The following is a 72089-nucleotide window of genomic DNA, read 5'->3' as shown; positions in this document are numbered from 1 at the left end:
AGCTATAGGGTACCCGACACTTTTGATAAATTTGCACAATAAATAGATTTCTACCATTTCAAAATGACAGATCCTATTGTTTTCTTTGAAATTGTCATTATTGTTTTGTCCATTCCCCAAGTTTTGGTAATTTGAGAAAATAGAGGGTCATGTCCAAGGTGGCCTTGAACAATAGAGAGTCATGTCCAAGGTGGCCCTGAAAAATAGAGGGTCATGTCCAAGGTGGCCCTGAAAAATAGAGGGTCATGTCCAAGGTGGCCTTGAAAAATAGAGGGTCATGTCCAAGGTGGCCCTGAAAAATAGAGGGTCATGTCCAAGGTGGCCTTGAAAAATAGAGGGTCATGTCCAAGGTGGCCTTGAAAAATAGAGGGTCATGTCCAAGGTGGCCTTGAAAATATAAGGTAGTATTGTCATGAACAATTTTTAGACATTTTCAACTTTTCAATTTCAAAATATCTTTTTAATACAAATATTTACCAGCTACTTGAATTCCTTGTATTTTTAAGTAGATAGAATAAAAAAATACAATTTTAACTATTTTACTTTGCCTTATTGAGGTACTAACTTCAAAAGTATGAAATACCTTAGTTTCCTGAACATCTACCACGCAATGAAAATGACAGTTTAGCAAAATAGGAGAGTTTAAAATGTACTATCAGCAGTCAAACAAAGTAGTGGTTAAAACTGTTCGAAAAATCGCAATTTGACAACCGTGATATATCAAAAACAGGTAAAGGATCAAAATTTGTAAGATTCAAAACATTCTGCAGAACTATATGATAAGTACAGTTTGCAAAATTTTTGTTTATTTCACTGTATTTACATTTGCAAAAAAAGCAAATTTGACTAGATTTAGTAAAAAGCAGTTAATTTAACTTTGTTGCCAAGTAGATTGAACAAAATTAAGAAATTTACCTTAGTCTGTAGCAACAAATTATGGTCGTGCCTTATTTTTCAATAATTTTTGACAAACTTTTCAAAATCCTATAAACCCAAAATATTTCCAATCGTGTTATATATATATATATATATATAACCGTACTCTCTGTGCCCAAGTTCAGAGGTTGCCATAAAGCCATTATGGTGATAACCGGGAGGGCACATTGTATACATTTTGTGGTGTATATATATATATATATATATATATATATATATATATATATATATATATATATATATATATATATATATATAATGTGTCTAATCCTCTACAAGAATGATTTCAACAACGTATTACTTTGCATTCCTCTACTCCAAGAATATGAAGAGATTGAAATACCTTCCCCACTCCCTTCAGTGTGATCGGTTGCTGGTCTGTGTTCGGATGGCAGTTTGGTCTTTCCCTGTTTCCTTTCCCATACAAACTGTGGAGCTGGTTCGGCACGTCGTTTCCTAGATTCGTCTGACACACCTAGCCAACCACACATGCCGCCTTCGAAGTCACAACTCTTGGCTGTTGGAACGAACGAGTGAAGGAATGAGATGATTTTGTTGAGAATGAAACCCATTAATGGAATCCTGAATCCGAACAGCGAAACGGCATGTCTGAAGCATAGACACTTGAAATAGTGTACTTGAACTCATAAGAACGACCCACAGTCAGACTGAAGTTTTTTCCTGGGCAATCTTTTCACAGAATCTTTTCACTTACCCTGCAGTAAGATATTACTAGCCTCAAAACTGCAAGGGTCACCGAACTAAGATTTTGATCAGAGCCAACACTCACCTCAAATATACTGACAGTTGAAATTCAAAATGGTCCCTAACTTAATACTAAAAAACTAAATAAACGTTTTATTTCCAAAAAAAAAACCATGACGGCTTGAACCGTTTTAGTCCACAAGCTCAAATGAGTCGACACAAGCAGCAGATCATGAAAAGTATAGTAACAATTTGAGTAATCGAAAGATTTTCTCAAAGACATGAACAAAATACTCAGCAATTCTTTCCAAAATCGACGTAAAAAATAGGCTTCCATTCACCTGTCTTTCATTCCATTATAAAAAAAATGATGGCCTCTTCAAATAGCCGATCAAACGCATCGCTTTATGGCATGTGACATCGTGTTGGGGTCAAAGGTAAAAAAATAATAAATATCGACATTTGACATTGTGTATGCTGGTATCATGTACTCTGTATGGCAAGCAAACACCGCGAGAAAAGGCAGAGTAGTTTAACGTTTTGCGAATTTTGATGCATTTTGTGTCAATAATTCGAAGAAAGTAAGTGTCGATTGTGCGTCTACAATGTTTTGAAATGAAAAAGAATGCTGTTAATAGTCACAGCTTGTCCCGGGAGATAACCCTTCTCTGGTGATGGATTGTAGTATTTGCACACGTCAGACTAGATCTTGCACATACTACGCATACTCAATGAAGTAATGGAAAAAATAAAGTGCCATTGTTTTGCCAGTTTTGGCGATTTCAGTCGTTTATTATGCATCTGAAATAGCTTGTATAGATTGAATAATGTTGCAAGTTCACTATCAACATAAGTTATGGAGTATGAAAAAGAGGATTTCTTTTTCAAAAATTTAAACAATAGGACAATAGATAGCATTATTGGTGAATTTAGTGGTTGCACATTTTCCATTAATTTTTGCTGTAATCCTATTTTTATCAGTTACCGCTGTCATTTGATGATGGATTAGTAAAGAATACTTTGGTGCTGAAATGACACAGGTATTAACTGACATTTATTATTATCATTATCATTATTATTATTATTATTATTATTATTATTATTATTACAAGTTTAGGGGCTATAAGTATTATATAGAAATCTAATAACAGTTCATTGAAGCTGTGGAAATTCTGAAAAAGAGGTGTTCGAATGCAGGCCCATCGTGGCAGTCGTGGGCGTGCACAAAATAAGGCACAGCAACTGTGGAGAGTCTATGCGTATGCCAGTGTATTTGCTGCAAATATACCTTTACGCATGCGCACTCGTTTGCCAGTGTAGTCTGCCAATATGAGCATGCGCAATTGAATTTACTGCGCGTGAATGTGTAGTCTGTACACTACGTCTCGTGCTATATTCTTGTCGTTGAGCTTTGCATGTTGACAGAAACTGGAATTACTGCAGAGAATACTTTTCAGTACACCACAAGTGAGTCCCTAAGGTAACAAGTGGGACGTTTAGGAAATCCTTTCAGAAAGTTCACGCCGCCTGTGGCCATTTTGTGGAGTATAAGCTTATACGTACCTGGAGCGACGGTATACAGTATTTCTACTGTACATATTGCCAGGTAATATGCGATGGAATTTTGCGTTTCACGTCGTTCAATCATTCAGATGGAAATGCCAGCCTTCTCAGACTTTGAAATGCTAACTCTTGTATAACAATGACGTAATTTAATGAGAAGACCTTTGTATTCGAGTTAGGCAACAGTTTTTGATTTGAGAACTCTCATCATGGCGGATTCAGTGAGTATTCAACAACTTTTTCATATGTCCATGTAGCACATTTGTGCAAAAATAAGCAGGTCCACAGGCCTTTGGCGAATCAATAAATGCGTTTTTCACCAAGCTGAAAGGTTGAAAGATGCGTCCGTCACTTTGGGACGAGCTAGATAAATGCAGTCAAACCCAGCTGGGCATAGAAATTTGCCATAGTAGAGACGATATAGTACGATCGGCCGTACCCGTGCGGTGGAACTTTGCAACAAAGTTTCCATATCTGAACTGACGTACTTGAATGACAGGCACAGGGTATGATGGCCAATAAAAATGCATTCTCGTTGCATTTTGATAATAATGTATCAATCACAATGACACGGAAATTATGCCTCCTCCCAACAGAAGGGCATGGTCTATTTTTAGCCCTGCTACAGTATATCTCAGTGCTGAAAAGGCCATATTGTTGTCATGTTGTCATGACGACTTTTAAAACTTGCATACAACTGTGAGAGTGAAACGGGTTGTTTATAGGTCACAAAACCCTTTTGAATCCCACTGTCGTCCATTACACCTGTTTCCTTGGGCATTAAAGGTGTGCAAGTATACACATCAAAAGACTAGAAAATTCACTTCATGGGCAGAACCTTGTAAAATATGCCTTTCTTGTCTGGTTAACGAAAAAAGATACCCCTGATCTAAAATATGCATGGGCTACCAGCCAGTGTCACCGGGCTACAAACTTCAGAATATGGTTGCTCAAGTGGACTACCAGGGAAAAAAAGTTAATTTCCAGCCCTGGGCAATATTAAACATGAAACATTTAACTTGTAATATTTCCCCTTGTCTTGGCCTGCTGGGTTTAAAAAAAATGTTTCAAGGTATACAGGGACCATGTTCAAATTTAGCCATTGCTACCATGGAAAGGGGAGATCTAGCTAATCATCAGAATCATAGAGTTTATGGGGTCACGCCAGGTCACACAAAAAATAATGCACCAATACATGGCCATAATTTTACTTTAGTTAAACAATCAGAAATAATTTGTCTTCATTATTCTTCCTGGAATGAGGCAAAAAAATCAAAATAAATTATTATAAAATGAACATTATTATACGTCGTTAATTATAAATCCATAAAATAAATAAGTACCAGTGAATTATGTTTTAAATAAAACAAAAAAACTGTGCGCTACTGTTACTGTTTCTGATAAATAATGGTACATTGGGTGATAAGGGGAATTGGGTTCATAAAATTAATTTGAGATTCAAGTAGAATTAATTTTAGCACATAAAATTAATTTGAAGGCATAAAATTAATTCGATGAATGCATAATAAGTTGGTACTATACTCTATAACACTTATTTGGGATGACTGCATGAAACAAAATTAAAAATGTTTGAAAAATTATTTCTGGCCTATATGAAATTAATTCAAACACACTAAAATAAACGGAAAACAAATTTTGATAACAATGGCCCCAATGTACATTATCTTAATTATTCTTCCTAGAATGAAGGCAAAGAAGTTACAATTATTATTATTATAGAACAAACGTTAAAATTTGTTACTTAGAAATCCATAAAATAAATAAAAAACAGTGAATTATGTTTTAACATAGACCCTTTCAAGGGTCTATTGTTTTAAATAAAAAAGCTGTGGTTCCCAAATAGGTTACCATGGCAACATAAAACAAAAATGAACATTGAGTTCATGCTGTGATAAATACACTTAGGAGGAGCATTTGCATAGTTACTGGGATTACTTTTAATGGAATTTTGAAAACAAAATTGAAATTTTAACACGCTATGGAAACACAGGGCAGTAAAAATGGATATCATATTTTGTCTTTCTAATCTAAAATAACCCTTTGGTATAATATTTCTGTTGATTAATGGATTTTTACACTGGATATTTGGTCTTTCTAACCCAAAATATCCCTTTGATATAACACATTCTGTTGATTACTGGATTTTAGGTGGAATCTTTGAAAAACTGGTAATTTTTACTCCTGAATGGTTGCCATGGAAACATCTCACATTAAAATGAGTGTGATTTTTTTGGTGTGCTAACCAGAAAAACCCCTATTATCAATTTTTACATCAATCAATAGTTCTTTAATATGAATTAGGGAAAAAGTAACATTTTAAATCCCAAACTGGTTACCATGGCAACTCTTAACATTAAAATAAGTCTCGTGTTTTGTATTGTCTGACCCAAACTCCCCAACTAGATAATTTTCATAACAATCAAAGTAACTTTTCATGGGATATTAGAAAAACTGAAATTTTCAACCCCTAAAATGGTTACCATGGAAACATGGGGCAGTGAAATCGATATCATATTTTGTCTTTTCGACCCAAAATACCCTTGGGGTGAAATTTTCATGGAAATTGAACCTATTATTATTCGCGTTATTATTTCTATATAATACTTATATTAATTATTATTATTATTATTTAGCAAAAGCAGGGAGTTTAGAGATTTTGTAGCTGAGTTTATTGATTGGATTTTCTTTTTACCCATGCCCTGAAATGTACTTGATTTTAAAATTGCAAAATCCTTTCTATCACAAGACCTATTATTTTGTTGAAAATATAAAGTCTATGACTCTACATGGCACATGATAATCATTTGTTTTTTGTATTTGCCATAGGAACACAAGAAATGAAACTTGATGAATAGGAAACTTTTACAATAAGATAAGACTCTGAAAATTAAATCTAAGTCAAGTTTTGACGTTTTTGTGGTGTGTCAACTAGTTCAGGAATGTTTGGAGTCTATTATGATGGTGAAAATCAGACGTGAAAATTTTCAAAGGATACCTCTGTTCGTAGGTGAGCTTTGGGACTTTCTGAACAAGAAAGTTTAGACAAAACACTCACCACATCTTAATTCATCATCGCCATCGGTACAATCGCTACGGAAGTTACAAACCCTGTCAGCAGATATACATCTACTATCAGCATTGCAGTAGAATTCATTTGGACTGCACAATGGTTCGGGTGACGGAGAGGGTGAAGATGGTGGTGGTGTCGTCGGTGGTGCGGTCGACGGCATACCTGTTTAAATAGGTTATAACAAAGATCATTAGGTTTCGCTGCCGACGACAAGTAACTTTTCCCAAACACTTATATAAAGACTTACGACAAAATCACATTTCTGACTCTCATCAATGCGGCGTCCGTCTGTCCAGGTGTCTTTGCCAGAACCACACAGATTGTCAGATTGGGGAAAACTAAAATGGTGAGATTCTAAATCAGAGGTCACACGGTGACATATAAATGCCATGTACGTCTCGAAAAATTAACGATTGTAGGAAAGGACGCACAGAAAAATGCTGATGGATTTGATGTTGATTTTCAGGGTGTAACTTAGGATGTCGAGCGTCCAGGCACGACTCAAAATGCGTTGTTTTGATTCTTGAAGATGATCCCTAATCTGGTCTTGTCTCTACCAGGATCCGAGTCAGATTGCACAAAAGAATAAGACGATCACTGCGAGTTTGATAACCTTATATATTCTCACATTTATTTTTATGCGATAATCTTTCGCCATCCGTTCACTTGCCGACTAAGGCAGTAACCGTATATCGATGTTCGCGAATACAAATATCTTGTAAGGTATGAAAGTGCGACTTACCAACGGTTGGAGGATCTACTGTGGTAGTCCCTGGAACTCCTAAATGGAAGAATGGAAAAATGATACACTTACTCTTACAGACAGCAGATTCTATCTCTCTACCTGCCTGTCTCTCTGTCTTGTCTGCCATCCAAATCTGTCTGGCTGTCTCAGTGTCTGTTTGTCCCTGTCAATTGTTCTGTCTCCAGTTGTCTCTCCCTGCCTCTGCCTCTCGCATTGTTGTCAATTCCCTATCTTCCATGTTATTTCACAAGTCTGAGACCATCTACTTTGGACGGATATTTCTTTCTGTCTTTCGAATTAAAGTGAATAGAATTCAGCCTACCTGTGCAGTATCCATCACTGATGACCACGTCATCGATGGCTATGTCACTGGCTGGCCCGTTTCCTCTGATGGCAACGAATATCAGCTAATTGTAGAGAAATAAACCAATATTTATTGCTACCAGAAAATTAAGATTAGGCTTGAGACACTTTCTTGAGGCATAATCTCAGCGAAAAAGACAGTTTCGATAAGACTTCACATAAACATGGGAAAACATAGATGGTAACCAATGTTATCCTGAGGTAAGCTTAATGTTGGCCACGCAGGACAAATTAATTGGGTTTTTTTTGAATAGCCGCTTTTATTTTGGCCAATTTTGAAATTCCCAGGTACTTTTTTTGAAATATGAATAATACTTCCGCATCATTATTGCTATGGGTAACAGTACCCTTAAATCTCTCTCTACTTTTCGCCTCCGGCGGACATCAAATAAAACTTTTGTTAGGAGTCCGGTCGACTACCAAAATGTAGTCTACTGTCAGTTTTTTTGGTTTTCTTCTCAGAGCAAGTGTGAATGCCATGAAATTGTTCTTTCAACACTGACAGTATATGTTACAGCATCCACAATGGTGCCGAACCGGGAAAAGTTTGCAAAGTCTACACTCCAAGCCATCATTAACAATGTAACAAGCAGGAGATTTTGCAGGTTTGTGAAAATATGTGAATAAAAAGAAAGCTTGATTTGCACTTTGATTTCGTAATGTTAAAAGTTTAAACACTTATGGTGTTTACGCATTCAGCGACAGGAACCGACGAAATTACAGTTGTGTGTAAAAGAAGTTACACTGTAAGGAATTTTATCTATGCAAATGTTACCCTACAACGCCATCTGTGGCAGAGGTCACAGTTCTCCCAGTTCTGTCCTCTTTTGCACGAGGACGCCCGCCAGACAACATCGCCATTTTTCGGCTCTACCCTTGGTCACATGTGTCAGGCATGGGGTTTTTATCTTGTGCTGCGTATTATGGATCAACAATTTGATGAATAACTTGGTAGTTACGGTTTATAATTAAAAGGTCACCCATTGGGCGGCCCGTTTTTCTTCCAAAAGACATGAGTAGAGAGTGTTATTTGATAGATAGCATTTTGCCCAGGCGGCTCATCACCTGCAAGGAGGAGCTGCCGGGACAAAATTCAGGACATTTGCAAGGGATAAATATCCATAACCATATACGTTAGAAAAAAAGTCTATACCAAAACCAATTACGTTTTAGGTATCTGGTGCCGACTCGGAGAATCTCACGATAGTGCAGTGTCTCACCTGGTATTCCGTGGTTTGCAAGAACGAAACTCTCCCGTATTCCCACTCACTGCCCTGGTCCCCGCTAAGGGTCCATATTGTGTCCGGGGTTGTCGGGTCATCACCCGTGACAATGTCCACTCTAAGGGTCCCGATTCCTCCTCCATTCATGTTGTACCAGAACTCAAGGCATCCGGTAGTGGAATTGGCCGGGAAAGGTTGACTGTACAGCTTCGCTGTAGCGTTGGTATAGGCATTAGAGCCCTCAAAGTATAAATAAACTCCTATGTCGAAAGCATAGAAGCAATAAGTGTTTAAAATTTTGCACAAACGATTATATATATATATATATATATATATATATATATATATATAATATATATATATATATATATATATATATATATATATATATATATATATATATATATATAGATTGTCATATTATTCAAGCAAAGTCTTGTGTCAAGGAGCATTCAAAACGTGCACGGATAAAACAGTCAAAATTTATTTATCTATTGTAAACGATTGGAATGCCTCTACAAGAAACTAAGTAAACTAAGTAAATATTGCCTCATAATTGAACTTTCATCCCTATTAGAAACTTTAACTCTTTTCGCTCAAAGCTCATATGACATTTCTTTGTTTCCATACCTTTAAGAAGATAGAATCATTGTGAAAACTTCATAGGTACAGCGTTTGTACGTGTGATATGCATTCAATTTTTATCAACATTAATCGAATTTTCGACTTGCATTTATTGTTTTCCGAAGAATTTGGAAAATTGTAAATTGCTTAAGCTGTTTCTTGACTCTCTAAAAGTTTGCCCGAAATTAACGCAAGCAGACAATCAATCAAGAATACAAATCAGGGGTCACCTTGCAAAATCTGTTACTGAAGATAAAATTATCCTTAGTCTTCAGAAACTGGCAATTTAAATGGTCACCATCCCCATCTTAACTCTATAGTAAATGGTAATGTTTTATTCTCACAAAAATTACTAGCTTCGAAATGAGACCCCGCAAGTGGTAGAATAGTAAGATATTGTACTTTGAGAATTGGATCAATCGAACGTCTGTCCTCGAAGCGCATTATACATTAAATTATATAATCCTACCGTCATCATTTCCAGTGGTGTGGTCATTTGTCGGTCCTGTGTCATCAGTCCACGTTGATCCACTTAGGAGCACCCAATCGAGATCGTCGCCGCTTACAATGTTACTCCAAGAACACTTGCCATCCTCAAAATCACAGTGACCTGAAAAGAAACAGAGGTCACACCACCTTAAATGACCATTTTCTTTGAACTTGTGTAGTCGATTAGAAATACTAACTAATATTCGTGACTGAAGCGATGCTCCCGCGTGTATATTCCCTAAGAATCTGGTCCGACAACTTCACCAAAGATTGTGATGGACTTAATTCGAAATGTAACTTGATAAAATTTTGAAGATCATTCTAACATTATCCATCACACCTCATGATCACTCATTTTATCAGTTAAGCGTATCCGGCATATTCGATTGATTGCCTGTCGCAACTTGAATTATACTTTCTAGTTATATACTCCAAACTTTTGCACGACTCGCACAAAAGTGAGTGTTTTTCTATTCCTTAGAAACCAAGGCTGAAATAATGAAATCCTTTTAAGAGCAATACAACCACCCACTATCGGAAGAACAATGAGCACGAACATTTATTTAACATTGACTCATTAGAATTATCATTGAGCGAGGGTCTGCTTGAAAGTATAATGTTGTCCATTTCGTTAGTGTTTTTGTAAGCCACAAACAAAATTCATGTCAGCGGGTTGTATAGCTGGCGTTCAGTACTACACACTGTTGCTAAGATTCACAATGCATGTGTTGTCTCATTAGCATATTGCTAACGGATGCCTAAAATTATGTCCCTCCTTCTCTTTCTCTAGTTCAGCTAAAGGGTATTTTGTGTATCAAAACTACCACACACAGTTGACAGATCAAAAATTCAAAATTTATACAAAAACTATTCAAAGAGGAGACTTTGTTACCTTGCTATTCATATATATAACTTACTCGGGTTTGGACAGTCGACGTCCATCACTTGTACGTCGTCAATAACCACGTAGCCAGTCTCATTAGTACCACGGACAAACTCAAACACGACTTGGAAATTCGCCTGTTGTGTCAAGGAGGCTCTACCGATATTCCAACCGTCTCCAATTTGCAAATGTCGTTCCCAGATCGGCTGTCCCAAGCTATTATCGATTTTAATTCTGACACTGAGGACTCCGACGTCTAACCCTTGCCAAGCGTAGAAGAACTGCAAGCATCTGTTTGAATCGATGTTTAGAAAGTCCGTGAGAAACCGAGCTGTTTGAGATCCGTTTGTTGATGTGCCTTCCGCCAATAGGTAGTGACCTGGAAAAGAGGAATTACAGTTGCTTGGTAAGGGTAAATTTAAATACACAGTATAGTGGAGGAAGTGTTTATATATTTGCATAGATCCGTATTTTATCCTTACAAGGCTGAAGAGGCGAGTCGGCATAATTAACGTCTGGAATGTCATTTGCACTACACAACTTTTACAGTGTACTAACATTTTACCTAGCCCTAAGTGAACAAATAAATCATAATATACATAAAGGTGTATAATTCCTTCAACAAGACGCCGATTGATATGTATCAACACACAATACAGGAAAAAAGAATGTCAGCATTCATATGTTATCTTCTATCTGTGCATCATGAAAGGATAATGTAAAGCGAAAACAAACCAAGGAATGATCATTTATTTTCTAACTGAAGTTAAATACAAACACACTGGGATTGTCTTCAATAAAGCCCATTTTTGCACGATTGCTAACTCATCACACCGTCTTGCAAGAGTGGGGATTATGTCGAGCTGTTTTTACTGTGGCGTCTTTGCTATGTAACTCAGTGCCAGGCGTTGTGAGTTCGAACCCGATCGAAAATTTACTGCCTTGTATCGGATCGAATGCTCATTTCATAAGAATATGGCAGCGTTGAGGTCTAAGGCTAACGTAAGATTTGAGATTTGACAATTCCAAAGCTTTGGTACGGAAAGGGTGAAGTTGAAACTTATCTGACGAATACGAAGACACCTCACCCGTTCCACTTTCAAGGGTATGATCCAAGGACGGTCCAATGCCATCATCACCAGTGCTGATCGACCAATCAAAATCGTTGGTTCCATCATTCGTACCATTGCACAGGGTTTCACGCTCGAAATCGCAACCAGTATAAGCTGAAATGTCGTTCAGAAAAATCGTTTTGTCAACAAGTGTCCTTGGGGATGTCGTGGGTTCTTAAAGTATTATGCGATTCAAAAGTGAAAGATTAGGATTTTGTTTAATTTTTCCTTATGGAATCTTTCAACCATTCTCGTTCAAAATCGAGAATGAAAATTAGGGGTCAAAGTGCAAATTTAGTACTAGAAAAACAAATAACTCAAGATTTACCGATATTTGAAATTCAAAAATGGCCGCCATCCCTAATGTTAACTCTGTGGAGTGAAAATAAAATTTTCAACTTTATAACAAATAAGCCTTTAAAATTTTTTTTTTCTCCTAGAGCTTTAAAATGAACCCCTACAAGTGGTAGATCAGAAATGAATTGTATAAGTTTGAGAATCCGAATATCTCTCCCTCCCTGCGGCGCTATCTACCTTAACGGAAACAGAAGCCTATAGTCTCTTCGCAGTTACGCCGCCATGATAAAAACTACACCTGCGAAAAGAGTCTGGATTGTGCCAACAGAGAGCTGCAACCATCAATCTCAGACAAATGATATATCAGAATGATCAGCCAAATCTACCACCACCTCCGCACACCCTCTTAGCTCCAGACATTTATAACCCATGCGAGAGATCGCAGGATCATAATGGATTTCATGTTAGAGAAATGCATATTCTCTTACGTGTCCCTTTGCAGAATTGTTTCAATTCATCATAGTATATTCCACTAGATAAATAACAATCAGCTTATTACTATAATTTAATGTAATAACAATTGGTTAGCCAATCAAAAACAACATTTATGAATGTAATGATTACCTAATGTGCAATACCCATCGGCAAGTGTTATATCATCCACAGCTATATCGCCATGGATTCTGTAACCTTGCTGTGCTTCCAGTACAATTTTCGTGGTTGAAGATGAAGATGACTGGAGAGAGACCCTCGCCTCGTTCCACTGGTCACCATAAGTAGTCTTTCTGCTCCATATAACATCGCCAAGTGTGGTGTTTGACTTCAGGTAGACATTGAGTGACCCAATATGTGCCCCATACATGTGATACCTAAGGAATGTATAAATATTTGCTTGAAAAGTTTTGTTTCTTCAGCTATCTAAATTAGAATAGGTGAGTATTTGTCACTTTATGCATGCATTGCACACACTGCTTTTTGAACAAAAAATATGGACATCATGGTACATTCCTATTTCAATCTGATAAGTGAATCAAAGGGCGAGATTGGTCAAACCTTCACGAGCAGCTATTGCTTCATAATCGTATCTTAAATATAATAAGACAGAAAATGAAAGTTTAGCTTACCAGAAGGTCAAGCATTTCGACTGATTTGTTGCGAAGCTGACATCAGGGCTTACAATTCTTGCAGGGTCACCCTCCGTACGATCCTTATCATTGTCGATGTAAATATAATACCCGCTGTTATCTGGGGAGCAAAATCGTCAAGTGGGTTTTCATAGTTGTACATATAACACAATACGTCATCACAAAGTGAGACTATTTGTAAGAAATACTGATGATTACAGTTGCTTGGTGGCTGGTGTAGTTTGAATGCATACAAACAAAGGCATGTGACTAACATATTACTTTACGTCATTTTTGGGGGGTTTGAACAAATAACATAAAATACAACTTTAGGCAATGTGTTGTATCAGTAAAACGAGAGAATCTTAATTATTGCATTGAGTCAACCACATCTACATCTCTGGAAAGTGTGCAACGAAAACATCTGTAGCTGTGTGGTTATTAGTTTCCATTTGTAGCCATGAAATAAAGTCACTCACTTCCGTAGGTGTGGTCAACTAATGGTCCAGTATGGGGAGAGCTAGTGCTGCCCTGTGTTAATTCCCAATCAAAGGTATCATTTTGGTCATTGGTCCAGCTACACCAACTGTTTCCTTCAAAGTCACAGTCTTGAGAACCTAGAAAAATATAGATTTTCTTAAGCTCCATCGTTCTCTAATCTGAACTTGTCAAGGAATTTTCATAAATTATGATGTACTACTACTACTACTACTACTACTACTACTACTACTACTACTACTACTACTACTACTACTACTACTACTACTACTACTACTAATACTAATACTAATACTACTAATACTACTAATACTACTACTACTCCGTGCGGACGTGTGGTAGATGGGCTCCTGAATTTTGTGTTGCATTCTCATCATTCAGCGTTATTGATCAACTCTACTGGTATATTTACTTCGTGAGTAATTGATACTTTCAGTTTTGCGTTGTTTTTGAGGTTTTTAAAGCTGGATTGGCTGGATGGGGTGGATTTTATCTTTCCCCTTCCCGGCCACTGTGGGTACGCAATATGGCTACCCAGGTCGACAATCCATTCAGGCACCTCACCCGTAAACATGCTGTGAGGTGCAACAATGTCGAAGGTGTGCCAGTGGAAAACTATGTGTCTGAAATTCAAAGATTGTTTGGGCTGAAAATATTATTGCAGCTTCACAAATGAATCGTTCAGTGGTTGTGTATCTTGCTAAATTAGGACACGTAGAGTCTGTCGTTGAACGCCAACTAGTGCTTGACAATGAATTCGTCCAGGTTGAACACATGCTTAAACTGCTTCCAAAGTTATTTTATCTAATGTGCCCCCATTTATCCCTGATGAAAAAACTAGAGGAAGAATTGTGGAAACTAGGAAGAGTAGTTGGACATATGCGAGTCATTCCCCTGGTTGTAAAGATCCTGCCTTGAAACATGTCAAGTCATTCAGACGGCAAATTCACATTTTATTACATAATGACAACATCAACGGGCTAATACAGGTCAAATATCAAGATCATTTGTATCCAATTTACATTTCTGTTGATGAAATGAGATGCTTCGCTTGTGGTATGAAAGGCCACATTCGTAGAAATTGTCCAGGTCAGCCCGGTGTTTTGCACGTTGTTGAAAATCAATCAGGAAATGTTTCTACAAATTCAGCTCATGAAACTCAGGCTCATCAAAGAAACGAAAATAGCAACAGTCAGAACAAAGAGTCGCATAACAATGTTGATAATGCAGAAATTTCTTCAGCTGCTACTGATAATATCATCGATGAGGTAATTGTTGAGGAGCAAGGTGTTGATGAGCAGGTTAAAGTTCAAAATACTAATGATATGGAAATAGGCGATGCAAATGATGTAATCAATGAGGAGATAATCAATACTAATGACAATAGCAATGAAGGTGTTAACGATGAAACAAGTGAAGGAAGGGCCAATAGTAAGAACACAAATGTTGATGACACAGAGTCCGCAGATGTTGGTGTTGCTGTTGAAGACAGGGTACGAACCCCTGCTTCTCCTTCCCCTTCCACTTTCCCTTCCTCTCCCTCTCTTCCTTTTGCTCCTTCCCCTTCTTCTTCTTCCTCAGTTGGTTTTTCTCAATCCCTTGATTTTCCAGAGACGCCTTTCTCTGGTGTTAATACTGGAGGGATGCATACAGACTCTGATTTTCCATTATCCCAGACAACTCCGGTCAAAACTGGTAATAGATTCGATGTTCTCAGCCAAGATTCTGATATTGACGGAGACGAAGAGGTTGATGACGCCGATAGTATTTCTATGACATCTGAAGTTTCTGATACTTCTGAACTGACAGATCGCAATGATCTAAGCTTTAGCAGCCTTTTAGAGTTTTTAGCGCAGATTAAAGGTTCAAAAAAGCCAGTCCAGAGATGTTATGAATATTGTCCAGATTTAAGACTTCTAATTAAAGCATTGCATAAGTTGCGCAAATTGATCATGTTACAGCCAGCCAAAATGTAAGAATATATAGGCTGACAGGTTAACTGTATGCATATACCAAGACTAAACATTATTCTCTAAAATAATGGTCACTAATGCTTTAATCCTTTTGTCTTGTCTTTTAATGGCAAGTATTTCAACTTTAACGTGGAATATTAATGGAGGTCACGATTCTCTCAGGCGTTATCAAATTTTATCTTACTTGAATGTAGATCACCATAACGATTTTTGTTTCCTCCAGGAAACTCACTCAACAATTGATAGTCAAGCCCAATGGCAAATTATTTGGCGTTCACCAATAATTTTTCTCACGGAACTAGTAACTCGGCAGGTGTCGCTATTCTCTTTCCCAAGAGAAAACAAGTGAATGTTATTTCTCAAAGTAGTGTTGTTAGAGGTCGCTTATTACATCTCCACGTGACTGTAGATGAACAGCCATTTCACTTAGTGAATGTTTATGCCCCGTATTCTGGAGAGGAACGTTTACGTTTCTTCGCTCAGCTTAAAAGTTTTTAAACAGTATTAATGATGATCCAGTTATTATGGGGGGAGATTTTAATTGTACGCTCATTCCTAACTTAGACAGGGGTTCCGAGACTGAGCCACACATGAATTCTTCTAAGTTTCTTTCTGATATTGTTCATCGCACAAAACTTGCAGATGCGTGGCGTCATGTTCACACCTCCTCACGTAATTATACTTGGCAAAGGAATAATAATAAATCACGGATTGACACCTTCTTCATTACAAAAGCCCTCACTTCAAAAATCAAATATGTCTCGATTGATTCATGTCACAATTTATCTGATCACAGTCCAGTTTCCCTTCATATTTGTGCCAATTTCACTAAAAATAAAAATCAAGTTTGGTGTCTCAACTTTAGTTCCTTAGGTAATGAAGACTACTGTAATTTGATCAAGACTTTTTGGCAGAAATGGCGCAATGAAAAACAGAGATTCACTTCACTTCAATCTTGGTGGGACATTGGCAAACAAAAAATTAAAGATATTAGCAAACAATACAGCTATCAATACATCTACCGTTATAAGCATATGAAAAAAGAATTAAACGATCACGTCCAAAATCTGCAATGCCTGCTTGCTGAACGCCCTTCACTTCATAAAACATATCAGCAACAGAAAGATATCTTGGATAACTTAAATAAGATTGAAACTCAAGGCGCAGCTGTTCGAGCACGTTATCAACAATTTAATGATTCCGATGCCAGTACAAACTTTTTCTATTCCCTTGAGAAACATAAAGGTCAGCACAAATCTCTTAATCAGCTGCGTCGTCACGATCAGACCATCACTGAAAATCAACATGAAATCCGTTCACTTACTCGTACCTTTTATCAAAATTTGTACCACCCGGAACCCATTTCAACTGCAGCCCAAGATTCTCTTCTCGATAATTTACAAAAATTAAACCCGGATAAAGCTGAACAGTGCGACGAACCGATCACTTTTGAAGAAATGTCCTCAGCCTTAAAGCAGGTTACCACTGGTAAAACACCTGGAATTGACGGTATACCAGTGGAATTTTTTAAAACGTTTTGGTCCACTATTGGTCATGATTTGCATGATGTTTTCCAAGCCTCTCTCACAGATGGTATTTTACCCACTTCTTGTCGTCGTGCTGTTCTGACTTTACTTCCCAAGTCAGGTGACAATACTTTGCTACGTAACTGGAGGCCGGTTAGTTGCTTTGTGCAGACTATAAAATCTTTGCTAAAGCTTTATCTATTCGTTTGAAAGGCGTGTTACCTGACATCAACACATCGATCAAAGTTATACAGTTCGGGTCGTCAAATTTTCGATAATATCAACTTAATCAGAGACTGCATAAGTTACCATAACGAATTCACTCTTCCACTTGGTATTGTGTCACTGGATCAAGAAAAAGCCTTTGATCGGGTCCATCATGATTCCCTCTTCAGAACTTTGCATTCATTTGGCTTTGGTGATAATTTCATAAAACACATTAAATTGCTTTACACTCAAACAGAAAGTCTTGTTCGGATCAACAGCTCTCTTACTGCTCCAATCCACTTTGAACGTGGAATTAGACAAGGGTGTTTTCAATCTGGTCAACTTTACGCCATTGTTATTGAGCCATTGCTTCACAAAATTCGTGAAGATCGAAATATTCAAGGAATCATGATTCCAAAATCTAATGGGCGCAAATGTAAGCTATCTGCCTATGCTGACGATGTCAGTCTTTTTATCACACATAATTCAGAATTCAGTATTCTCGAAAAATGGTTGCGTACTTATGAAGATGCTAGTAATGCTCGGGTTAATTATAGAAAATCCAAAGGGCTGTGGGTGGGTGCTTGGCGTAACAGAAGAGACACCCCCTTACAAATTCAATGGAATAGTGACGGTTTAAAGATCCTTGGTACTTTCATAGGCAATATTGCTGACTATTTCATTCAGAATTGGGATGACTGCATATCAAAAGTCAACAACAAACTTAGTTGGTGGTCAAGATATGCCCCTGCAATGTCATACCGTGGTCGAATAATTGTTATTAACCAGCTCGTGGCCAGCAAAATCTTACATCGCATTTTTTCTCTAATTCCGCCACCTGATGTACTCAATGAAATTCAACGTGTGCTTCTTGATTTCTTCTGGCAAGGTCGTCACTGGGTGCCTGCTACTGGGTTATACACTCCTCTCGAAAAGGGAGGCATGGTCTTATTAATCTCCCTGCACGTGCAAAGGCATTCCGCTTACAATATATACAAAGATATTTGTATTCAGGTTTAGATCACCCTTCATTCTCATTCACTGATTATTACTTTAGGCGTGTCCACAAACTTGATTATAGTAGACAACTTCTTGCTATTAAAATTCCCAGTATTCCTGTTACCATGCCTCCATTTTATCTTGACCTGTTACAAACTTGGCAGTCTTCCAAGGCTGTTCGTAAGGGTGATCCCACCTCAACGGATAATATTCTCCAAGAACCTCTCTTTTTTAATGATCAAATCAAGCATTCAGTATTTGATGATCAGCCAACCCTTTCGAATCATCTCATTGATGCTGGGATAACAAAAATAAGTGACCTTGTCGATCCTTTTTCGAGAAACTGGTTATCTCATGATAATATAGCAAACATAATGCCCATTTACTCGCGTAGGATTTTGAGCAATGTCGTGACGTCATTACGTAATTCCATTCCTGAACAATGGAGAGATAAATTACAACATTCGTTCTCCGAAGATGTCAATCTTAACGTTCCAACCTCCCCCATCAATACCCGTTTTCACTTTGACATCATTCATACCGATGAAACAAATAACATTGTCCTTAACTGCCCCCTCTATAAAATTGAAAAGGGCGCAATTTATAAATTTCTCATCATGTCTGACTTCCACAAGAAGCATAGTGATCGTCCTGACACTATTTGGAGGGAATTACTTGGTCTGTCAAAAGACACGAAGGTAAATTTAGTTTCTGTTATACTAGTCCTATACCTAAAACTGAAGGTGATCTTCAATGGCGCATTTTGCACGGTGCCTATGCAACTGGTAACTACCTGTTTCAATGTCATTTCAGTCAGACCCCAAATTGTGTTTTCTGTGGTAACAGAGATGACCTTGTTCACATTTTTCTGGAATGTCATCGACTAACCTCTTTGTTCAAATTACTGCGTAAATTATCTCGTCAACTACTTGGACCCAACTGTAGGATTTTGTACTGGTGGTTTGTAATGGGCCCACCTTTTATTAAAACTGTTAAAAATATTCATGCCCTTTTAAACTATATTTTCAACACTGCAAAACTTGTTATTCACATGACTCGTCGTAAAGCCATCACTGAAAATGATCCGCACCTGTCTGGTGACCTTATTACCGCCTTTAAATCTCGTCTACGTTCGCGTATACTAAATGAATACGCTTACCATGGTTTCTCCCGCGAGAACACGAATTTTGATTGATTTTAGTGTGTGAACAATGTTTTAGCTTCTGTTAGTGAAGGAAAACTGAAAATTGCTGATATTCTCTCGTGAGGTAAGCTTGTTAGGTATGTGTATTAACACACTGCATACACTCTACAGCATTAGGCTACACTTCTGATAACTGAGGCTCGAGTAGCTTCGAGTCTATGCCCTGGGCACCGTACTCCTCACGGGAATCATTTTCATGGTTCGGACAGTTGTCGGAGGGACAGACACTTTGCTTTGTTTCAGGCTAATCACTGTGCTTGTGTTAGCGTTATTGCTGCCTATTATCTTGACGTCCAGCTGTCAACATTGGTCCGACCAATCTCACGTGATGCTACTTTTTAACACCTGTCACCTGATGTCATCTATATACTGGTTTTCACCTTAGGCTGGATGCACGTACGCTTTGGTAGTCATCTCATCGCCTGATGTCAATTTTATACTACCAGTTATCTAGTGATGTCATCGACGTTTTGGTCTCCACGTCAAGACCCAATGGAGTATCAACCTCAGTGCTTCTGTGTGTTTTTCTGTGAACACTGCTTGTGATTCTCAGTTTGAACCTTTTTTGTTTTCTTTTGATTTTATTGATTGAACCAGATTGACGTGTACAGCTGAGTGCAATTTTGTATTTTTGTACACAACTTTTATTATTGGAATAAAAGTTCCATTGAAAACTAAAAACTACTACTACTACTAATTATTATTATTATTATTATTATTATTATTATTATTATTATTATTATTATTATTATTATTATTATTACAAGTTTAGGGGCTATAAGTATTATATAGAAATCAAATAACAGTTCATTGAAGCTGTGTTGGAATTCTGAAAAAGAGGTGTTGTTTATTTTAATTTTGTCAATGGGGTGACTCCAAATTGTCGTACGTGCAGCGCAGAATTATGCATCATAGTGTTCGGAGAGAGGGGGATATCATTAACCCAAGGGGTAATGCTTGTCGGAAAAGTGACATTAAGCAGTTTAAGCGATACCAGCAGGCCTAGACTTTTTTACTTTTGTGAGACCTTCATGGATACACGTTCAATCAGTTCAATTTAATTTTGTTTTTAGTTTTCTTCCATCAAAACTCACGACTATGAAAAAGATTTCCAACATAAATTAACAATCTCTCTCTCTCTCTCTCTCTCTCTCTCTCTGTGCAGTGAAATTTCTTCTTTTCTGCGACCACCGAACCTCGTAAGCGTTATATTGGCATTGCAGAATAAACATTTTTTTGCATCTCGCATGTTTCGCCCTGCCAGAGTAGTCTGGCAGAGCATGCGATTTGCGTTCTTCACTGTTGGAACACGCGCAATTCACGGGCATGCCCTTCAGAGAGCATGCGCAATTGAGTCTATGTGCGCGTGTCAGTAATGCTCTCGCTACGCGTATCAGTAATGCTCGTGCTATCGTGTCGTTTAACAGTTGAATGTTGACAGAAACTGGAATTACTGCAGAGAATACTTTTCAGGATATCACATGTGAGTGTTAAGGTACCAAGTAGGACGTTTAGGAAATTCTTTCAGAAAGTTCAAGCTGCCTGTGGCCATTTTGTGGAGTATAATATAAGCTTGTAAGCTTACGTAACTGCAGCGTAACTATACTGTATGTAGGCCCTACATATTGCCGGAACATAAGCTTATGCGATGGAAGTTTGTGTTTCACGTCGTTCAATCATTCAGATGGAAATGCCGCCCTTCTCCAAACTTCGCAAAAAACAGGGTGACAGACTTTGGAATGCTAACTCTTGTATAAAATGACGTAATTTAATGAGAAGACATTTGTATTCGAGCACGGCTACAGTTTTGGATTCGAGAACTCTCATCATGGCGGATTCACTGAAACAGTCAGTTATATTCTCAACAATCCAGAGGGTGAGTCGAACTTTTTCCTATGTCCATGTAGCACTTGTGCAAAATTAAGCGAATCCACAGGCCTTTGGCGAATCAATAAATGCGTTTTTCACCAAGCTGAAAGGTGGAAAGATTAATTATTTTTGTCGCATGTCAATAGTTTGATATGACTATCGCCTTTTACAATAATACTGGCTATTCCATTGAGCATTGTGCTACAGGTCAAAATCTTATTTCTTTATCACTTTTTGCGGTTTTGCGGTTTCCTGGTTTTTGTTAGCCGATTAGCCGGCACACGCCAAAATGACTAATCTTTGCGGTTTTCTATAATTGTGAGTTGGCACACGCCAAAACGATTAGTCTATTACGTTCGTATTTCTGAGCACGTTTAGTCTCACTGTTTACCTCCGGTTGGTTAGCAACCGCAGTTTAATTGACAGCCGATTCTTTATATTTAGGGTAAATTGTTGCAATAAGTGTTTCCTACGACGTTCGCACAAGTGAGGGCCATAAAAAATTAATTCTAACACACTAAAATCAACGGAAAACATAATTTTGACCATAATGGCCCCAATATACATTATCTTTATTATTATACACCTGCGTCTGCAATCTATTGAGTTTTCTTCGTACAGTAAATTTCGGTATCAGAGGACGCAGAGTCCAATAACTTTGACGCGGAGTACAATAAATTATGGTGTTATTGGACGGTATTTGACCTTTGACCTCAAAACACCATTACGTCAATGCGGGGAAATACTTCTAAACATTCGGTACTCACAAAGTTAGTAGTGGTGAATCAAAAGCCTGTGAATTCGGGTGAAATTATGCTGCCGACCTACAATTTCAAACACGTAAGCTTACACTGCGCTGCGCGGGTTTGAAATTTCGTTTTGTGCGCTTAGCGGACACGCTTAACGCGTTCTCAGTTTGCTCGCGATCGCTCAGTGCAGTGCGGGACGGGCATCCCCCAAAAAGCTTTAATTTTGATTTTTTCGAGGTAAAATTGAATTAAAAAAGGTGTATAATAATGAGGTTATTCCCAAAATACCGGGATTTATGTCCGAGTACATATTTAATAGGAATTAGAGAAAAAGTAACATTTTCGATGACAAAATAGTTTCCATGGCAACTTGAATCATTAAAATAAGTCTGGTTTTTGTGTTCTCTGACCCAAACTACCCCACTAGATAATTTTCATATCAATCAAGTAACTTTTCATGGGATATTAGAAAAATTGAAATTTTCAACCCCTAAAATGGTTACCATGGAAACATGGGGCAGTGAAATCGATATCATATTTGGTCTTTTCGACCAAAAATACCCTAATGGTGAAATTTTCACGGAAATTGAACCTATTATTATTCGCGTTATTATTTCTATATAATACTTATATTAATTATAATAATAATAATTAATAATGGATGCTTATATAGGCACATATCCACAAGTACTTGTGATCAAGGCGCTTTACAATAACTATTACCCGTAGTCACTGCACCTCATTTCATACCACTCGACTCCCTGGGGAGCAAACAACAGCTCACATGTGCAGCCAATAAGCGCAGCAAAGCTAAATGCACACATTTCAACCACTGTCCTACCAGGGTGGAGAGAAGCAATGAGGAAAAAAGTGCATTGCTCAAGGACACCACAACATTGCCATGCCGGGGCTCGAACTCACCATCCTGTGATCGTGCGTCCACTGCTCTAGCCACTGGCCCATGATATCATCACCAAAAATTTTCAAGAATTTTCTTAATAGTACATCATGACCGATAGCCAGAGAGCTCTTAAGATATTTTCCAAGTCATGGGGACGCCCTTTTTAGATGTGATTAATGTATATGAAACTGATGATACAAAGGATAAATTTTACACAAATTGTCCGACATTGATTAGTGTTTGGTGACACAGACTGTGTTCTGTATCTCCCGTCACGCTGACGATACGATTATGATATTCACTTTTATGAAATATGTATGTCTCCGGGGTGCGCTTCCTTAAATATAAGTATTCATATATTTAATTAAATCTTTACAGTATGTCCACTTAAAACTGCCAATTGTTGCACTCTATGAGGTAAACTTATGCTATTAACTAGCCTTTCAAATCTCGAGACACTGAAATGATATTGTCCGGCGGCAAAGGTCTAGAACAACACTTACCGACCAAGCCGCAACACAAAACCAGAAAGACGCTTATTTTTTCCGTCATCGTCGACCAGCTTTCCAGGACTGACGGCGGAAAAAGGATAGGTCCAATTTCTTCAGATATAAAAAAGCCAATCTAGGCCGCAACGTCGAACTATCAATCTGAAAGCCAGAGGCAGAAAGCGACGCGTGCTGATGACGATACGATCACTTCGTTCTGGGGTTGGAAACTGGTAGGCGTGGCACTCGACTTTTCCCCTTGCACAAGGTGTCTCCGCTTGGGTGGGGGCGACGACATGAGGCGCAAGTATAGACTCGTAAGTGATATGGATAGTTGTAACCGCTACAGATGTCAAGACTGTCATTTTGGAATTCAGAAGGGTCATGGGGGGTATGTTTGCCAAGGCTCACACTCGTTCCTACGTCTATAAGCCCCTTAGCGTAACAAATATTTCTAACTCAATTAAATATTACCTCGAACAAATTACGACAAACTCTTACCTTACAGAATATTATTTCAAAAGTGCGAGTATCTTCTGTGCTTTCAGAAGCATTTTCATCCCTCTTTCAATGGATTCATGCTTTCGTGAAATTTAATGGTTAGAGGAGCTCTGGTATATTGTCACGCCCAACGATTTCATAGAATTTTAATTGTGAGAATTATCTCCCCGTCTTTTTTTTCCGACCTAAGAAGTCAACGTTCATCCTCATTTAGTGAATGTATTGTGTTAACAACTGCATAAGGTAGCCACTAGCAATGGCGGCAGATCGCTTCATCCTGTTTGACAGTGTACTTAGATGAGAGCGACTTTCCTTCCCTTCCCTTTGATTTTGCTAATTACAGATGTGTACCAAAGTCATGACAGTATGTATATTTGGACACTATTAAGTTGTACACTTTCCAGAGAGAGATATTCCGTCTTTTCTCTCCTTCCTCGACTGGACACTGAGATGTGGACCTTCTGTGACTTGGTCGTATTGACTTAAGTGAGCAGCCAAGTCTGTATGATAATTATGTGGTAGACTACGTCTTTGTAGACAGCCGACAATTCTAGATATCGTAACCCAGTATCTGATAATGGTGTACCACTCGCCTCTTGTGTGTTTGTGTGTGTGTGTGTGTTATTGCCAGATTTTATACAAGCAGCCGGGATATCAACGACAACCACGAACAAAATACGTAGCGAACAATCACGACAAAATTATCACTCAACCACGCTACATGACATTAGTAAAAATACGGGCATAGCAACTAATTGAATTACTTTTTACTTGAATTCTTTTTATCTTAAAATCAAAGTTTAGACATTTCATATGTTTTATTGCCTAAGAGATGTTAAAACCTTGCTGCAAAAAAACGTTTCCGAGTCTGTGCATTTGTGTGTCTTTGAAAACTTACGTGAATGTTCTTCACTAGACTGTGACTAAGCACACGGCCATTGTGTACAGGCAATTCGATTTCGAGTTTGAATTTCTCCTTTTCACACTTTGACCGTACCAGCATTGCAGTGATCACAAGCACAAACTGTAAATGGTCACCATTCATTGAAACACAGCTATTTCATTGCATACCACCACGTTTATTAAAATTCATGAGTTTATACGCATACACTTATATTGATCGGAAATTTGGGGAATGGCCAGTACATCAAGTACATCGGGTTCGCAAACCTGTAACACGTGGGCAGTGAATTAAAATTACTCTTTCTAAGATAGTAACGATATAAAGCAATAAAGCAAGACAATATTCGTAATTTTCACAAATTTCCTTACAAATACAACACTAACATTCATCAAACAGGGAAAACTATACAGACCTAGCAAAGCGTTTGCTAAGACCTTCGAAACACAGTGAGTGTGTAACGACCAAGATATTCCACAATTCTTGCCGAACATGGCGGTACCAACTCCGCTCCTGGGTTCATGGTCGTAGTGACCAACTAACCATGAAGTTAGAATCTTTGACTGACGTACGCATGGCCGAAAAATAAGACCACGGTTACTACTCATATTTACTTAAAATAATTTTCTGCCACGGTATCAACATATGCTTGATGGTCAGCTATTAGCCCTACGGCCGGTATGAGTCAAGAGAGCTCGGCTATGACTACGCCGTAGCCGTAGTGTAGACATGCTTTGCAGAGCGGACTGACGCTCGTGTAGACGCCAGAGGAGTAGCTGAAGCCGTTCTTTTATTGCACATGTAGTCTTTGGTCCTGGCCAAAAAAAAATTGAACCTAAGTCTGTGTACGGTGATTTGTGTTCATCCACTATGTTTCCCTCCATTTTGGTAAAGATTAACGTAGTGAACGGGACATTTACACAGAGATCAACACAGCATCGTACCTATGGTGCATCAGCTATTTTGACAGTGGCTCATGGTTACTAGACGTACACGTCTTTCTTTTTCTGAATGTTGCTTAAAAGTCCCCCACTCAACAATTTTAAAAGGGTGATCAAGATGGCCAGGACGGTCAATTTCGACCAACCTAGTTCATAAACCTAAAGAAAAAAGTGCTAAAAGCGTATAATAGATATATTGATGAGATAAACATCGAGAAGAGTAGGATTCAGAGAGGTTTAACGGATTCAACCTAATCAGTTTCTGTGTGGGTAAAAGTTGGAATGTCCTTGGTTTTTTATAATTATAGACATTGCACAGTAAATATTCTACATCATACTTTGCATTCGAGGTCTTGTAATTATTTATTGAGCATAAACAAGCATTTATGTTTGACTGCTGTTGATCAAAGAGAATTTAAATAATCGGTCAACCTGTTACTTTCCCATGGACGGTGTCAGACTAAAATTATATCGCCTGAGTTGGAAAGCAAAATTTAATTAAAACTTGGAAAATACTGCCAACAATGAGAGGATCTTCATCAAAAGTACACATAATTCCAGCTAGCGTTGCAGTGTTGCTACCTCAGTTCGATGGACCAGTGTCAGAGGGCGTAACTCATGTTTTTGTCAAATTGAATTTTTAATAGATATATTTGCTATCTAATGTCAAATGCATCTTTTGTGAAACCTGTGAGTAAAAAAGTCAATCTCATGTTACCCTAGGGACGTAACTTGAGTTACGCCCCCTTTGCACGAGAAAGCCGGTGCACTAATGGCGTGACTCCGCACTTAGGCCTGTTTTGCATGGGAAAAATGTAAAACATCAATTTTTATGAAGAAGTCATCAAAAAAGGAAAAAATCGACCTGTGCATAAAGGACGTAATATATGATGAGTTACGCACTATAAACGTAAGGGAACAACTTATGATGAGGTATTTCCTTTTTGTTCAATGTGCTAGTACAAGATGGGCGTAACTCCACTTTTTCAATTTACGTAAAAAGGATTTCATAATTATAACATTCATTTGTGACATAAACAATATGTATAATAATAATAATAATAATAATAATAATAATAATAATAAAAGTACATTTGTAATGCGCCTAATCGCTGAGGACAGAGCTCGAGGCGCAATAATGACAAAACAGACTGTATCAGAGGAAATGTTGAATCACCGGACTGGAGACTGGGCGAACGGAAAAGGTTAAACTACTGTTTGAAGAGAAAGGTCTTGAGGGAAAGGCGGAAAGAAAAGGTAGAGCTGGAGTGATGAAGGTCAAAAGGAAGTTTTTTTTCCATAATGCAGGGACAATGTAAGAGAAATGCCTCTCGCCAAAAGACTTTGTGAAAACTCTTGGAATACTGAGAAGTCGAGAATCTGAGGAAGAGCGGAGTTGTCTTTTTGTAGTGTATTGATGTAAAAGCTCAGAGAGATATTGCGGTCCTGTACCCCTAACTAAATTGAAGCAAGTAGATGCAACTTTGTAGTGGATACGAGAACTAATAGGCAGCCAGTGTTATTTTTGCAACAGGGCTCGGACATGATCGTACTTGTTAGCATTACAGACGAGACGAGCAGCAGCATTTTGCACTCTTTGCAACTTGTCTATAAGCTTTTTAGGGCAACCAGAAAGGAGACAATTACAATAATCGAAGCGGGGAAGAACAAGTGCGGACACCAACGTTTGAATAGCCTGTAAAGAGAGGAAGTGATGGATAGAGCTAATTTGTCTAATTTGAATGTATGCTGCTTTGCAAATATTCTGCATTCATGTTAGAGTCGAGTGTGACTCCTAAGTTTTTGACACTGGGGCTAAAATTATATATGACGTTCCCTTAACCATTAAAACCATTAACAACAAACAAATCGAATTTTAGAGTTAAAGGCTTTCAAAACCTTTATTCCCCTCTAACTCAGTTTGTTGGAAAAGTATATAACGTCCCTCTCGCACTGGGCCATCAAGCTACCCTTTCTACTTACGCCCCTCAAAGTAAATAACAGGCCTCAGGCTGTAGAAATCACATTTTGCACATACCCACCTCCGATTTTTCGTGTTTGCATAAGTTGAAACGAAAGCAAACCCTATAGCGTGGGTGTAATATGTCGATACCGGACAGACAGATAAGTTAAAACGCAAGTAAACCCTACGCGTGGGTGTTAGATGTCGACACCGGACACATAGACAATAAGCTCGTACCAATCAAGTGTGTGACATGAGATAAAGCACTCACTGTAAACTTTAAAACAAACAAAGTTTTGCATCATGTTTAAACTTAGGAGATTAAATCTAAGCTGATAGAGACGACGATTAGGTTCACCAGTAACACGATTTGAAGTAACTTGGGATAATTGGATGGTGAAGTAATGTCAATTTAATCTACAAGTTTTATCTCATTTGCTTTTCTTTTTATATTACACACTTGTTTTTATGGGTAATTTGCGATATTGCAACATTCAGCTTTATGGCAGCTAACACTTTTGAAAAATTTGCAAAATATAAAAATCCAATCGTCCCAAATTAGTTACAATCGTGTTCAGTCTGTTAGACTGTTACTGTTTACTGTTTACTGCTAAGTCCAAGAGACCCATTTCACTTCTCTTCAGAGTATTATTTATTTGACTATCGATTAGACAGCCGGATTTCTTTTGTGTTTTTTTTTAATTATAAAGGTAAACTTCTTTAATCTTGCTAGCACAGAACGCACATGGGTGAGCAAATAACTTTTCACATTTTTATTGCTATGCCGCTTTGCTGGTATCCTCTTCATTCGCGCATTCTCTGACAGCACTGAGTTAGAACAGACCATGCCCTGTGCAGGATTGATTGAGTAAAAAAAGTCAGCTTCGCTTTTGAAATGTGGTGACGTGACGAAGCTCAGCAATAGGTTGTCATAATTCCAGGTCATTTATCAGTGTCACAAAAGTCAAGATACGCACATTAACTCATTAATTTCACCTGAGCGGCTGGGCGTAATCATACATCTTATATTTGCTTCACTTGCATGTGAAGTAGTGAAACAGGCATTCCATAAAACAGAAAAGCATAAATACTGTGAAAAATGCACTAGTAAGTTGAAATGACATAGCATGCTTATTGAAATGATATATTTTGCTTTGGTGCAGAAACCAATACATGAAATGTAATTTTAATGAAAAATGCAATACAACTCCAGTACAAATATCCTAAACCAAGGGTTTGATTATGCAATGAGATTAAAATAATCCCACACCCCAATGGGTTTGGATGGAATGTCTCACAGGAGTTGGGGAATTTTTACCCCAACGAGTGTTAGGCCGTGGGCTAGAGGGGGTCTACGTGGACCCCCCCCCCCCAGGATAACAAACCTGTATTTTTCAAAAGCCTTGGGATCCCTATAATACAAAATGGAATTTAACAGAAAAAATGTAGGGATGCAATAGCTGTTATGGTCATGTTTTGAAGGGTACCGCAAATATCACGATTTTGTAACCCACATGAATTTTTCGACAAAACTGTCTTCTTGTAATTTATATGCAGAGCTTATTTTTTACATAATCTCACTTGTTTGGTATCATTAGAAAGGCAATTAATTTTTCTTTAAGATGACATATTGTATTATGCAATATCTTCTACACTTTTTGTGAAATATGACAAAAACTTACCCCGTACCCCAAAGTTTAACTTTGCAAATTACAGTAAATCTCAAATTCTCCCATTTTTTTAGCTAGGCACAATAAAAAAATGCAATGCATTGTATGAAATCTGTTTTATTTGGTACAGGGACATGTCAGAAATATGAAATAGACTTTTAACAGAAAAAATATTGGGACTCTACAGCTGTAACAGTCATATTTTGAAGGGTACCGCAATATCACAGTGTTGTAGATTTGCATGCATTTTTGTTGAATCTGTCTTTATATAAGTCATCTGCTGAGCTCGTTTTTGAATATAACCTCATTTGTTAGGTACCATTGGAAAGGTAATTTACTAGTTTTAAAAATGACATATTGTAACATGCAATATCTTGTATAGTATTCACGAAATATGACGAAAATTTACCCATTACCCCAAACTTTACTTTGAAAATTACAGTCATAGCTAAAATCAAACTCTACCAATTTTTTAGCTAGACACAAAAAATCTGGCCATTTTTGCTATTAAATCTGTTTTATTTGTCACATGGGCATGTCAGAAATATTAAATAGACTTTTAACAGAAAAAATATTTGGATTCTACAGCTTTAACAGGCATATTCTGATGGGTACCACAAAATCACAGCAATGCAGAATCATATGCGTTTTTGTTAGTTTTATCCCATTGTAGGTCATCTGCTGAGCTTATTTCATTAAATAACCATGTTTATTTGATACCATTGGAAAGGTAATTTATTAGTTTTTAAAATGACATATTTGTATATGCCATATCTTATATAATTTTCATGGAATATGACGAAAACTTACCCCGTACCACAAAGTTTATATCGAAAATTACAGTCCTAGCTACCGTCAAATTCTACCAAATTTTAGCTAGACATAACAAATAAGGCAATGCTTTATATAAAATCTGTTTATTTTGTACTGGAAAATGTCAGAAATATGAAATAGACTTTTAGCAGAAAATATATTTTGACTATACAGCTGTAACAGTCATATTTTGAAGGGTCCCGCAAATTCACAGTATTGCCAACTCGCATGCTTTTTTGTTAAATCTGTCCTCTTATAATTCATCTGAGCTTGATTTTTGACATAACCTGGTTTATTAGGTATCAACAGAAAGGTAATTTACAAGTCTTTAGAATGACATATTGTAATGTGGAATATCTAGTTTAGGTTTCATGAAACAGGACCAAAGCTTACCCCATACCCCAAGGTTTGCACAGCAAATTACAGCAAATCTAAACTCTACCATTTTTTACAATTTATTAACTTTGTATAAAAAAGGCAATACTTGTATGCAACCTATGAAATCTGTGTCTTTGTTAAAAACGTATGTCACAAATATAAAATTAATTTTTAAAAGGAATATAATATGATTTTGTAGCATTTTGGTTCATATTTGGAAGGGTACCAAGGTATAATGGCAAATTATGTACAGGGAAGTGTCAAGAGATTAAATAGCAAAAGTTGCCAGATTTTTGTGTCTAGCTAAAAAATTGGTAGAATTTGATTTTAGCTATGACTGCAATTTTCAATGTAAAGTTTGGGGGTATGGGGTAAGTTTTGGTCATATTTCATGACAACTATACAAGATATTGCATGTTACAATATGTCATTTTAAAGAATAGTTAATTATCTTGCAAATGATACCTAACAAGTTAGGTTATATTCAAAACCAAGCTCAGCAGATGACTTGTAGGAAGAAAGGTTTAACAAAAATGTATGCAAATCTGCAACACTATGATTTTTGGGTACCCTTCAAAATATGACTGTTACAGCTGTAGGGTCCCAACATTTTTTCTGTTAAAAATCTATTTCATATTTTTGACATGTCCCTGTACCAAATAAAACAGATTTCATACAATGCATTGCATTTTGTTATTATGCCTAGCTAAAAAATTGGGAGAATTTGAGATTTACTGTAATTTACAAAAGTTAAACTTTGGGGTATTGGGTAAGTTTTTGTCATATTTCACAAAAAGTGTAGAAGATATTGCATAATACAATATTTCATCTTAAAGAAAAATTAATTGCCTTTCTAATGATACCAAACAAGTGAGATTATGTTAAAAATAAGCTCTGCATATGACTTACAAGAAGACAGTTTTGACGAAAATGCATGTGGGTTACAAAATCGTGATTTTTGCGGTACCCTTCAAAACATGACCATAACAGCAATTGCATCCCTACATTTTTTCTGTTAAATTCCATTTTGTATTCTAGGGATCCCAAGGCTTCTGAAAAATACAGGGTTGTTATCCTGGGGGTGCACGTAGACCCCCTCTAGCCCATGGACTATGTGAGACATTCCATTCCAACCCGTAGCGGGTGTGGGGTTCTATTTCTCACGTCACCATAAATTCAACCGGATAAAAGGGGAACAAAACATAAAATTTATGTTCCAAATAAATGTTTGACAAGGCCTGAGTCCAATTAGTATTATTCAACATGAAAAATTTATTCATCTTACGAGTAATTAAAATCGAACACACCGTGATATTTAATTATAAATTACTTGTTTTATTCCATTTTATATTATTGATACTCGTACAATAAGCATGCACATTAACATGTTTAACCTTTGTAACTTTTTTAAAGTAATTTCTTTTTTTTGTTTTAGTTGAAATACTTGAAAATTTAACGCTGATTATATGGAAAAACTTGTGTATATAAATATTGATAAAAACATTATATAATCATGAATACTTCATTTCAAATAACGGATACTTATATGTATTGCTTATATGCTTACAATAAATGCGTTAAAACGTTGAATTGTTTTGGTAATGTTATTTCTGTACAGTTTAGATAAAATGGTCAAATTCAAGTTTCTGAATAAATACATCAAATTTTTAAAACGTCTGCCAAAACTTAAAAATGTCCTAGTTTTTTTCAACATTTATGGCGTATATACATATACATAATATCTGAACAAGTAATTTCAGAACACATGCAAAAAACACTCAGTTTTCTTGGCTACTCTGGCTGTCTGAATCTGAATACATTACTCGCCGTCGTTTCCTCTCTCGGCTTCCTTCACTTTACACGTTCAGCGAAACATGAAATGTTTCTCCTGTAATATCGCAATCGCTTAAAATCGCAGTCGAACCTAGAATTCGGGACATTTCTACTTTTCCGTGTGCTTATGTTCCTGCATTTGTAGTTTGATGTAATTTGATGACGTGGCAACAGCATTACTACTGCTAGAAAAACTCGAATTCGTTTTGGACGACATTACCTTCATTTCGGTTCCCCTTGGTATCGCATAGAATGTGTGACACAGCGAACTGTTGTTGGTCTGATAATTTTCAGTAGTTGTTGACGGACTTCACATTCTTGCGTGCACGTTTTTGCATCGTGTGTGTCGGCGGCACCATTTCATTATTTAACTTTTGAAGCATATATTTTCTAGCGCTGGTGTTGGTCAGTTTCTTATTGAGGTCAGACAACTTCCAGTTGACATATTCTTCATAATGTTACCGATAGTATTGGGTCCCATAGCTTGACGTTTAAACCAAGTCTTCTCTGTCGGTGATTTCGGGTTATTGTCCTTTATAGCCAGATAGAATGGTGTTTCTGGACTGTTAAAATCTCCTGGTCTCAGTGCTCTGTAATGGTTGTACAACGCTACGGGACAGCGCCCAATATCTGTAGGGTATTCGTACATTTGAGGTCTCACTGCGCGGACATCGTTTACATTTTAACCGGTTCGCGTCTTCGTTTGATGTTCTGTGATCATTTCAAGAAACTCTCTGCCCTCCCGATCGCGTTTGAGCTGAACATCACCCCAACACAGCCAACGATGTTCCGTAAACAGCTCCCATACCGAAATGTAGCATGTTGTGCAGCGAAAGGGTGTGAAACTGACTATGGTGTGCACGGTCCGAGTTGGTGTGCTTCGTATAGGTGATTTATGTCATAATCGGTTTATGCGTCCGCTTTGTTCGGGAGGTTGCCTTTGCCTTGTTTTTTCAGTTCCTTCTTTTTCGCCTTCAGTTTCTCGCGGGCCATGAAGAATTCGGCGCCCAGTGTTAATGACGACTCGTACTTCTCCCAGCGGAGATGTCTTTCGAGGCTATCAAGCATGCAACGTAAATATGAGGGTTCATATTCGGAGCCATCTTCCTTGCGGACAACGCAGAGAAACCTACCAACAAGCGGATCGAGTTCGGCGGGAGGAATGTCTTTGATTTGTCTATCATCATTATTTTTGATCAGAAATTGCTTAAATAGTGAGATTTGATCAGAAACAAACCTGTCTAGCTCGCTCGGCAGGGGACAACTCCGCAAATCGACCGGATCTTCCAGCGTCGGCCGCCGACGTACCTGGCCTCGGTGTATCCATGACGGGACCTTCGTACCGTTAGTCGCTAACAGTCTGCACCGCTGAACGAGTGAATTCTTCGTCAGCATTAATATCCTCCTCGACAAACAGTCGGTAGGTTCCCAGAGGTCTATATTGGTATTTCAGCACAAAAGTTCGGTCGTCCTTAGAAAATACGTCGCCTACATTGAACATTACAGCACGTGCACAATAAACAAGGCAGCTGTCAACCCGTCGTCTACGCTAATGAATTATTCATAGCTTTGTAGTTCTGTTTGTATATAACGCACGTTCCTATAGGCTCAACAGTGCACGGACGTATCACAACTAGAGCATTACTGACCAATCGAAAAGCATGCCTTACAAACTAATCTGTGTCGAGCAATAATACAGGGTGTTGGAACAATTTGATCCCACACTTTTGTTCCCACACTCCCACTGGCCAGGGAATTGACAATTTATTAATCCTTTATTCTTCGGAAAGATAAAAAAAGTCTCGCGTTGTTCTACAGACTCAGTATTGTCGAAAGACCTTTGATGTCTGTAAAAACAAACAAACGCGTCTGTTTGTTTGTCAATCGTGGTCAATTCAAATTCCGTGCAACAAGCCGCTTCTTCCACAGCTTTACACGGGCACTTGAATCTGCGTATACGAAAACAAAAGTTACAACGTTAAGTACCCAACAGGTACCGAAACAGCAACTACAGCAACTATTCTTCATCAAAACTATAAACAGACACAGAACCGAAGATATGGTTTTTTTCTGCTTTCTTTTTCCAAGCAAAGCAGACAAAAACCACGCATCTGATTAATATCATTGATAAAGGTAAAACATCTAGGACTCGGATAAAAAGAAACAAAATAAATAATATAGGTAACAAAAAAACCCAAGAAATATAAATTATGTGGATAGGCTGTTTGTGCTCTCTGTGGCAGATAAACCATACTTGGGGTCAAATGAACATCAGCATCAGCACTATTACCATCTTCATCTTCATCAACATCAACATCATTATCATCATCATCATCATCATCATCATCAATAACAACAACATCATCATCATCATCATCATCTGCAGTAGTAGCAGCATTATCAACAATTTCACTACCATCGTTGTTATCATCTTCATCATCAACAACAACAGCACATCAGTATCATAATCATAAATTTTGATAATGCAAAGCAAACTTCTGAACTGAAGGAAATGACACTTTTGATTCGTTACATATATCATCACTACTTCCATTGCATCATCATCATCATCATCATCATCATCATCATCATCATTATCGTCATTATCATCATCATCATCATCATCATCATCATCGTCATCATCATCGTCGTCGTCGTCGTCGTCGTCCTCGCTATCATCATCATATTTGATAAAACACAGCATATTATTTCATACGTGACATATATTAAAATATTATTTATTTAAAATCATATCTAAACAGGAAAACCCATAACTTAATAAGATATTTGTAACATTCTTTAAACGTGTTAGTCAGCAGATTGGTATAAGTTATGATATATTGCAAGGTACAAAATCACTGTCATGAAATAATGTCAATAAATGACTATAAACCATTGGCAAAATACAAAAATCAGAGTTTGAGTCATCGTATGTTCATAAACAAAACTACAATATTGCCAAATGTTTTGCATATACTTGTACGATCAAAAGTGTACTGGTTTGGAGGCTATGTGATGTGAACTTCCCCTAAATTATACAACTGACAACAATCTGACATGAATCTAATTCTTAAATGATAATCAGACGCTGTACAACTCAAACAAAGGAAGTGAAACGAATTAGTATTTTGAAAACAAGGAATACACCGTGCAAACTATGTACAATCCAATTGTTATTATGCGATTATATAAGGTTGCAACACGTGCGTGGTTGCAGATTGGTTGATATGAATTTTTCGGTGCGAAATAAAAGTTACTATTACATGTGTACATGTCCTGTACATGTGTATACTTAACAGAGTGCTTATAGTGAAGAAGTATTTTGTAACCCATCCTCTTCCCTTATCGACGTCAGTACCATATCCATATAGGATGTTAGCACCAAATGTAATCCAGGTAAACTGCACTTGACTGTTCAAAGCGGCAGTCTCCAATGACTGTTTTGCGCATTGGAAGTTGTTCACAATGAATGTTTTCGTGAATTTTGGCCTTGGTTCATTTGGTTGGTCCTTTCAAACTTGTGCACAAGTAGTCAATTGGATCATAGATGAAGCTGATAAAACAACTTGCCCCTTTAATGACGTTTTGGGGATATATTATTAGAGATTAATAATTTTCACATGATTTGTTAAATATTTTGCCGATGACATTTGCATGAGCAGTAAGCTTACACCTTGCTCCATCACTTATACAAAGTGGTTTTACACTACCTGTTATTTCGAGGTAGATTGCAATTCTCCTATTATTGCATTAGTGTGAAGTTTACTGTAGTGTTATATTTCATAATTCAATCTGAGTGCAAGCATTCACTGAAATCTTTATAATGACCGAAATTGTTTCAAAACTATCCTCCTGTTTGACTAATTCGTCCTTGAATGGTCAATTTTACAGTTGAAAATAGACAGAGTGGTGTATTATATTATATGACACATATAGATTCGAAAAAATTAAATACCCATATTAGACCAAACTCTAATGTACATATGTGATCTTGATCATCCTGAAAATGATGTTATTTTTATTTTTGCCCCTCCCTAGTAGCCTTCAAATATGATATGTATGGATGGATGTATGTGAATGTATATGTATGTGTGTGTATGAGAGCTTATAATAGACGAGCCCGACAGAAGCATTAATAGGTCCAACATAATGAAATGCTAATGAACTCCCTGCCGCTTAAAGCCCCCACTCAATTATCAGATTTATCTAATATAAATATATGTACTTGATAAAATATTCAATGGAAAACAAAAGAATGACAAACTGTTAATGAGCTATTGACACATTTACTAATGCGAGAACCTGGGATTGGGAAGGGCGCCTTTAAAGGCACTTTTTGCGGTCCCTGGGATCGCCTTTGTTTTAGTTTTTAAGAGGATTAAGGAGGTGCGATAGCCTTTTGTTTTCCATTGGAATTTTAATCTGTTGGGTCAATTGTTTGATGAGACAATCTGGTGCCATCACAGGGGCCGCTTAACAGCAGTTCAGGCCTCATGGCGTGATTGCTTCATCATCGATCGTTTCCTGTGGCGTTTTCTATTGATATAGTGTCTCCAGAGCCCGCTGCGTTATCCCAGTAGAGTGAGTACATGTTAAGCCATCGGGTTTCTCGCTCTGATGTACTGTCACAAAGAAGGAAACGCAAGAGAAAAAAAAGAAATAAAATCCTTTGTGAGTAGTAGGAATCAGTTCAATACTGTTGTTCTCAAATTCCAAGCGATCCATGGTCGTGCTAAATGACAGTCTTTCTTCATGAATAATATGCACCGTTATTAATTAATGATGTGGCTGACATGGTGTTACGTGATTTCAGTCTGCCCGGCGACAATGTCGCAATGCTCACCTAAATCATTTGTCAGCAGCGACAACAACGGACACACGTTTTTCGAACTGAATTCTGTTAAGCCCCTAGACAAACAGTAACAGGTCTGACGCAACACATCAACCCGATGGTGCGTTTTTAAGTGGAATGCTCATGACGACATGCCGATTTCGATGACAATATCTTACCACTGAATCCCCCCCCCCAAAAAAAAGAAAAAATGTTAGTAAAACACGGCACATCTATTCTGTGGTTTTTTATTGTGATGAATCGTTCACAGTGAAAGTGGCATGTGATGGAAAAAATAATGTTTAAATGGGTTGCATAATTAACTCTATTGTATATGTACCAGATACAATTACTCTTTTATACAATTATTTTTTACGACGCCTCAGAAAAATCATATTTGCAAGACCTAAAATAGATGATCGAATTTTAAGATTAAAGAGTTTTCATAGTATTCCAGAAAGTGTAAGTCTTTGTTCAGAATCAAACTGCCTGATTTCCGTTTACCTGTATAAAATCTTTTAATAGCGCATTTCAACCGTGCCAACAAAGTGTTTATTCCCTGCATCTGGGTGGATGTAGAAGTGATTTTCATAGGGCACCCTGTAAGACGAATGTAAAAATTATGCGCTGGACACTTGGAAGCATCTCCTTGCCTAACATTTGCAAATGGAAACATGGGCAACATAAAAGCATGGTTGTTACAGCACAATCTCCTTGAAATATCACTACGGCTGTAACTCTTACCAAACTTCAAGAGTTTTGATTCTAACGTCGATATCCTTCAGACATCTATGATTATCAGCATTTACTTGATATAACGAATCGGATTACTATTTGCACATCAATCTCTCTCAAAACATTTCGGTTCTACCAAATGTTTCTTCATCGCACTACTTAAGTAGATCGCGCCTCGGGGATAGATATTCGGAATTTCAAACATTTGCATTTCTTTTCTAAACTACCACTTGTGGGGGCTCATTTTGAAGCTCTCGGTGAAAGACAAACATTCACCGGCTTAGTTTTTTGATAGTCGTAAACTTTCTTGTTTTCTCTAAAGAGTTACCACAGGGATGTTGGCATTTTGAATTTCAAATATCGGTAAATCTTGAGTAATTTGTTTCTCTAGTACTAAAATTTGCACTAAAACTAAAGTTTTATGCTCGATTTTGAGAAGTAACGGTTGAAAGATTCCTAAAGGAAAGTTTGAGAAAAGGTTATGTCTTTCACTTTTAAGGCGCGATCTACCTTATAAACTGAATATTTCAGTATAATTGAATTAGGCAACTATCACATTTAAACCGAATGTTCTTTACTTACTGTTTGATTTGTAATTTCCCTGCGGGAAAAAAGAAAATATTGAAACAAAGTGAATATGGCAATGTCATTTGTAAGTACAGCACGGTTGAACGTCAATACTAGCATTCCCCACACCTAAGGACAACCATTTCTAATAAAAGGCTTAAAGGATGTACTACTTCGCCTAGGCACCGTCCCACCGTGGGTGGAGGGACGGTGGCCTAGGTATTTTCTTCAGTCGTGACATAAGTACGGCTTGATGGGGAAGATCCTTATCGAAGTTTAAACAAATGTATGGATTGTCTGTCTGAGAGCATACTAATGAACGTTAAAATAGTGCTACTTAATTTGTTGTTCATCATCAGGACAAACTCTTTATTAATGCTATGAAATCAAATGAATCAGATGTTATGCTCAGTCTGTGTAATTTTGTTTACAGAGCTCTTAAACTTAGAGAAAGAGCTAGTGGAATTGCTGAAATTTGCTGACATGTTATCAAGTCAAACCTGTTTTAAATTAACTCTTTGTATGCAATTACAAAGTATATACTGACATGTTATTCCTGTACTTATCACATCTTTGTAGCTTACATTTATTTGTATTTTAATACTTAATTTATCCCCTTTGCATATGGGCCGGTGGCCTTGGAATGCAAATAAAACCTAACCTTCTAACCTTCTTCTTCTATTCTTGGCCACGATCGGCACGCAACCTACAAACTGAAACGGTGAGTAACTTAGAGAGAGAAAGATATAACTGACCTAATCGTAGTAACTCAGAGAGACAGATGTTACTTACCTGATCGTAGCGCCTTTACAACCACGAAAGTTATTATGAGTATGGACAGTATTATAATTGGAACTACAGCGAGTATCACCAGGGTATAGTTGAGTGCTTTATTGGGTGAATAAGCAAATTTAAATTAGTGAACGGAGAGAGATAAGCCTGAATAAAATACACACTTCCGTACCCACATACATACATACATACATACATACATACATACATACATACATACATACATACATACATACATACATACATACACACACACACATACTTACATACATACATACATACATACATACATACATACATACATACATACATACATACATACATACATACATACATACATACATACATACATACATACATACATACATACATACATACATACATACATACATACATACATACATACATACATACATACATACATACATACATACATACATACATACATACTCTTGAAAATAACAACAAATTTCTTAAATTATTCGATATTTTCTTACGTTCTTTAAGGGCATCTTTCTCGACCGGTGTTGTTATACTGACTCTAATTATAACTTGATCAATCCCGATATCGTTTTCTGCTCTGCAGATGTACTCCCCGGCATTGTCTTCAGTGACGGCTTGAATGACGTAAGTACTGCTATCTGTTCCCACATCGAGGGTTTTGCCGGCTTTCATCCACGTTATGTCAGCTCCCGGGTAAGCCTCTGCTGTGCAGGTGAGAGTTGCGCGTGATCCCTCCCTAACGAAGATGGTTTCGTCGGTAGTTGTGATGGTTGGTTTGTCTTTAAAGGGCAAACAACAAGTAGAGACATGCAAGTGTAGTTGTATCTTAACGATCAACAAGAGAATGATAGTTGTGCCCTATCATGCTAAAACTGGATATGGTTTTTCCTACACTATTTTTACTGTCATGGATATCCAAATCATCAGCAGTGTATCGGTGAATCCGATTGATTTAAACATCGTTTTCCAGTAGCTTGCATTAGGCGTCGGTAACCTACTCCGATCTTTGTAAAGGGACATCAGTTTTGGTGGGGGAGTGTGTGAAAGGAAATATGTGTGTAGGTGTCTGGGTAGTTATCATCTAGTTCCTGACGCTAATGGCCGCCTGATTGTCAAATTTTATGGCGTGTAAAATCACATGTATTCTGATTGGAAACGCGTGTATTACAATGAGTAACACACTTGGTCACCACTCGGTGCAATAATCTACTTTGCAATATAGATACTTGCCTTGCTATTCTTACGTATCAATAGTTATTTTGCCGGTTCCGTGATGCAGTGCGCGCTAGGGTATACAAAGCGTTACTCATGCAACGTTGTATACGCAGGATATGTTACCTATAAAATACTATGGCAGTTAAACCCTGCCCTCTATTTTCATCGCCGATGGATACAATACACGAGGCCTTTTCTGGTATTGCAAATTTCTGTCATTAATGTATAACTAACCGTTATAACAGCACAAACATGCCAAGATTCCCCGGCACAAACGCTGTAGGTTCGAATCATTTCCATATGAAAATATACCTTACTTGAAGTGTGAACTGACTGTCAATCGGTGATTGCTCTAGAAATATCACGGGTGATGTCATATTCATAAACATTGTGATCTTTTGTTCTACTTGATCGGTAGTTTATTTACTCTCTGGGGAGTCATAAGCCGTTAATTCGGTAATTCGGAATTTTTCCGCTCTCAGGGGATTAGTTACCTACATGGTTTGTGCGGCCAATCCCCTCATGAATTTTGTTGCTTTGAGTGTGTATATGATGCTTATTACGGCAACAGCAATACATTGTGGGAAGACGGGAAAAAGGCTATGTATGCATTACTACTCTTTTCCTACTCTGGGGTAGAGTAACCGTGATGTATGGGGTACTCACAGTGAACGATCACCGATATTTCGTCAGATATTTCACTTTCCTCGCTGTTGTCCTCGAATCTTGTTTTGGTTTCACAGTAGTAGCTGCCGTTGTGCCAGCGCTGCGTGACCCCGAGGTCAAAGGTGTGGCTCGTGACCCCGTTCGGGCTTTCAGTGCTGTCGACCCGGTTCACCGTTTCATTCACGTGGAACAGCGTGATGGTATGTGGATCAGGTACCCCGTCAGTCACGGTACACCTAATCATGGTTTTGTTTACACCTTCTACGACTGCGCCGGATGGTCCATGGCTTTCTGTGACAGCTAAATCTGTTGACAATAACGGGAATAAACGTCCCATGAAATATGTATTTATCAATCGGAAATACTTTCTTGAACTCACAGCAAAATGCTCTAGGATGTTGACACAGTTATAATTTCTGCCTATTTTATTCCTGTTTCTCGACTAGTCTTGATCGTCGTAGCAGAAATGCTGTCGATTTACTTAACTAATAAAACGGGCAATGTTACTCATAATAAAGTCGTTATCAACAATCTATTGACAATCCATTGAATAACAAATTCCTGTGTATTCAACATTGCATTGTGGTTTATTGTAATGAAACTGAAATGGTATTTCTCATCATTTTGACACAATATCAGTGTCAAAGTCTGTACTTTATCATTCCTTCCGGGTCGACGGAGCACCTTAGAACAACAAATACCTCGGAGATCTGTTTCAATGCATGGCAAAGAGGTGATCTTACCCTGTCGGATAATTAAAACCTGCGTTTGCCTTTTGCAAATATTTTCCACTTATAACAATACGGTAAGTGTCTTCTCGCATCTGGATTTTTCAACGCTGAGCAAATCTCCACACATCAAATACTTTACATTGTTTTGTTTTCTGCACAGGAAATAAATCTACCGGTAGTTTGTCTCGTTTACTCTATTCCTAGTGGCTAATTCCGATTTTGTTTGCTCCAAGATTGGAAATTATTGAATCAATCAATGAAACTTTTGAGATATTCATAAATAAGGAAAAGTAAATCAGAGATGTAGTAAAATGTGAATCCATACATTCAACGCTCAATTCGGCTGTACTGTTTGATATTCCTGTGGTTCCATCGTACAAAGTGTTGCCAGCAATACACGTGTACAACCCAGAGTCAAGCCGGTTGACGTTCCCGATGGTATGGGTCAGATATGTAGACAGGACAGCGCCATCCTTGGTCCAGTTATGGAAAGTGACTTCCGGGTTGGAATCAATTTCACATTTCAAGGTTGCATTTCCACCTTCCTTAATTTTCACCAGTTTCTCATCAACAGTAACGTTTGGGAAATCTGTAAATTGAAAGTCAACATCAGACACATCATATTTACAAACACTGATCATAAAAGTATGTCTTTTTTGCTGTTAAATGCACTCCAATTACTTGGTATTATAAACTCCTTATTACACAAATCTCTTGAAGTAATTTGTGTTACATAACTCGCTGATTATAGCATAGAGCAGTGAAATTTCAAGCAAGGACATCTGTATACTATATATATATATATATATATATATATATATATATATATATATATATATATATATATATATATATATATATATATATATATATAGTTATATATATATAGTTATATATATATATATATATATATATATATATATATATATATATAATATTATATATAAATTTTCAGACGTACATTGAACACTTAGTTCCGTCCTATAGTATGCCACTCCTGTCGTTCCATCGTAGAACGTATTAACAGCAATGCACTCGTAGAGACCAGAATCGAGCCGTCGGGCATTTCCAATCGTAAGGTTTAAGCCTGTAGACACGATAACGCCATCTTTCGTCCAGTTGTGGACCGTCGCCTCCGGGTTTGACTCTATTCTACATGTTAATTTCGCTGTTTCTCCTTCCTTTATTTTCGATGCTTCGCTCTCTATGTTTACATCTGGTGTATCTGCAAATGTATTGCAATCCTTGTATCAACCAATCAATCCTTTGCAAGACATACATTTATATCTAATAGTCTGTGCCTATGCAAGCTTGCGAGTTTTTCCGTCTGCAAACCTGTCTGTATTAGTGTTTGTCTGTGTCAAACTATCTGTCTGTCTGTCTGTATGTCTATCTGTCTATTTTTCTATCTATCTATCTATCTATCTATCTATCTATCTATCTATCTATCTATCTATCTATCTATCTATCTATCTATCTATCTGTCTGTCTGTCTATCTGTCTGTCTGTCTGTCTGTCTATCTATCTATCTATCTATCTATCTATCTATCTATCTATCTATCTATCTATCTATCTATCTATCTATCTATCTACCTACCTACCTACCTACCTACCTATCTATCTATCTATCTATCTATCTATCTATCTATCTATCTATCTATCTATCTATCTATCTATCTCTCTGTCTGTCTGTCTGTCTGTCTGTCTGTCTGTCTGTCTGTCTGTCTGTCTGTCTGTCTATCTATCTATCTATCTATCTATCTATCTATCTATCTATCTATCTATCTATCTATCTACCTACCTACCTACCTACCTACCTACCTACCTACCTTTCTATCTATCTATCTATCTATCTATCTATCTATCTATCTATCTATCTATCTATCTATCTATCTATCTATCTATCTATCTATCTATCTATCTATCTATCTATCTATCTATCTATCTATCTATCTATCTATCTATCTATCTATCTATCTATCTATCTATCTATCTATCTATCTATCTATCTATCTATCTATCTCTGTCTGCCTGCCTGTCTATCTGTCTGTCTGTCTGTCTGTCTTTTCCTCTTCTGTCTTCTTCTGTCTGTCCGTCTTTTGTTCAGTCTGTCTCAGATAACAGTTGGCTGAAGAACATGTGCGAAACAATGCCATAAAGGCTTACCAAGTAAAATTTCTTACTGGCTTTGCATATCCTTTTACAAAAAATGTACTGATACTGGTCCCTCATAGCGTGTAATATTTGTATTGTTAAAATACTATGGCATAATTGGAAGGGGCAAGAATAAGTTATTATTCAAATAAGAGCCAAAGTAATGAAATAGTTCATAAGACTTGAATATAACAGAGGCAACGGCGGGAATCATTCCACTTTTGCATCGTATTTTGATCTCTTAGAAAAATATGAAATTCGAAATTCGTATTTAGTATAGTCCTCTTCAGCATAAAATTTCGTGATAACTATTTCACCGCACATCCTTCTGAAAGGATTTAAACATTGACCAAGGTTTTCTGCTAAGTAGTGTTTGCAATATACCGAAAGTAAACATTTTTGTTTGTCTTACATTTGTTCCGAATCCTGAATGAATTAAAACACTCAATGTATAAACATCCAATTACACGAGCCAAAAGTGACTATAGACAGTATGATGTGATATTTTGATACATACACTGAACATCCAATTCGGCCATTGAGGATGACATCCCTGTCGTCCCATCGGATAACGTATTACCAGCGATGCACTGATAAAAGCCAGAATCAAGTCGATTGGCATCAAAGATAGTGAAGTTAAGCTCTGTAGACAGGACAACGCCATCTTTCGTCCAGTTGTGGTAGGTTATTTTAGGGTTGGAATTAATTTCGCATTTCAAGGTTGCATTTTCACCTTCCTTTACTGTTACTATTTTGTTTGCAACCGCTACATTCGGGAAATCTGTAGATAGAAAATTCAGCAATTGATATTTTAAAATGCTTTTCAGTTTTTCAAAGCTTCTTTAGTTATATCTGATAGTAATCAATAACGATTAAATCTTAGGAAAATTCAGTTTCATGTGATGACTTTCCTACCCGAGCACCGATTTTCTTTAAAGCACAGTTAAAATTGTATCTTGGTATATCATCGCTAAGCTAAACTTCATTGTCTAAATCTCTGTTTCTCTTCTCCATTTAGTCATCCGATGGATTTAATATATGCAGAAGTGTCGTATTGAACAAAATATCCTTAGTAATATTTTCTACACATACATTCAACATTGAGCTCAGTTACGTTGTTTCCAATTCCTGTAGTTCCATCGTAGAACGTATTAACAGCAATGCACTCGTAGTGACCAGAATCGAGCCAAGTAGCATTTTCGATAGTGTAGTTCAGCTCTGTAGACACGACAACGCCATCTTTGGTCCAGTTGTGGTAAGTTGCTGCTGGATTTGCCTCAATTCGGCAAAATAACGTCGCTGTTTCTCCTTCCTTTATTGAGAATTCTTCGTTGTCGATGTAAACCACTGGAGTATCTAGAAATGCATTGTGATGCTTATATTTATCATTCCAGGTAAGACTTAAACAACACACTTAAAAATTGTGTGTCTCTCGGTCAGTCTACATGTCTACCTGTCTGTGTGCCAGTTATATCTGATGGCCGTTTTGAATACGCGAGTAATTAGTGTCAATAGGAGGGAAACAATACATAAGGTACACTAAATAAACTTTCTATGCTAATTTTTATAACCTGATGGACTACATCTATCGACCCTGTTTCCTCATAGCATATATTTGAAAGGGTCATGGCAAGTATGAAGCGAAAAAGAATGTTTAATAATACACATAACAGTCAATCCAATAATATCGTTCTTAATACCAAAGAATATGACCTAGACAGCGGCCGGAAACATCACATTTTTTGTTGTTGATTGTTTTTGATCTATGAGAAAAATGCGAAACCCTAATTAAATAATTCCACAAAGCTGTGATATATATTCAGGAGTTCTACATGTATTTATAAATATGCTAAAAAATATTCTAATATGGATTAAGTTTTCTGCAAAGAAATGTTTACATACACTGAACATCCAATTCGACCATGGAGGATGACATTCCAGTCCTTCCATCGGATAGTGTATTGCCAGCAATGCACTGGTAGAAGCCAGAAATAAGTCGATTGGCATCAAAGATAGTGTAGTTAAGCTCTGTAGACAGGACCACGCCCTCTTTCGTCCAGTTGTGGTAGGTTACTTCAGGGTTGGAATTAATTTCGCATTTCAAGGTTGCATTCTCACCTTCCTTTACTGTTACTTTTTCGTGGACAACCGCAACGTTCGGGAAATCTGTAAATATAAAATTCACCATTTGATATTTTAAAATACTTGCATTTTCTTCAAAGCTTCTTTATTGTAGTAATAAGTGACGATCATTTTATAAACTTCAGTTTCGTGTCATGACTTTCCTGCCCGAACATCGATTTTTGTTCAAGCTAAAAGTCATATTCTTAATCATTTTTTTTTCGGTTCTCCTCATAGTCATCCATGAATAAATATATGCAGAAGTGTCGTAAGGAACAAAAATATCCTTAGTAATGTTTACTACACATACCTTCAACACTGAGCTCAGTTACGTTGTTTCCCATCCCTGTCGTTCCATCGTAGAATGTATTAACAGCAATGCACTCGTAGTGACCAGAATCGACCCAGGTGGCATTTTCGATGGTGTAGTTCAGCTCTGTAGACACGACAACGCCATTTTTCGTCCAGTTGTGGTAAGTTGCCGCTGGATTTGCTTCAACTTTGCAAATTAAGGACACTCTTTCTCCTTTCTTTATTGAGAATTCTTCGTTGTCGATGCTAACCTCTGGGGGATCTGGAAATGCATTGTAATGCTTATATTTATCAATTCCATGTAAGACTTAAAACAACACACTTAAAAATTAATATTGTTTGTCTCTCCGTCAGTCTGCATGTCTACCTGTCTGTGTGCCAGTTCTAGCTGAAGACTGGTTGGAAAACGCCAGTAATGACATGTAAATAGGACGGAAACAATACATACGGTACACTAAGCAAACTTGCTAGGCTAATTTGTATGTCCTGATGGAGCATGTCTGTTGACCCCGTCCCCTCATGGCATATATTTGAAAAGGTTATGGCAAGTATGAAGCGAAAAGATTGTTTAGTAATACACATAACAGTCAATCCAATAATATCGTTCTTAATACCAGAGAATATGACCTAGACAGCGGCCGGAAATATCAATTTTATTTTGTTTTTGATTGTTTTTGATCTATGAGAAAAAATGCGAAACCCTAATTTAATAATTCCAGGAACCATCTGTAATATATATTCAGGAGTACTACATTGTACTTATAAATATGCTCCACAAAATATTCTGATATGGATTAAGTTTTCTGCACAGAAATTTTTACATACACTGAACATCCAATGCGACCATGGAGGATGACATTCCAGTCCTTCCATCGGATAGTGTATTACCAGCGATGCACTGGTAGAAGCCAGAATAAAGTCGATTGGCATCAAAGATAGTGTAGTTAAGCTCTGTAGACAGGACCACGCCATCTTTCGTCCAGTTGTGGTAGGTTACTTTAGGGTTGGAATTAATTTCGCATTCCAAGTTGCATTCTCACCTTCCTTTACTGTTACTTTTTCGTCGACAACCGCAACGTTCGGAAAATCTGTACATACAAAATTCAGCAATTGATATTGTTAAATGCTTGCACGTTTCTTTATAGCTTCTCCAGATGTATCTTATAGTAATAAATGATTATCCTGCCTGATGTTTCCTAGCCGAAGATTTTGTTTAAGGCACAGCTAAAATTGCATCATGGTACTACCACGGAGGTAAACTTCATAGTCTAAATCTCTGTATGAGGTTCTCCTCTTAGTTATCCGATAGATGAAATGTATGCAGAATGTAGTATCGAATACAATTTGCTCTTAGTAATGTGTACTACACATACATTCAACACTGAGTTCAGTTACGTCCTTTCCAATTCCTGTCGTTCCATCGTAGAACGTATTAACAGCAATGCACTCGTAGTGACCAGAATCGAGCCAAGTAGCATTTTCGATGGTGTAGTTCAGCTCTGTAGACACGACAACCCCCTCTTTTGTCCAGTTATGGTAAGTTGCCGCTGGCTTTGCCTCAACTTTGCAAACTAACGTCGCTGTTTCTCCTTCGTTTATTGTTGATACTTTGTCATCGATGTGCACTCTTGGAGGATCTGAAATTTTAATACAATCGTAACCTTAATGTAGAATGCCACTCGGTTACAGATTTTGGACTCTAAATTTGGATCACTTGATTCCTTGTGCGTCTGTGAGCCTTCAATAGAGACAGCGATTTGCATGATCTCTGAAAAGTGAACTCATAATATAAATCTAATATTACACGAATCTCCATTGGCTTAAGGGCACTTACACTTTGATATTCGATTAAACGACATAGCAAACATTTTTTGCCCCAATTGTCGTCAACGTACAGATTATTAAATATTAAGATAGACCATAGACCCCCGAGAAAAACGGAACAAGCAACTGCTGAGGTTTCTTTGTGCGATCTATCTTGGAATATATTAAAGTTCATTTACCAAGCGGTCCCCGACAACAATACTTCGTACTTAACACAGAATCTCATTAACGATCAAACTGACGTTCTGAATATGTACACTTTGCTCTTGCATGGCACGTTCCGAGTAATGACACTGAGAATTTGAGGGTTTTTTTTATACAAGTCATGGTGAATGTTATTTTAGCCATAGACGCTGCAGAAAACTCTTGCTAGGTATCGATAATATAAGTCTACATTCCCTACCATAAAAATATCCGATAACAACAAACATTTAAAAGTTAAACTGCTATACACTTCCCCAGTCCTGCGGAACGAAAATCTGACCTTTATTTCATCTGTCACGCAACATTTGACGAAAATCAGGGTATATAAACAATGACTGCTCCATCGGAGCTCAAATGCACGACCTCTAACATTTTGGTACTGTTTTAGCCTAAAGAAACACCAGATTTCGGATAAGCTACACATGTTTACATCCGCAAAGTACTAGAAAATATATTTGTAACACTGACTTTCGCTGTCAGTAGAAACTTTGCGATAAATCGGGACTCTCCAACGGTTGGTGGAGTCAGAAGCGGTAAGGTAGACATGCATTTACACAAAGCTGAACGCTGTCCTCGTAAATTTGGCCGTTCACAGTTTTCAAACAACAACATTTTAGTAGTTAACATACATACTTTACCGAATCATGGAGCACTCCTCGCACAGAAAATATTCCGAAGGTTAAAAAACTGCAAAAACGAGGGAAAATTCGGAGATACACAGACGATTGCAGAATGTAAACAACTCTGTGATGTCAACTGCTGTCAAGTCTTGAACTGCAGCGATATATGTTTCGGATTTCTATTCGAAACTTTGTCACTTTACAGCAACGTACTAACTCCCTGCAGACTTCTAAACTATTTTCACGAATTCTTCTCAAAATAGTGTAACACTTTTCTTTCTAAAAATGGACTTGCGGGTAATCCGGAATAACTTGTAATCCGAAAACATTATGACCGTATACCCGATGCACGTGTCTGTGAACCGGACATTGTGCAGTCAGTCGGACCCAGCGACATTCCGTCCCCGACCCATTAACACCTCTTAATTATTGCAAGATAGATCGCACGCTGCTAATCCCATAGACCCTTTGTTCTCTATCGCAGTTGCCTGTCCCGTTTTTCTCGAGGGTCTATGGATAGACATCAAGTGAATGGGATAAATTTGGACTGACAACAGATAATAAATCAATAAATTAACAATTAGTGAGTATGGTAAATATAGCAGTACAATTTGAATACGTACATTGAACATCAAGTTCAGTTCTATTTGATACCGTTCCTGTGGATCCATCATAAAATTTATAAACGACAGTGCACTCAAAAAGGCCAGAATCAATCGGTCGAGAACTGTCAATAACATGCCTTAGGTTGTCAGACACAACAACGCCATCCTTCGTCCAGTTATGGTAAGTAATTTCCAGGTTTGAGTCAATTTCGCAGGTCAAGGTAACATTTTCACCTTCCTTGATGTTAGACTTGCCTTCTCGACTGTTACACCGGGGACATCTGTTAATCGATATTCAAATAATTATTAATACGTTATACTCACAGGATCTAAAATTAAACTTCATGAGGAGAAATCACACAATTTGAATATAGTTTGGATGATTTTTATTGCGTGTTCAATCATAGTTGGGATGTGGTCATCACATCATTTTGCCCTTGATCTGTACATATGTTTTAAAATATGCCAGAATTTACATGACTACAATAAGGCAAATATTAAAAAACCTTATCTAGACTGCATTGAATTCGTTTCGTAATCCTATTAAAAAGAATGAAGTTACTGAAAACAATGATAAAATGATGACGAAGAGAGCTAAGGGACTGGTCAGTTTCTTCAGCCTGGGGGGGGGGTGGATTCATGGGGGGTCACCCTGTTTTTGACTTTGGTGATAGGGGGGGTCACCATGTTTTTGAAATGCCCAATAGGGGGGGTCAGTGTGTTTTTGAATTTAGAAACAGGCTCATCATTGCCTAAAATGCTAGTTTCAGCCACAAATTTCATCATTCAGTTGTATTTTTCGGCGCGCCCTTCGGGCGCGTAACTTGAATAATAATCAGTCATATTTTCAGCACGCCCAACTTTAACATATCAAGCATATATACATCAGAGATATCTGTATGTTCAATATTTTTCAGCGTGCTCTTCAAGCTCATTACTTTAATATATCAGACATTTTTACAGCATGCCCTTCAGGTGCATGACGTTAATATACAAGGCATATATATCAGAGATATCAGCATGTTTCATATTTTTCGGCGCGCCCTTCGAGCGCCATACTTTAATAAATCAGAGATATCTTGATGTTTGCTAAGTGAAAGTGTACCATTATGAAATCTGCATTTCACATGAAAAGGATGACAAATTCCTGATACTTTTCTGTTCTCTCTATGAGAATTCAGTATGAAAAAGCAACATGCACAAAATTCACAATATATATTTGATACAGTGACTTATTTTAGAGATAGAAAAATGACAAGATATCTTTCCTTCTCATTGATGCAATTATTTTCCTTTGTGTCACAGGTTTTCTGTAGAAAGATGCTTTTTATGAACAAAATAACAGTTAAAAAGGCAGTTTTTGTCATTATTAACTGTGCTTTTATGGTTTCAATGTTACAAGAGAAGGTCCTCTCAGACACTGTACACATCAGATTTGGCTAAAAAAAGCTCTCTATGGCTCCTCAGGAGATTTAATTGGATGGTTGGCAAGTCTTAACACCCATCAAAGTTTTTGATTCACTGCTTTTTCCTCTTTGATTTTAATGATTGACATCCATTTCTGTACAACTGTTCAGGACATCTGGTTAAGCATAGAAAGTGTGAAATACATTCACAGCTCATTCAAAATACAGCTCATTCAAAATGTACTGTGTTCAAACTTTAAGATTGACACTTTGAAATTCCTATCTTACAACTGACATGTCAACAATTTCTTAAATATAGAATGACTATTTAAAGTATAAATATATGTAAAATGTAATATATATATATATATATATATATATATATATATATATATATGATTATGTCCACCTTTTGTTTTACCTATGTCGGCGCCGGGGGGGGGGGGGTCACCCTGTTTGTGAAATTTGGAAGAGGGGGGGTCACCCTGTTTTCAAAATTTGGAATGGGGGGGTCAGCCCTTTTTGACATCGGCAAAAAATAATCCCCCCCCCCCCTCCAGGCCGAAGAAACTGACCAGTCCCTAAGATTTGACTACATACATTGAACAGTGAGTTCAGTGGCATTGGATCCCATGCCTGTCGTTCCATCATAGAACACATTACCAGCAATGCACTGGTAAGTACCGGTATCCTGTCGTTGGGCGCTAGCGATGGTGAGGTTTAGGTCTGTGGACAGAACAACGCCATCTTTCGTCCAGTTGTGGTATGTTACGTCCGGGTTGGAATCAATTTTGCAACTGAGTTTCACCATTTCGCCTTCTCTAATTATCGAGGCTTCAGTAAAAATGCCGACCTCAGGAATATCTGGAAGAGTGTATCATCTGTTACACATATTCAAGCATGGCTCTCTCTCTCTCTCTCTCTCTCTCTCTCTCTCTCTCTCTTAATTGTTGTATCCATTTGCAAGTGTAGATGCAACGATCCTTGATAAGATTTTATGAAATCGGTGAAAAGTTAAAACAAATAAAGAATTTATTGCATGAACTGAACTACAATTTCAATACATACATACATTGGACATCGAGTTCGGTTTGGTTTCGTGCTGTTTCTGTCGTTCCGTCATAGAACTCGTTACAGCAATGCACTCGTAGAAGCCAAAATTAAGCCGGTCGACGCCGGCAATGGTAAAGCTCAGGTTTGTTGACACGACAGCGCCATCCTTTGTCCAATTGTGGTAAGTCATGTCAGTGTTGGAATCTATTTCGCAGCTGAAGGTCACATTTTCACCTTCCCTCACTGACACTCTTCTCTTGTCAACTGATACACTGGGGGTATCTGTTAAACGATGGTCAAGTGTATATGTTGTCAATCTTAAGTGGTTGTGGCAAGCAAATTTCAATTTCCTTAAACATATGAGTGTGTTATATTTATTGTCAAAGTTGGTACAGTGAATTTCAAAATAGCTTGGAATTACAACGTGCAAGGGTATTACAAAACGTTTATGGCGATAGAAAATATCGCCAACTACATCCATTACAAATGTTCTCCTTCGATAGGTTGTGCAACAATTTTACCCGATACGACACCCACAATAAAGCGAAGGTTGAAATACATAAGACCTACATTGAACAGTGAGTTCAGTGGCATTGGATCCCGTGCCTGTCGTTCCATCATAGAACACATTGCCACCAATGCACTGTAAGTGCCGGTATGCTGTCGTTGAGCGTTAGCGATGGTGAGGTTTAGGTCTGTGGACACGACGACGCCATCTTTCGTCCAGTTATGGTATGTAACATTGGGATTTGAATCAATTTTGCAAATGAGTATCACCATTTCGCCTTCTTTAATTATCGCGGCATCGACATCGATGCTGACATGAGGGATATCTGGAAATGTGTTTATAGCAAAAATTAATTTCATCTACAACTTAGCATGTGTGCACATTATCATAACGACAACATCATCATCATCATCATCTCTCTCTCTCTCTCTCTCTCTCTCTCTCTCTCTCTCTCTTTTCTCTCTCTCTCTCTCAGCCTTTATTATGTTGCTGACGATGAATATGCATCTATCTTATGGTTTCAGTTACATTTGCACTGATTTGATGTCTATTTTGTGATCGGCATTCATTTTTTCTTATTGATTGATTCATTGTTTTCTGGAATATGAAAAAAAAAGATTCTTATGGTGAATCCTGAACATTGCAGACTTTTATTTTAGAAGATTCCCTACATGGAAGGTTTCCAGACTTACATTCAACGTTCACTTCGGTTCCATTTTGTCCTGTGCCAGATGTCCCATCGTAAAGTTCATTACCAGCGATGCAATAGTAGATTCCATCGTCATGTCGTTGGACCTTTTCAATCATATATGATAAGTCTGTTGACACGACAGCGCCACCTTTCGTCCAGTTATGGTAGACTACATCCGGGTCGGAATCAATTTCGCAGTCAAAGGTTACGTTTTCACCTTCCTTCACAGTTACACTATTCATGTCAACTTTCACAGCAGGGGCATCTGTAAATCGATAATGTATGATAGGTTGCTAATATATATTGGCTGGCACAATACTGAAATTTCAATATTGGCTTAGGCAAAGTGGTTGCAAAGTGTAGTTTTGAGCTTTTGACTTGACTCTGCTTCAGTGTCTTAGTCTAATATCCCGAAGGCTACCGCATGAATTGTAACACTTTTCTGAGAAGATTTTTGTAAATACGCCAGTATCGGATGTGAACTGAATGTCGTTTCCGTACATGTAATATTTTTTACAGTTTTTTTACAAGTTGTAAATCAGCTGCCTTTTTTCGAAATAAATAAATATGAGCAGCAAAGTGCGTTTAATGAACAAATTATTGTTGATTACAGAAGATCTAGAGTGGCCAAGAATACTTTTCAAAGAACATTAACATAATGGCAGAGACCTTGAAAATTATAGATATCTTGTTTTGATATCTGTGAGAAATACATGGCTTGCCTGGATTTTGAAATAAGGCTATGTTTACAGGAAACTCTACTGTAAACTTGAATGTTATTCTTACACAGCTTATCATAATTGTATTTGTAACTGTGTTTCTATTTGTGATAGTTTCCTGACAGTTTTTAAGCGAGCGAGCAATCAAGAATTCTCAACTTTATCTGTCATGTGTTTGTAACGTGCATTCGTAATCCTGCTACAATAACTGCACTGCATTTAAAATCAATGAAACTGCCAGTCTTAAATACATACATTGAACAGTGAGATTAGTGGCACTGGATCCCGTGCCTGTCGTTCCATCATAGAACACATTGCCAGCAATGCACTGGTAAGTGCCAGTATGCTGACGTTGGGCGTTCGCGATGGTGAGGTTTAGGTCTGTGGACACGACGACGCCATCTTTCGTCCAGTTATGGTATGTAACATTGGGATTTGAATCAATTTTGCAAGTGAACATCGCCGTTTCATCCTCTTTAATAATCGGAGCTCCGATATCGATGCTGACATCCGGGATATCTTGAAATGCGTTCGTGAAAAGAACGAATGAATATTAGATAATTGCAAATTTGCTAAACAAATTTTGTCGGGATCAAATATATATCTACTCATGTCAATTTTTGTAAAACTTTTGGATCAAATTCACTGCAGAATACCTATATAGCTAGAAGGAATCTCTCTCACATGCATTGTGTAAGGTATTTTATCAGTGTGTCAACATATTTTCAGACTTACATTCAACGATTACTTCCGTTTTGTTGTCCCCTTCACCCAATGTCCCATCATGCAATTCGTTAACAGCGATACACGTGTATATTCCTGTGTCATATCGTTGGACGTTGCCAAGTACGTGTTTTAAGTCTGTGGACACAACAGCGTCATCTTTGGTCCAGTTATGATAAACTACTGCCGGCTTGGAATCTATTTCGCAGTTCAAGGTCACATTTTCGCCTTCCTTCACAGTCAGAATTTTCTCTTCAACCATTACGCCGGGTAAATCTGAAAATAAAAATTTCGCATTTGGCAGTTTCAGATATTGACATTCTTGCTAAATCTTACATAGTTTTATATTCTCTGCCTTAATCATCATTATTTGCAGTTGTCTGACCTGTAGCTATTTCTATACTGCTTTTTCTCATCTTTTAATTCTCCGCTTGACTTGTCATATGTCATAATTTATTTTTTTTTAGTCATTTATAACAAATCCTAGATTAAAGGGTACACACATTTTACTTGTACATGTGCAAAAATTAGGAACACCTCATGACATATGTCGAATTCACCTATTATTGTGCTAACCTCTGTGATCAACAAACGACCATGTTAAGGAGTTCATGTTTAAAATTAATATGCAGCGTCGCATTGACATTGGGGACATATCTAGAAAAGCAATAAAGAGAAAAGAAACAGCGAACAGGATCCTAAATAAAAACAGGGACAAATGAAGGTTCAAGATGGCAGACGACAGAGCATGTACACTCACACTGTACAACCAAGTCGAAGGAGGCTGCAGTTACTTCCTGAGTACCATCCCAAAACACAACCGTTGCGACACACGTGTACGCCCCCTCTTGGTTTCTCTGGGGAGTGAACGCCAACGTATGATTTTCAGAAACCACTACATCGCCGTATTTCCATTGTACGCTGCTTGCAATGGGATTACCACTGACTTCACAGTACTTGGTGAAAGGTCTGCCTTCAAGTCCAATGTTGTCGACGTCAGATAACGTTATTTCAGGTCCATCTGAAAATGTGATTGACGCAATCTTGTATTTGCGTTATGTGCATATTTTTAAATGGTATTCAAGATCACATGCGAATAAGTGAATTCGAACAAATGCATCTGATCGTCTTGAAAATGCTAATGCTTTTTGGGAGGAAAAGCCTGCCAATAAAGTACTTGAACCAGCTTCAATAAGTTTTAGTCCGAGTTCTCTAACTCAGCTGATACATAATTAAAGGTTTGGCATGGACTATCTTGTTATTAGTTTGCCCTAACAGTATTTGAAAGAATCCATTATGATTGATTCTTATAATTTACAGTAGAATCCATGAATGTATCCCTCGTGATCCAGCACTGAGAATCCAGCACTAAAACACAAAATTGATTTCCTTTAAGTATCTGGCAAAACTGCCGAATATTCTGGTAGAATCTAAAATAGAATCAAGCGTAATCCTTTGGCTCTATGAATTCAGCTTTTTTGGCATACAAGAAAGACGCCTTCGATATGCACGAGTGACTCATGTAATTTGCGACACCATTGAAACTGCGATAATGAGCAAAAAGCTTTCATTTTTTCCTGTATGCAACGAAGATGGATAATGTATACCTACACTGTACATCGAGAAATATCTGTAAGGTTGTACTGCCAGTAGTGTTATCCCAAAACGTATTGTTTGCAGTACAAAAGTAGTTTCCGTGATCGCCACGTGTTACGGATGTAAAGTTTAACCAATCGCCGCCGCCGCTGACTCCCCAAGACACGACATCCACTCCAGGGTTGCTCTCAATGACGTCACAGAGGACACTTATGCTGCTGTTGACAATAACTTGGCCAGTTTCATTTATTGGTCCATAAGTAATCAAGGTAATCATGGGTTCATCTGTCGACATAAAGGACAGGAATTTCTGTAAACGTCGTGTGTGTGTTCTTCATGAGAGCAGTTTGATAAAAATTATAGAATTTGATACGCTAGCTACCTCCCTCTTGTAAGATTATTTCAACACACTGTTTATATCCATGTATTTAGATCTTTCCATAGGACAAAGTGTACTTTAGAAGGACAAGTGGTTTGTTCCAAACACGCCTGTTTCAGCAATCCCACGTGAAAAAAGAGAATTCAAGTAATTTAGGAATTGCTGAGTTGACAAAAATTCGAACAGCAAAACGTCTGTTTCGAGTATCGTCACATGTAACGACTACAGATTTTCCAAGCTTTGGGAAACTTTTTCTGTTATAAGTTTAGTGATTAACAATAATAAATTGTTGATGTGTCATGACTAATGTATAAGTATTCAAAGAAAAAATAATTGCACTTTTCAATTTTGTTTATCGAAAAGCCAATAAATACCTGCGCAAAGTCAATCATAATCGTAAATGCGGTCGATGCGTCAATGTCAACCAGAAAACATTCCATAACCTTGGTGCAGCACACTGTAGTGTGAAAGGAAGAAAGCTGCTCTTTCTTTAACTTTTTCATGATTTTAACATGAAAAGTGATTTAAGATGTTTACCTTCTTAAACCATTCTGATATACTAGTAAACTGTGCTAAACATCAACTTTGCTTGCAAGCAAGAGAAGATTAAACATTCAGTGAAACACTTTACTGTCGCGCACGTGCACGCACATTCTCACCATCCGCGGCTAACATACATGGTCATAAAGTTTGAACCCCATGCCAGCTTTTAAAATAGAGTCTTAATGGGCTCTGCCTTTCATATAGAAAAGGGTAACAGCTACGACTAACAGAACTACTGCAAAATTATGTCTTCACACACAGTGCGAACGCAATTAGGTGTCTCCGGAACCGCTATAATTTACTTACACTGTACGTCCAAATACAAATGTGCACTTGCTATTTCCAGCGACCCGTTCCAAAACGTTGTGTTCGCTTCGCACGTGTAGTTGCCAGTGTTGTTCTTGATCGCTGACGGGATCTCAAGCTGCGGCGAGGTAGAAACTCTTCCGCCTGGAAGAGTCCATTTGTACTCCGCCTCGGGATTAGAGTCGACAACACAATCAGCTGTAAACGTATCTCCAAGTATAACTCTCCCGTTACTTTTATCTTCTATATTCACATCAGAGAAATCTATAAATACGTGATTGATTAATAGATTAATTGATTGAATGATTAATCCATCAATCTATTCAGTCAATTATCTGTTTATTTCATCAACTTATTCATTACGTCATTTATTAATTACCGTACTTATTTATTATTTTATTCCTTACTTACTTAATTAATTAATCATTTATTTATTTATTTATTTATTTATTTATTTATTTATTTATTTATTTATTTATTTATTTATGGAAAAGATTAATAAAATAAGTGACATCTTACTTACATTGTACGTCCATAAAAATCGAGGAATTTCCATATCCCATTTGTCCATTGAAGAATGTGTTATTTGCATGACACGTATATGTTCCAGCATTGGTTCTATGCGAATTTGCGATAACAAGTTCTTGGTCATGGCTAATGACGTCATCGTTGACATCGGTCCATGCCATATCGCCTTCGGGGTATGCATCGACGTGGCAGCGTGCGAGGTACACGTCGCCCTCAATCACTTTACCATCACTCAGGTCCTCTATCTGTACTGACGGTGAATCTGCAATATTAATATGATCATTTGATTTTATTTGTCATTTTCAGTCGCTTGACGATACAAATTAGTTTCAGTACATTATGGTTGGCATAGATATCAAGGGTGATGCGTTTCTGATTTCCACATTACGGGACTTTCACATATTCTCTTTTTGTTTCTTCTAATACGTAGATGTCTGTCTGTCTGTTTGTCTGTATGTATGTCTGTCTGTCTGTCTGTGTGTCTGTGTGTCTGTGTGTCTATGTGTCTGTCTGTCTCTGTCTCTGTCTCTGTCTCTGTCTCTGTCCTCTGTCTCTGTCTCTCTGTCTCTGTTTTTTTTTTCTCTCTCTCTCTCTTCTCTCTCTCTCTCTCTCTCTGAATCATATTATATACACCGTTTCTGGATCTGTCTTGTGTCGATCAAATAGAAAATATTTGCATTTTCCCATACTTACAATGTACGTGGACGTCATAGAATGCGGTGCCTCGTCCAATGCTATTGTCATGGTACATATTTTCAGCAACACAAGTGTACGTCCCATTGTGTCGTCTTGTGACGCTGCCAAGATTTAACACCTCACCGTCTGAATTGTTGCGTCCATCAGGCTCTAACCAGTACCAGGCATTCAGTTTTTTAGGGTTACCGTCCTCTGTAATTTCACAGACAGCGAAAACTTCATCTTCTTCGAGATACGGTCCAATGGTGTTGTTGGTAACGGCCACTGTCGCAGGGTCTGAACATATAGAAAAAGATTATTTGCACAAATAACTTTCTTTAAAACATACAAAACAACACAGTGAAAATGGAACGGGGAAAGGGAAAGAGGGCATACAACACTTGTCAGCGGTTAAGCATACAGGGATTTTCAGTGTTTTTAAATATTGCTGCGCTAGACGGACGACTTGGATAATGATATCACTATCATTGTGATGTGACTGGGTTTATGATCATAGTGTCGCTCAATAGGTAGATTGCAGCGGTCTTATCCTGAAGGGATGTAAAGAATACTGGAAGCAGCTACTAGTATACATCTAAAGAGGCTACTTTATTTTTACCGAATTTAACACAGCAATCTAGAGACTGGTGATTAACTGATGAATGAGTGGAGACTGACCGTTGCACGTTGTGCCCGGACATATATACTTAGCCTTATGAACAGTAATGACATAGCATTGTTCTTTTCTTCCTGGAAAACTTAAACGGCAATCGTTGCTGACACAGCACGTAAGAAAGACAATGCACATAGTACGTAGCAGGAAAAGAGCTTCTGCTGTAGTCAGTCACTATTTTCACACATTTGCGACAATCCTTAGCTTATATTGTCTGTAAGAATTGAAAGTTTTCAACTTTCAACCAATCTTTCTCAAAATCAAAAATAAGAAGAGTAGAAATCAAGTAGCATTGTCCAAAATTTGGTAGCAGTGACAAAAATCCCCCAATATTTACCGATAGTTTAAATTCTATATAGCTGCCTATCACTTTTCACAAAACTAACACGATTAAAAAAATCATTCGCTCTATAAGCTTCGAAATGAATGTGGCGTTGAATAGCATTGAGTATAATTATGTAAGTGAAAGATACATAAGCAGTGGATAGACAATGACTATTTTTAACCATTTTGTACCACAAGTATACCTACACTGCACATCCACAGATATGTCGTCTATGCACGTCAGTTGAGGCCAAAGTTCAGACGAAATATTCTGGCTTTCGTATCGGCAGTTATACACCGCCCCATTGTCTGTCTTCTGAAGTCTGGTTGAATATTCATTTGTCGAATCGTTGGCGCGCGAGATTTCCACGCCGTTCTTTAACCAGACGAGGTCACCCCAAGAGCCACCGTCGACATGACAGGTGAATGTTGATTCGGATTGGTTTGATACTACTGTGTGACCTGGGCTGACCCCACATACAGGCCCATATTCTGTCATTAAAGAAAGTCAAGTATTGAATGGTTAAACATAAAATGCATATAACAACATGACATTAAAATCCAAATTGAATCCAAACACAAAGTTGGGTAAATATAAAAAATAAAACTGGTACCCTCAGAGGAAGGCTGTGGTGTTCATTTTTGTTTTGATTTTGTTGGGGTTTTTTTTGTTATTTTATTGTTATTTTTTTATTTTTTCGATGATGAATGGTTAAAAGAAGTGTGTAACTATCTCCATGACGATAATTAGCTCTTGACCATACGAGAAACACGTATAGATTTATAGAGAGTGTTACAGGTTTTTTAGTAGCAATTAATTGATGACGACATCATTTTCATTGTCTTCTGTATGGAGTCACTCAGAAGTTTTCACCAACCGAGGTTAAGTGTCGATGGCGCATATACATACCCAGTACGACAAGCTCAGCCCTGGCGAAAATACTCGAGCCGAGCAATGTACACTCGTAGTTCCCGGCCAAAGCTAACGTTACGTTGTGCATGATCAAATGATACTCTCCACTGGATGCATCCAAAGTCGCGTTATATCCATCTCGATGTAAATCGGAACCACTCGTGACTTCGACCAAGCGAACTCCATCGTAGATTTTCCATGCGGGTACATTGCTTCCAACATGATGGAAACTGCAATTTAGCTGTGTATCTCTGCCTTCAACAGTCACTGTGTCTGAGGGTGTTATGTTCAGACTTGCAATTGGCGAACTTGGTGTTGGCGTAACTGCATCTGTAGAAAAATGCATATATATATATATATATATATATATATATATATATATATATATATATATATTATTTCACATGTTTGTTTTACCTTTGTCTCATGGGGATGACCCTGTTTTCAAAAGTTGGAATGGTCAGCCGCTTGGTCAACCACTTTTTGATTTCCGCAAAAAAGTATGCACTGCCCCCCTGGGCCGGATAAACTGACCAGGCCCTAAAATTGTGACTAACATATAAAACAGGCATTGCTACAATACTATGTATTTCCCATACAAGTTTCGGAATAGCAAAATAATTTGCAAAACGCATTTTAAAGCTAGTCGATCGCTTGGGTCAGCCAAGTGCAATGTTATAATAGCGGACTTGCTAAATGCATGTATGAAACGGAGACGCTGCAATGTTCGTTCTTTTCGTATGCAATCCTTTGTTCTGATTGGCTGAACGAAAACGACGAAAGAGTTTTCGTTCCTTTCGTTCACATTCTTTTCCTTGATTGGCTGAACGAAAGTGACGAAAGATTTGCATATTCATTTTGTCTGCTTGGAAGGGCACGCTGTTGTTGACCAAATATTCACCATGTAACTCCACCCGTCTTTGAAATACAAGGAATAGAACAGCACAGATTGAAATACTTTCATGTCACGAGTTGAATGGAGGTCGCGGTGAATGAACTCTGTTCATTCTGTGTTCACCGTTATTCCTTGTAATTCAAAGACGGGAGTTATTACATAGTGAATATATAATGAGAGCGAGGCGCCAACATTTTGAAGAACTACCATAGCTCGTTCTTTCCATGCAGTCAATCAGAAAAATGAATATACGAAAAGTTCGTCACTTTCGTTCAGCCAATCAGAAAAATGAATATACGAAAAGAACGAACGTTGCAGCGTCTAGCCAACTATATGGCGTGTATTATTCCTTTCGTTTCGTTTCGACCATGCATTTAGCAAGTTCACTAATAAGATGTGCAAGATGTTTAATTTGCATACAAATCAAAACATTTCAGTTTTTGAATGGCCATAGCATAATGCATGGTTGAAATTGGACGTATACATATTTGCATGAAGAGTGTGAATTTTAGCCCCATTTTGCAATTTTTCAAATTAGTTTGAAAAGTAATATGCGTTATATTTCTTTCAACAATCCAGCAAGCTGTGTCCGACTTTACGATTTCCTTCTATTACAGATAACATTCTCGAAGTGAAAAGTTGATCTTGATGAAAGCTTCCAGGTTTCAGAGGCAAAACACCGCTAAAACACAAAACACAGCCATTCATCTTGAATACTGTGTAACGTTTATGCGGTAGTAAATAAAACGACAATTACACCTGTTTTGGACGAGAGTTGAACTTAAACACCCGCTAAACCATTTTACGTTTCAGGTATGTCATTAATATTCAATCATTCACAGTGTTACTCCCATTATAAAGAGAACTCAAATGCAAAAACAGTTCAACGCACTTACTTACAAAAGTTTTTTCTGGAATGCATCCTGAACGTTTTTTCCTTCATAAAATCAAATGTTTAATGTTATGACTCAGCATATTGTTAATAAGCATACCAAAACAGACGATTGGGTGTTCTATTAGTTACTTAACGTCAGCAGTCTTTTTCCGCGTTCCAGTGAAGCGACAATGCATGACCTTGAAAAGTGTGACCCCCTGGTTTTAGTGTGACCCACATCTCACCTCAACATGGGTCGCTGTAGGACAGCTACATTGAATGTATTCGTCGAACAATATTCGGGTACGACAGGTTCCAACATGTATTTAATAGTGTTGATCACTCGCCACTTCACTATTACTGCAGGTATTGTGTATAAATTGGTGCAGGAAAGAAAGAAATACGAGTCTTGTTGCCCATTTATGACACTATAAAAGTGTGCCCCCCCCCCCCCCCTAGAAAAGGGTAACCTACATATCACCAAGAGATGCATAAAACATGGTCGCGGGATGGAGCCGTGCAAAAATTGCCCAAGACCAGTTTAGAAGATTCTGAACAATTCTGCAAATGCTTTCGCTTGTATGTTAGGGTTGTTGCCACTTCAATACCCCACCAAGAGGTTTCAGAGGCCATGTAAAATTCCCTTGTTTAGCGATTGTCAGTTTTGAAAGAGTCGGGTCAATACAGAAGTCTCCGATACAGTTCTTGAAATACTTTGAATCGATGGCTTTTGATTTGAGGTTCGTTCATGAAGGAACACACCCCGTCCGGCACCTTCAAGATACACTAAATTACGTAATGAACACCGTGACGTAACTGTCTTGCTAAAAACGTCGAAATGTTGAGCTATTTCATGTGCAGACCATTTGGTTCTACGTTGACGGAAATAGAAATGTGTGCAAAAACCTTCTCTCGTCTTCTTTCTTTGTTTGTCATAATGCGTTTTTACATGTCCACCATATTTACGTAGAATGTATTTTCTTTGTATCTGTGAACATAAGAAAATCTCCCCGCCACAAATAGAGTGCAGGGCGTGTAACTATGCTAGATTATTGTTCGAAGCGTGAAGTTAAGCATTCACACACTACTTGGCATTCCGTCGCGACCTCATCAAAGCCTTCCTTTCACGAAACCAAACCAATCGATTAAGGTGTGTCCACTAGCTATTCACAGACGAGCTCTATACCTAGCTAAATATAAATGAAAGGGCAAGGATTTGTTTTCAACCATTCTACTCGTAAAATGACAAAGGCTCTGACGCTTCGTTTGATTCATTCTCCGTTTGATTTTCCGTACGTTTAACACCATCGATTCAAGGTATACAGTCACCTGTAATCTAAATATGCCCATATATGGTCAAAGGGGCGTTCCTTGGTATTCAAAGTGTCCTTGTGTGGGCGCTATTGGTTAAAAGCGGCCACCCGCTTAAAATCTGTGATTGGTTAGATTTTCTCTTTCCATGGTAACTGTGGCAAAATTTGAATAGGTGACAGTATACCTTTAAAATCTATGTATGATGAAATAATTAATACCTCTGTTTTGTAAAATTGTTGTCTGCGTTCTCCTTATATATATCTATCTATATATCTATCTCTCTATCTCTCTCTCTATCTATCTCTCTCTCTCTCTCTATCTATCTATCTATCTCTCTCTCTCTCTCTCTCTCTCTATCTATCTATCTATCTATCTATTATATGAGAGATGTTCCCGTCAGGAATTGCAGAGCTTGATACTGAGGTAGAGCGTTACAAATAATAACAGAATCTAATTCAAGTACATATTAATGACATCTGTTAATTTTGTTTCATGGCCATCTGCAATCATCAGACAGAAATGAGAGAGAGAGATGGAGAGAGAGAGAGAGGATTGAGAGAGAGAGAGAGAGAGAGAGAGAGAGAGAGAGAGAGAGAGAGAGAGAGAGAGAGAGGAGATGAAGAGGAGAGAAGAGAGAGAGAGAAGAGAGAGAGAGAGAGAGAGAGAGAGAGAGAGAGAGAGAGAGATGGATAAGAGAGAGAGAAAGAGAGAGAGATGGATGTGTGAGAGAGAGAGAGAGAGAGAGAGAGAGAGAGAGAGAGAGAGAGAGAGAGGGGGGAGGGGGGAGGGTGGATTTACGCCATGGATAACATGATTACGACAGGCATTAACTTGTTATATCATATTGGTGTTCCATGGAACAGGTTATCTTCGATTTCAGAGTATGTTTTGAAAGCTAGTATTCTTATTTCAGCGCCTGACCTCATGTATAATGACTGTAAGTCATGTTCAATTTTTACCTAGAGAAGCGAAATCGTTTCTGTGGAAGTCATTGTCAATCAGAGTGGCATTTTGATCAAAAGAATTAGGGAATCGATTGCATTTAAGCTTTACTGGATTTCCTTTTTTCTCGTAGTATGGTGACTGTGATATATGTTTGAGACGCTATCATTGGAATCTGATGACGTAAAATTGGCAAATCGATTTTTTTTCTGAACGAGCCAAATTTAAAGGGAAAGTTTTTGGCGAACTTCATCATTTATCAAGATCTATAGCTCCTTGACATAAATTCGGACTCTCGCATTCCTACAATTCTTTTCTTATTTAGCACTTTAGGGGGCTCATTTTAAAGCTGTTGGAGTAAGAAAACTATTTGATGTCAGGTTTCGGCGAAAATCAAATTTTTTACTCCATAGAGCTAACACAGGGGTAGCGGCCATTTTGAATTTCAGAGTTTTGTAAATCCTGGGTAAATTGTTTCTCTTGCACCAAAAGTTGTACGGTGACCCCCAATTGTTATTCCTGATTTTGAAAGAGGAAGGTTGAAATATTCCTTGAAGAAAGTTAGAGCAAAAGTTCAAATGTTTTGTTTTCGAGGCGAATACCATCTTAACTTGAAAGTTCATACAGCTTCATATTACTCTAGTTCAGTCAAGTAGTTGGCCTTATTTCGTTAAAAAAATTAGATGTGCAGTCTGATGTACTTTTCGTGACTTTTTTGTCTTGTCTTGTTATGTTTAGCCCAACATTTACTGAAGATCGAGGAACTAAACGGGATAATTGGAAACCTGCAAATGTTAACGGTTGTAGAACAGTAATAGTATTAACAACAAAACAACTGGGAGCTATTACTTGATAACTTGCACCACTGATTGTCTCACCAGCTTGCCGGGTGCGCGCAGGAGGGTCAATCCTTGTGCCATGAGCGATCAGTGTTTTACACAACCAGTATAGTGTATTTCCGCGTGTCATTGAACGGAGCATAGACGACCCAGTAGAGATTCGACCCCGGAAAAAAGTTTTCTGAACCCACTCACTCAAAAAATAAGTAAAAAAATCTTGTGTTTAAGAGAAGTTATTCATTCACACCATTTTTTGCATTTCTTTACAAATGAAACAAAGTTCGTCTTTCAGTAATTCCAGTTTATCAAACGAGCTGTGGCTGGCGATAGACAGTGGCCCCACTCCCTCTACTGTCTCTGGTCTAAATAGCTATTCATAGACGACGTCAATACATCGTTAAAGTTACACCACGGGTCAAAGCTTTACAACTTTCGTAGCCGCTGGCGATAACATACATGTATCATGGTGCTCTGTTTTATACAGTACTTTCTCCTGGCCCTATACAGACTGTACCTTGTGTTGAACACTCCAATGGCTATAACCTTTGACAAATTACCCCTACGTCTATTTGTGAAGCAATTTTCTTTTCTTCTCGTCCTAGAACACTTACAAATGTCAATTTTTAACCAATCAACGCAGACAGGTGTAACGTGAAATGTTAGCGAATTCTACTCCGCACGGTATTCATTTCCAAAGTGAACACTCGTTCTAATGCTTATGGAGCAAATAGATTTTCGCGTTCTTCGTTTTGTGAAAATCCGGAAGTTTAAGTACGCATAACAGGCATGTTGGCCATTTTGACTTTAAAACATCCGTAAATATGTTATTTGGGTTATTTTTTCTTTAGTACCAAACTTTCAAGCTGACCCCCGATTTCGAGTCTTGATTTTGAAGGGTGAAGGTAAGCTCAAAGACAGTCTGAAACAAAGTTGAAGTCTTTCATTGTTGAGGCGCGGACGACCTGAAGATTATAAGGATACTAAATATGTTTAGTTATACCTAACGTGGCGACATGTTTTCAGTAAATGCAGTTTCAATCAGGATAGCACTTAGTCTGAGTGAATAGGAAAACAAGGAATAGTACTATGCCAATGCACATTGTAATAATAATGACCCTGGGAGACGTTTTCGTCCTTGGAGAATCCGCAGCGTTTCTGATAGACGGGCCGAAGAACACCTTAATTTGACTGAATCCATTAGAAGACGAAATCATGTTTACTTCTGATCATTTTTCTACGATATTGGGTGAATTTTTAATTTGAACATATTGGTACGTACTACCTTCATCGAAACTTCGATCGAATTGGTTTCGGTCGAGTGGTGGGGTCAGGCTAAGTTGGTTTTTCGCCGTGTTGGCCTTAGGCCGTGATGTTTCAATCCGGAGTTAGGGAGAGCGTGAGTGACCGAGTTTGTTTCAGTCTAGTTGGTTTGAGGGCCGAGTCGACCCCGAGGTCATGTCAAGCAGAATACTAGGTTATTGTCTGGTGGCATGGGAGAGCGTACTCCAGTACAATGCGAGATAATTTTTGGCAATGGTATAATACTCAGTCTCTTCTACCTGTCTGTAATTTCACTTTGGTTGATATTATTTATGCAACACAGCAGAGGAGCATCATGTCCTTCATATGTTTTTAGTCACAGGTTTTAAATCTACCAACACTTCAACAAAATCCTTGATTATAGGTTTGCTTTCAGTCAAACCCAGTGTGCATGCTGACAATGCCGGACACCTATTACTACCACCGAACAGCGATTCGTGTTGACCCTATTTTATTGTTGATTTTCTAGTTGTTGCTTTTACGTGGTTAATTTTACTTTTACATCGATTCCAGTGATACTGAAGAGTTTGGAAATTCTCGTTCTCACTAACATTAGATGAGAACTTTTTGGCAGCCTGGTTCCCATCGGTGATGTGGAAAATTATCTGTTTACCGGTGAGACTTGAAATTCTCACTGGTCAGTTAGGCAGTCTTACCAGAAACCATTTAGAATTGTCCATACCACCGGCGAGAATCGGTCTCGGAACAGTTCTCACCACATGTTGGTGAGGACCCGAATTTCTCGCCTGTTAGTGGTGAGAATGGCAGTAGAGTGCGACAGTTGGCTAGAACGTAGTACTTTCTCATCTTTGTCACACGTCCCTTCCGTGTAATATCCCGACACCGCGCATATGAATGTATACGTGCATGTACAGAACACAAGAGTTGACCACAAGCCGGACACTTGGAACAGAATATTAATCAGAAAGGGGCCACTATACTGGAGGTGTTCCTTGTTTACCAAGCTGTAAGTGTTCTCACGTTGACCTGATCTACCAACGGCCAAAGCGAAACGAAAAAGAGCATTAATTCCTAATGAATGTTCGTCAAATTATAAACCTTAGTGAAAGATGTTTTTCTCTAGGGTCTTTGGTATATCTCATGTTTCATTCTTTCAGGTGGGTTTTTGTCACTATGTGTTGGCCGCTCCCCCCCAAAAAAAAAACAGCAACAACAAAATAAGCAAAACAAAATTGATCAGGTAAAGTTTGGGCTGTGGTCGAGTTGGTTTCGGTCGAAAGGTGATGGGTCAAGCAGAATCACTACAATAACATTTCACCTTGCAGTGTGTTAGTGACGCAGCAACAGCGAAAAATCGTACACTTATCATTAACGTTCATAATCCATTACGTTGACATTCATGAACATTTCAAAATATCCCTGATCAGTGTGAAATCTCTTTGCTGTGGGTTGTACATTTTATGCATATAATTTTTACTAGTGCCTTCAATTTAATCCGGATAATTTTGCATGTAAACTAAGTCATATAGAAATAGAGAGATCCCTTTCGGGGGGGGGGGGGGGGTTCTTACCAGAGGAAACATCTTGTACATGGTGTTTCGATATGATTTCAATGACACATCCGCTCAGTTATAATTTCCGTGTTACACTGTCGTTCATGTTTCAATTGGCTGTGTTCACTTTGAAAGCTTCCTTTAAAGTTTATATTGGGAAGATTGATGAGATAATTTTACTGGGAAGACTGTTACTACAAAATCTACGCTTAGTAACGAGTGGAAACGTACAATTGCTCACTGCTGTAGACTTACTAGTATTTATGACACAATGGAGAGCTACTCACAGGCATTTAAACAATTATGTGACTGTAAAACACAAAGGTCAATCAAGGGGCCTAAGTGCGCTGGGCGATCATTGTTCACACAAGTGACGCAGTATTTATCAACATTTCTTTGTAAGACATGACTCTTAGGACAATTGACCCTGGAAAAAGTGTGAGCCATATAATGCACTCTAATATACGTCAACGGCTGGTTCTTTAATTTTGAAATACGTACTATCTTCGTCTGCATTTATTTCCTTTACAACTGAAATCGACTCACTTTTTTTCCAGCGAGCCCAGCTTCTTAAAAAAAGGCGTGTCTAGATCTGCTAGCTATTGATAAACGACGTGCATGCATGGCTTAAGTTGCAGAATAGGTCAGAGGTCATGACCCCTCTAGTCGCACAATAAAGAAGTCATGCTGCACTCAAGCTGTTTTGTATTGTAGATTGTGTTTTCCGTCAACTGTATATGTGTCTATTGTTCCATTAGCTTTAACATTTGCCAAATTTACTGCCTGTAAAGTGCAGTTTTTTTCTACTCACACTGCAATATACAATGGCGGGGACTTGATTTGTCAACTCTAGCCGTACCTGTGTCAGGTCGAATGTTATTGATGAAAACTTAACTTCATTCCTTACTGGTGTCCATTTGCTAAAACACACCACTACACAACACTGAGTGCGTCGTATTTTGCTGTGATAATCTCTGTATTCGTATATACACCACGAAAAATAATATAGTTAGCCTCAAAGATGATGCTCTAATTTTTCCCACCAAAAATTTTAGTGCAACATTTCCCCAATTTTTATGAAATTTTCGGTATGTTTTTAATAAATTTTTGAGCAAATGAATACCAAATTTCATTGACTGAAAAACTTGCATAACATGCATTTAGAACATAAAATATACGATCTTGGAACATCATCATCTCTCAGTAGCCTTTGTTACATAACCGGGGACCAGACCAGACGTCATATATCTTAAAAGCAGAGAACATCATTTTTTCGCCGGATTTCCACCATGAAGGGTGAATTTTGTCGTCAACGTTCATCATTCATCATTTCGCACTTTACTATTATAATTGGGACGCCCTCGCCATTACAGATTTCAAAGAAAACAATCACCACCAATGATGAGTTGAGTAGGATGTCACGTGATCGATTTTCTTGAAAGACTCCGCTACTGCTTTTAGACATTGTCTGTTTCTATAATTTGTTTCCAATGGTCTCGAGAGATTGTAGCTTCTCTATACTCTTACAGGCATAATGCAGTTCCTTGTGTTTAACTCAATTTGTTACACTATTGAACGTACACGGAAATACAAATATGCAAATATCGAGTTGTGATGTCAGACTTCGTTTGATTATGGTCGAGTTGCTTTCAAGGCATGTTTATAAGGTTGTCGGACTGGGTTGATCTTAGGCCGAGTGACCCGACTGCTTGTCAAGCAGATTACTAGACTGTGTAAGCAGATTGTAAAGTAGATCACCCGGACATTGTGGTATATATATATTACATTTACGCCTCTTTAAAATTTTGATTAACTCGGTATAAGTTATACAGCAAGGGAAGCGAAAATGATCACACACACTGTTTATAAATCTAATTTTTAAGATGAACGAACATAAAAATATCACACTTTGTACAAAATATTTTAACAGCAGGTTTTAAGTCTATGTCTTCACTCCAATTAATTCAACTATTGCCTGGTATTCTTGAAACTCATATCCCATTTAATTGTTAGTGTAAATCTGGCCTTTGAACACAGATAGCCCCCTGTTAAAAGTAAGCTTGCTTGCGTATGTTTTTTTGTTTTCAAATTGAAATTGTGTTGCATATGAATGTTAGCTGACATAAGACTGCCATCAGATTCGCTTCGGTAGAAATCGTTACATTCCTTGATAATAACCGAATGTGCAGTTTATTTGTCAGGTAAATTGAATGAATGTACGCAAGACCGGAGGTAAACATTTTACGGAAAAAAATTGACGAATTCCAAACACCAATGTCTATCTTTACCCGCCAGTGTGTCATACCTTGCTAAAGGATTTGACTAAAGAATTTTCCTAAAATTACAACTCGCTTTTTGATTCACCGTTTTCTTCGTTTGTTTGTTTGTCTGTTTGCTTTCTCAGAATCGTCAGGACAGGACTTTATACAACAAATTACTCTGCAAACTGTACGGTAACATTAATCATCACATAGTGCACTTACCGACTTCCGCTTGTGAAAGTAGCAGCCAGTACAGAACGCAGGCGATGAAGGAAAACTTGGTTTCAGTGAATGGCATCTTAATGTTTCAGGGTCTCGTCTGTCACTTTGGTTATTTCTGCACCTGTGGCGAGTGCCACCATTTACGACTCTACAAAAACAGCAACGTCGCAAAATACAGGACAACTGCAATCATCGTAGGGCAAAAATGAAGTTCCTGCTTGGCTTGATTTTTGTCCTCACGGTGACCTGGGTCTGCGCGAAAACAGAGGTAAGCCAGCGAGAGCGCATATTCTGCATGACTGCTCGTTGACCAGGCTCCTTTTAGTTTTCCAATGCAAATTTCGTCAGCACCCTCGCCTGTCACGTAGTAGTCGCAGATACTAGGTGAGCAAAAGAAAACTGACTTGAAAAAGGGAATTTGCTAGTATTGTGCAACATGAGTTGATGTCTTCGCCGGGCATGTGGAACGAGCTTAGTATGAATCGTGTTTGTTTGTTATTCCAAGGTGAAATTTATCGATGTAAATCATACTTTTCAGTTCAAAGGTCAAGTCACGTATTAAGGATAACTTTTCAATTATATGTTATTTTTTTTTTAAATGGAACGCAAAAGGAAAAGAACCGACTGTATCGCGAACCGGGGGCAAACATTTCAGTTCTTTTATATGAAAGTTGAAGTTATTTTCGAAAACTTCGACCCGAGTGTTGGAAGAAGTGAACATAAGAGGGGCTGCTGGTGTTGCCGCACTGACGTATACCAAAACGTCACTGTATATACAAAATTGCTAGATTTTGTTGTATTAAAATGTTATAATTGCGCCTCAGCTTTTGAAACATAACTGCGGTGAGTTTTTTGCCTGCATTGCTCTGTGCTTTGCAATATCATTGCTAATATCTTATAGGGCGCAACCTTTGTCGCGCCA

At 37.8% G+C, this 72089-nt stretch overlaps 3 protein-coding genes and 1 long non-coding RNA gene across 4 annotated transcripts; all 4 read right to left on the bottom strand.

Moving 5' to 3' along the window:
• Positions 1 to 36898: 36898 nt before the first annotated feature.
• LOC139128659 (B-cell receptor CD22-like) lies at positions 36899 to 47543 on the bottom strand. The gene is made up of 13 exons (XM_070694394.1): positions 47522 to 47543; positions 46695 to 46958; positions 46166 to 46429; positions 45356 to 45619; positions 44781 to 45044; positions 43071 to 43334; positions 42435 to 42698; positions 41379 to 41684; positions 39992 to 40276; positions 39495 to 39590; positions 38718 to 38736; positions 37905 to 38000; positions 36899 to 37191 (listed from the first exon to the last, which is right to left on the bottom strand). The coding sequence occupies exons 1-12, from the start codon at positions 47541 to 47543 to the stop codon at positions 37919 to 37921; spliced, it is 2394 nt and encodes a 797-aa protein (XP_070550495.1). The 3' UTR covers positions 36899 to 37191; positions 37905 to 37918.
• Positions 47544 to 47682: 139 nt separating this feature from the next.
• On the bottom strand, positions 47683 to 50047 carry LOC139128650 (uncharacterized). Its single transcript, XR_011551362.1, has 3 exons — positions 49968 to 50047; positions 48070 to 48333; positions 47683 to 47784 (listed from the first exon to the last, which is right to left on the bottom strand). It is a non-coding gene; the product is annotated as an uncharacterized lncRNA (long non-coding RNA).
• Positions 50048 to 53537: 3490 nt separating this feature from the next.
• On the bottom strand, positions 53538 to 55311 carry LOC139128658 (B-cell receptor CD22-like). Its single transcript, XM_070694393.1, has 3 exons — positions 55062 to 55311; positions 54582 to 54845; positions 53538 to 53872 (listed from the first exon to the last, which is right to left on the bottom strand). Exons 1-3 carry the CDS (start codon positions 55309 to 55311, stop codon positions 53538 to 53540), a joined length of 849 nt encoding a protein of 282 aa, XP_070550494.1.
• A 2554-nt stretch (positions 55312 to 57865) lies between these two features.
• On the bottom strand, positions 57866 to 58562 carry LOC139128657 (cell adhesion molecule CEACAM6-like). The gene is made up of 2 exons (XM_070694392.1): positions 58397 to 58562; positions 57866 to 58137 (listed from the first exon to the last, which is right to left on the bottom strand). The coding sequence occupies exons 1-2, from the start codon at positions 58560 to 58562 to the stop codon at positions 57866 to 57868; spliced, it is 438 nt and encodes a 145-aa protein (XP_070550493.1).
• Between the last annotated feature and the right edge of the window lie 13527 nt (positions 58563 to 72089).

Source organism: Ptychodera flava, unplaced genomic scaffold, assembly GCF_041260155.1.
Source record: "Ptychodera flava strain L36383 unplaced genomic scaffold, AS_Pfla_20210202 Scaffold_63__1_contigs__length_709137_pilon, whole genome shotgun sequence".
Classification (NCBI taxonomy): domain Eukaryota; kingdom Metazoa; phylum Hemichordata; class Enteropneusta; family Ptychoderidae; genus Ptychodera; species Ptychodera flava.
Note: the sequence above shows the minus strand (reverse complement) of the source record. Positions and strands in the feature narration are given on the sequence as shown.

Coding starts and splice junctions, on each gene's coding strand:
- LOC139128659 (XM_070694394.1), bottom strand. CDS start 47,543: ATGGTCGCATTGGATGTTCAGT. Junction 45,620..46,165: donor GGTCGAATTGGATGTTCAGT/GTATGTAAACAT, acceptor ATGCATTTCTAG/ATACTCCAGTGGTTTACATC. Junction 45,045..45,355: donor AACTGAGCTCAATGTTGAAT/GTATGTGTAGAA, acceptor TTCTATCTACAG/ATTTCCCGAATGTAGCGGTT.
- LOC139128658 (XM_070694393.1), bottom strand. CDS start 55,311: ATGGTTGAAGAGAAAATTCTGACTGTGAAGGAAGGCGAAAATGTGACC. Junction 54,846..55,061: donor AACGGAAGTAATCGTTGAAT/GTAAGTCTGAAA, acceptor ACGCATTTCAAG/ATATCCCGGATGTCAGCATC. Junction 53,873..54,581: donor CACTAATCTCACTGTTCAAT/GTATGTATTTAA, acceptor ATCGATTTACAG/ATGCCCCTGCTGTGAAAGTT.
- LOC139128657 (XM_070694392.1), bottom strand. CDS start 58,562: ATGGCATGGACCGATGTCAACGATGACGTCATTAGCCATGACCAAGAA. Junction 58,138..58,396: donor GATTTTTATGGACGTACAAT/GTAAGTAAGATG, acceptor ACGTATTTATAG/ATTTCTCTGATGTGAATATA.